The sequence below is a fragment of the Colletes latitarsis genome, unplaced genomic scaffold (genome assembly GCF_051014445.1).
Source record: "Colletes latitarsis isolate SP2378_abdomen unplaced genomic scaffold, iyColLati1 scaffold0018, whole genome shotgun sequence".
Lineage (NCBI taxonomy): Eukaryota > Metazoa > Arthropoda > Insecta > Hymenoptera > Colletidae > Colletes > Colletes latitarsis.
The window spans coordinates 15279832-15351920 of record NW_027488369.1 but is presented as its reverse complement, the minus strand read 5'-3'; positions in this window follow the sequence as shown (position 1 = coordinate 15351920).

The window sequence follows — 72089 nt, the reverse complement described above, 5'->3', positions numbered from 1 at the left end:
GCCTTTTTCTGGCTTGGACCACGTAGAAATGTGGTACCACACCGAAACAGTCAATTAAATCTGGGTCCGATTAATATTTTAGAGGATAACGCCGATTTTGTCTGGTTTAGGTCTGCTATTTGCCCTCATCTCGCTCGTACTTTCGCATATTTCGCTTACTTGTTGGCCTGATCCCAGCCTTTTTATGGTTTGGATCACGTAGTAATGCGGTACCACACCGAAACATTCAATTAAACCTGATCTTGATAAATATTTTAGAGGATAACGCCTGTTAGGTCTGGGTTAGGTCTAGGATTTGCCCTCATCAGGCTCATACTTTCGCATATTTCTCATACTTCATGGCTAAATCCTGGGTTTTTTCTGGTTTGGATCACGTAGTAATGTGGTACCACACTGAAACAGTCGATTAAACCAGGTTTCGATCAATATTTTTGAGGATAATGCATGTTAGGTCTAGGTTAGACCTGGGATTTGACCTCATCAGACTCATACTTTCGCATTCTTCACATACTTGTTGAACGGATTCTGGGTTTTTTCTGGTTTGGATCACGTAGTAATGTGGGACCACACTGAAACAGTCAATTAAACCTGGTTTCGATCAATATTTTAGAGAATAAATCATGCTAGGTCTACGTTAGGTCTGGGATTTGCTCTCATCAGGCTCATTCTTCCGCATATTTCTCATACTTGATGGCTAGATCCTGGGTTTTTTCGGGTTTGGATCACGTAGTAATGAAGTACAACACTGAAACAGTCAATTAAACCTGGTTTCCATCAATCTCTTAGAGGACAACGCAAGTTAGGTCTGGGATAGGTCTAGGATTTGCCCTCATCAGGCTCATACTTTCGCATATTTCTCATACTTCATGGCTAGATCCTGGGCTGTTTCTGGATTGTATCACGTAGTAATGTGGTACCACGCTGAAACAGTCGATTAAACCTGGTTTCGATCAATATTTTAGAGGATAACGCAAGTTAAGTCTGGGATAGGTCTGTGATTTGACCTCATCAGACTCATACTTTCGCATTCTTCACATACTTGTTGAACGGCTCCTGGGTGTTTTCTGGTTTGGATCACGTAGTAATGTGGGACCACACTGAAACAGTCGACTAAACCTGGTCTCGATCAATATTTTAGAGGATAGCGCATGTTAGGTCTAGGTTAGGCCTGGGATATTCCCTCATCAGACTCATACTTTCGCATTCTTCACATACTTGCTGAACGGATCCTGGGTTTTTTCTGGTTTGGATCACGTAGTAATGTGGGACCACACTGAAACAATCAATTAAACCTGATATTGATAAATATTTTAGAGGATAACGCATGTTAGGTCTGGGTTAGGTCTAGGATTTGCCCTCATCAGGCTCACAGTTTAGCGTTTTTCACATACTTGTTGAACGGATCCTGGGTTTTTTCTGGTTTTGATCACGTAGTAGTGTGGTACCACACTGAAACATTCAATTAAACCTGGTCTTGATAAATATTTTAGAGAATAACGCATGTTAGGTCTGGGTTAGGTCTAGGATTTGCCCTCATCAGGCTCATACTTTCGCATATTTCCCATACTACATGGCTAGATCCTGGGCTATTTCTGGATTGGATCACGTAGTAATGTGGTACCACACTGAAACAGTCAATTAAACCTGGTTTTGATCAATATTTTAGAGAATAATTCATTGTAGGTCTAGGTTAGGTCAGGGATTTGCTCCCATCAGGCTCACTCTTTCGCATATTTCTCATACTTGATGGCTAGATCTTGGGCTTTTTCTGGATTGCATCACGTAGTAATGAAGTACAACACTGAAACAGTCAATTAAACCTGGTTTCCATCAATCTCTTAGAGGACAACGCAAGTTAGGTCTGGGATAGGTCTGGGATTTGCCCTCATCAGGCTCATACTTTCGCATATTTCTCATACTTCATGGCTAGATCATGGGCTATTTCTGGATTGGATCACGTAGTAAAGTGGTACCACACTGAAACATTCAATGAAACCTGGTCTGGGTAAATATTTTAGAGGATAACGCATCTTAGGTCTGGGTTGGGTCTAAGATTTGCCCTCATCAGGCTCACAGTTTAGCGTTTTTCACATACTTGTTGAACAGATCCTGGGTTTTTTCTGGTTTGGATCACGTAGTAATGTGGGACCACACTGAAACAGTCAATTAAACCTGGTTTCGATCAATATTTTAGAGAATAATTCATGCTAGGTCTAGGTTAGGCCTGGGATTTGACCTCATCAGACTCATACTTTCGCATTCTTCACATACTTGTTGAACGGATCCTGGGTTTTTTCTGGTTTTGATCACGTAGTAATGAGGTACCACAATGAAACATTCAATTAAACCTGGTCTTGATAAAAATTTTACAGAATAACGTATGTTAGGTCAGGGTTAGGTCTAGGATTTGCCCTCATCAGGCTCATACTTTCGCATATTTCTCATACTTCATGGCTAGATCCTGGGCTATTTCTGGATTGGATCACGTAGTAATGTGGTACCACACTGAAACAGTCAGTTAAACCTGGTTTCGATCAATATTTTAGAGAATAATTCATGTTAGGTCTAGGTTAGGTCTGGGATTTGCTCTCATCAGGCTCATTCTTTCGCATATTTTTCATACATGTAGAACAGATCCTGGGTTTTTTCTGTTTTGGATCACGTAGTAATGAAGAACAACACTGAAACAGTCAATTAAACCTGGTTTCCATCAATATTTTACAGAATAACGCATGTTAGGTCTGGGTAAGGTCTAGGATTTGCCCTCATCAGGCTCATGCTTTCGCATATTTCTCATACTTCATGGCTAGATCCTGGGCTATTTCTGGATTGGATCACGTAGTAATGTGGTACCACACTGAAACAGTCAATTAAACCTGGTTTCGATCAATATTTTAGAGAATAATTCATGTTAGGTCTAGGTTAGGTCTGGGATTTGCTCTCATCAGGCTCATTCTTTCGCATATTTTTCATACATGTAGAACAGATCCTGGGCTTTTTCTGGATTGCATCACGTAGTAATGAAGTACAACACTGAAACAGTCAATTAAACCTGGTTTCCATCAATATTTTAGAGGACAACGCATGTTAGGTCTAGGTTAGGCCTGGGATTTTCCCTCATCAGGGTCATACTGTCGCAGTTTTAACATACTTGTTGAACGGATCCAGGGTTTTTTCTGGTTTGGTTAACGTAGTAATGTGGCACCACACTGCAACATTCAATTAAACCTGGTCTTGATAAATATTTTAGAGAATAACGCATCTTAGGTCTGGGTTAGGTCTAGGATTTGCCCTCATCAGGCTCATATTTTCGCATATTTCTCATACTTCATGGCTAGATCCTGGGCTGTTTCTGCATTGTATCACGTAGTAATGTGCTACCACGCTGAAACAGTCAGTTAAACCTGGTTTCGATCAATATTCTAGAGGATAACGCAAGTTAGGTCTGGGATAGATCTAGGATTTGCCCTCATCAGGCTCTTACTATCGCATATTTCTCATACTTCGTGGCTAGATCCTGGGCTATTTCTGGAGTGGATCACGTAGTAAAGTGGTACCACACTGAAACACTCAATGAAACCTGGTCTGGATAAATATTTTAGAGGATAACGCATCTTAGGTCTGGGTTAGGTCTAAGATTTGCCCTCATCAGGCTCACAGTTTCGCGTTTTTCACATACTTGTTGAACAGATCCTGGGTTTTTTCTGATTTGGATCACGTAGTAATGTGGTACCACACTGAAACAGTCCATTAAACCTGGTTTCGCTCAATATTTTAGAGGAAAACGCATGTTAGGTGTAGGTTAGGTCTGGGATTTTCACTCATCAGACTCATACTTTCGCATTCTTCTGATACTTGTTGAACGGATCCTGGGTTTTTTCGGGTTTGGATCACGTAGTAATGTGGGTCCACACTGAAACAATCAATTAAACCTGGTCGTGATAAATATTTTAGAGGATAACGCATGTTAGGTCTGGGATAGGTCTGGGATTTGCCCTCATCAGACTCATACTTTCGCACACTTCACATACTCGTTGAACAGATCCTGGGTTATTTTCTGGTTTGGATCACGTAGTAATGTGGATCCACACTGGAACAGTCGGTTAAACCTGGTTTCGATCAATATTTTAGAGGATAACGCAAGTTAGGTCTGGGATAGGTCTGGGATTTGCCCTCATCAGACTCATACCTACGCACACTTCACATACTCGTTGAACAGGTCCTGGGTTATTTTCTGGTTTGGATCACATAGTAATGTGGTACCAAACTGAAACAGTCGATTAAAACAGGTTTCGATCAATATTTTGGAGGATAACGCATGTTAGGTCTAGGTTAGGCCTGGGATTTTCACTCATCAGACTCATACTTTCGCATTCTTCACATACTTGTTGAACGGATCCTGGGTTTTTTCTGGTTTGGATCACGTAGTAATGTGGTACCACACAGAAACAGTCAATGAAACCCGGTTTCCAACAATATTTTAGAGGACAACGCATGTTAGGTCTTGGTTAGGCCTGGGATTTTCACTCATCAGACTCATACTTTCGCATTCTTCACATACTTGTTGAACGGATCCTGGGTTTTTCCTGGTTTGGATCACGAAGTAGTGTGGTACCACACTGAAACAGTCCATTAAACCTGGTTTCGCTCAATATTTTAGAGGATAACGCATGTTAGGTCTAGGTTAGGTCTGGGATTTGCTCTCATCAGGCTCATTCTTTCGCATATTTCTCATACTTCATGGCTAGATTCTGGGCTGTTTCTGGATTGCATCACGTAGTAATGTAGTACCACACTGAAACAGTCAATGAAACCTGGTTTCCATCAATATTTTAGAGGACAACGCATGTTAGGTCTAGGTTAGCCATGGGAATTACACTCATCAGACTCATACTTTCGCATTCTTCACATACTTGTTGAACTGATCCTGGGTTTTTTCTGGTTTGGATCACGTAGTAATGTGGTACCACACTGAAACAGTCGATTAAACCTGGTTTCGATCAATATTTTAGAGGATAACGAATGTTAGGTCTGGGATAGGTCTGGTATTCTCACTCATCAGACTCATACTTTCGCATTCTTCTCATACTTGTTAAACTGATCCTGGGTTTTTTCTGGTTTGGATCACGTAGTAATGTGGTACCACACTGAAACAGTCGATTAAACCTGGTTTCGATCAATATTTTAGAGGATAACGAATGTTAGGTCTGGAATAGGTCTGGGATTCTCACCCATCAGACTCATACTTTCGCATTCTTCACATACTTGTTGAACTGATCCTGGGTGTTTTCTGGTTTGGATCACGTAGTAATGTGGTACCACACTGAAACAGTCGATTAAACCTGGTTTCGATCAATACTTTAGAGGATAACGAATGTTAGGTCTGGGATAGGTCTGGGATTCTCACTCATCAGACTCATACTTTCGCATTCTTCTCATACTTGATGGCTAGATCCTGGGCTATTTCTGGATTGCATCTTGTAGTAATGCAGTACCATACTGAAACAGTCATTCAAACCTGGTTTCCATCAATATTTTAGAGGACAACGCATGTTAGGTCTAGGTAAGGCCTGAGATTTTCACTGATCAGACTGATACTTTCGCATTCTTCACATACTTGTTGAACGGATCCTGGGTTTTTTCTGGTTTTGATCACGTAGTAGTGTGGTACCACACTGAAACAGTCGATTAAACCTGGTTTCAATCAATATTTTTGAGGATAACGCAAGTTAGGTCTGGGATAGGTCTGGGATTCTCACTCATCAGACTCATACTTTCGCATTCTTCTCATACTTGTTGAACTGATCCTGGGCTTTTTCTGGATTGCATCACATAGTAATGTGGTACCACACTGAAACAGTCGATTAAACCCGGTTTCGCTCAATATTTTAGAGGATAACGCATGTAAGGTCTAGTTTAGGTCTGGGATTTGCTCTCATCAGGTTCATTCTTTCGCATATTTCTCATACTTGATGGCTAGATCCTGGGTTTTTGCTCGTATGGATCACGTAGTAATGTGGTACCACACTGAAACAGTCAATGAAACCTGGTTTCCATCAATATTTTAGAGGACAACGCAAGTTAGGTCTAGGTAAGGCCTGAGATTTTCACTGATCGGACTCATACTTTCGCATTTTTCACATTCTTGTTGAACGGATCCTGGGTTTTTTCTGGTTTGGATCACGTAGTAATGTGGTACCACACTGAAACGGTCATTCAAACCTGGTTTCGATCAGTATTTTAGAGGATAACGCAAGTTAGGTCTGGGATTGGTCTGGGATTTGCCCTCATCAGGCTCATACTTTCGCGTTTTTCACATTCCTGTTGTACAGATCCTGGGTTTTTTCTGGTTTGGGTCACGTAGTAGTGTGATACCACACTGAAACAGGCGATTAAACCTGGTTTCGATCAATATTTTAGAGGATAACGCATGTTAGGTCTAGGTCAGCCCTGGGAATTACACTCATCAGACTCATACTTTCGCATTCTTCACATACTTGTTGAACTGATCCTGGGTTTTTTCTGGTTTGGATCACGTAGTAATGTGGTACCACACTGAAACAGTCCATTAAACCTGGTTTCGATCAATATTTTAAAGGATAACGAATGTTAGGTCTGGGATAGGTCTGGGATTCTCACTCATCAGACTCATACTTTCGCATTCTTCACATACTTGTTGAACTGATCCTGGGTTTTTTCTGGTTTGGATCACGTAGTAATGTGGTACCGCACTGAAATAGTCGATTAAACCTGGTTTCGATCAATAATTTAGAGGATAACGCAAGTTAGGTCTGGGATAGGTCGGGGATTTGACCTCATCAGACTCATACTTTCGCACACTTCACATACTCCTTGAACAGATCCTGGGTTATTTTCTGGTTTGGATCACATAGTAATGTGGTACCACACTGAAACAGTCGATTAAACCTGGTTTCGATCAATATTTTAGAGGATAACGCAAGTTAGGTCTGGGATAGGTCTAGGATTTGACCTCATAAGACTCATACTTTCGCACACTTCACATACTCCTTGAACAGATCCTGGGTTTTTTCTGGTTTGGATCACGTAGTAATGTGGTACCACACTGAAACAGTCGATTAAACCTGGTTTCAATCAGTATTTTTGAGGATAACGAATGTTAGGTCTGGGATAGGTCTGGGATTCTCACTCATCAGACTCATACTTTCGCATTCTTCACATACTTGTTGAACTGATCCTGGGTTTTTTCTGGTTTGGATCACGTAGTAATGTGGTACCGCACTGAAACAGTCGATTAAACCTGGTTTCGATCAATAATTTACAGGATAACGCAAGTTAGGTCTGGGATAGGTCTGGGATTTGACCTCATCAGACTCATACTTTCGCACACTTCACATACTCCTTGAACAGATCCTGGGTTATTTTCTGGTTTGGATCACATAGTAATGTGGTACCACACTGAAACAGTCGATTAAACCTGGTTTCGATCAATATTTTAGAGGATAACGCAAGTTAGGTCTGGGATAGGTCTAGGATTTGACCTCACCAGACTCATACTTTCGCACACTTCACATACTCCTTGAACAGATCTTGGGTTATTTTCTGGTTTGGATCACGTAGTAATGTGGTACCACACTGAAACAGTCGATTAAACCAGGTTTCGATCAATATTTTAGAGGATAACGCATGTTAAGTCTAGGTTAGGTCAGGGATTTTCACTCATCAGACTCATACTTTCGCATTCTTCACATACTTGTTGAACGGATCCTGGGTTTTTTCTGGTTTGGATCACGTAGTAATGTGGGACCACACTGAAACATTCAATGAAACCTGGTCTGGATAAATATTTTAGAGGATAACGCATCTTAGGTCTGGGTAAGGTCTAAGATTAGCCCTCATCAGGCTCACAGTTTAGCGTTTTTCACATACTTGTTGAACTGATCCTGGGTTTTTTCTGGTTTGGATCACGAAGTAGTGTGGTACCACACTGAAACAGTCCATTAAACCTGGTTTCGCTCAATATTTTAGAGGATAACGCATGTTAGGTCTAGGTTAGGTCTGAGATTTGCTCTCATCAGGCTCATTCTTTCGCATATTTCTCATACTTGATGGCTAGATCCTGGGCTTTTTGTGGATTGCATCACACAGTAATGTGGTACCACACTGAAACAGTCGATTAAACCTGGTTTCGCTCAATATTTTAGAGGATAACGCATGTAAGGTCTAGGTTAGGCCTGGGATTTGCTCTCATCAGGTTCATTCTTCCGCATATTTCTCATACTTGATGGCTAGATCCTGGGTTTTTTCTCGTTTGGATCACGTAGTAATGTGGTACCACACTGAAACAGTCGATTAAACCTGGTTTCGATCAATATTTAAGAGGATAACGCAAGTTAAGTCTGGGATTGGTCTGGGATTTGACCTCATCTGACTCACACTTTCACACACTTCACATACTCGTTGAACAGATCCTGGGTTATTTTCTGGTTGGGATCACATAGTAACGTGGTACCACACCGAAACAGTCGATTAAACCTGGTTTCGATCAATATTTTAGAGGATAACGCAAGTTAGGTCTGGGATAGGTCTCGGATTTGACCTCATCAGACTCATACTTTCGCAACACTTCACATACTCCTTGAACAGATCCTGGGTTATTTTCTCGTTTGGATCACGTAGTAATGTGGGACCACACTGAAATAGTCAATTAAACCTGGTTTCGATCAATATTTTAGAGAATAATTCATGTTAGGTCTAGGTTAGGTCTGGGATTTGCTCTCATCAGGTACATTCTTTCGCATATTTCTCAAACTTGATGGCTAGATCCTGGGCTTTTTCTGGATTGCATCACGTAGTAATGTGGTACCACACTGAAACTTTCAATTAAACCAGGTCTTGATAAATATTTTAGAGGCTAACGCATGTTAGGTCTGGGTTAGGTCTAGGATTTGCCCTCATCAGGCTCACAGTTTAGCGTTTTTCACATACTTGTTGAACAGATCCTGGGTTTTTTCTGGTTTGGATCACGAAGTAATGTGGTACCACACTGAAACAGTCCATTAAACCTGGTTTCGCTCAATATTTTAGAGGATAACGCATGTAAGGTCTAGGTTAGGTCTGGGATTTGCTCTCATCAGGCTCATTCTTTCGCATTCTTCACATACATGTTGAACGGATCCTGGGTTTTTTCTGGTTTGGATCACGTAGTAATGTGGTACCACACTGAAACGGTCAATTAAACCTGGTTTCGATCAATATTTTAGAGGATAACGCATGTTAGGTCTAGGTCAGCCCTGGGAATTACACTCGTCAGACTCATACTTTCGCATTCTTCACATACTTGTTGAACTGATCCTGGGTTTTTTCTGGTTTGGATCACGTAGTAGTGTGGTGCCGCACTGAAACAGTCCATTAAACCTGGTTTCGCTCAATATTTTAGAGGATAACGCATGTTAGGTCTAGGTTAGGTCTGGGATTTGCTCTCATCAGGCTCATTCTTTCGCATATTTCTCATACTTGATGGCTAGATCCTGGGCTTTTTGTGGATTGCATCACACAGTAATGTGGTACCACACTGAAACAGTCGATTAAACCTGGTTTCGCTCAATATTTTAGAGGATAACGCATGTAAGGTCTAGGTTAGGTCTGGGATTTGCTCTCATCAGGTTCATTCTTCCGCATATTTCTCATACTTGATGGCTAGATCCTGGGTTTTTTCTCGTTTGGATCACGTAGTAATGTGGTACCACACTGAAACAGTCGATTAAACCTGGTTTCGATCAATATTTAAGAGGATAACGCAAGTTAAGTCTGGGATTGGTCTGGGATTTGACCTCATCAGACTCACACTTTCGCACACTTCACATACTCGTTGAACAGATCCTGGGTTATTTTCTGGTTGGGATCACATAGTAATGTGGTACCACACTGAAACAGTCGATTAAACCATGTTTCGATCAATATTTGTGAGGATAACGCATGTTAGGTCTAGGTTAGGCCTGGGATTTTCACTCATCAGACTCACACTTTCGCACACTTCACATACTCGTTGAACAGATCCTGGGTTATTTTCTGGTTGGGATCACATAGTAATGTGGTACCACACTGAAACAGTCGATTAAACCATGTTTCGATCAATATTTGTGAGGATAACGCATGTTAGGTCTAGGTTAGGCCTGGGATTTTCACTCATCAGACTCATACTTTCGCATACTTCACATACTTGTTGAACTGATCCTGGGTTTTTTCTGGTTTGGATCACGTAGTAGTGTGGTGCCACACTGAAACAGTCCATTAAACCTGGTTTCGCTCAATATTTTAGAGGATAACGCATGTTAGGTCTAGGTTAGGTCTGGGATTTGCTCTCATCAGGCTCATTCTTTCGCACATTTCTCATACTTGATGGCTAGATCCTGGGTTTTTTCTGGTTTGGATCACGTAGTAATGTGGTACCACACTGAAACTGTCGATTAAACCTGGTTTCGCTCAATATTTTAGAGGATAACGCATGTTAGGTCTAGGTTAGGTCTGGGATTTGCTCTCATCAGGCTCATTCTTTCGCATATTTCTCATACTTGATGGCTAGATCCTGGGCTTTTTCTGGATTGCATCACATAGTAATGTGGTACCACACTGAAACAGTCGATTAAACCAGGTTTCGATCAATATTTTAGAGGATAACGCATGTTAGGTCTAGGTTAGGCCTGGGATTTTCACTCATCAGACTCATACTTTCGCATTCTTCACATACTTGTTGAACGAATCCTGGGTTTTTTCTGGTTTGGATCACGTAGTAATGTGGTACCACACTGAAACATTCAATGAAACCTGGTCTGGATAAATATTTTAGAGGTTAACGCATCTTAGGTCTGGGTTAGGTCTAAGATTTGCCCTCATCAGGCTCACAGTTTAGCGTTCTTCACATACTTGTTGAACAGATCCTGGGTTTTTTCTGGTTTGGATCACATAGTAATGTGGTACCACACTGAAACAGTCGATTAAACCAGGTTTCGATCAATATTTTTGAGGATAACGCATGTTAGGTCTAGGTTAGGCCTGGGATTTTCACTCATCAGACTCATACTTTCGCATTCTTCACATACTTGTTGAACGGATCCTGGGTTTTTTCTGGTTTGGATCACGTACTAATGTGGGACCACACTGAAACAGTCAATTAAACCTGGTTTCGATCAATATTTTAGAGAATAATTCATGTTAGGTCTAGGTTAGGTCTGGGATTTGCCCTCATCAGGCTCATTCTTTCGCATATTTCTCAAACTTGATGGCTAGATCCTGGGCTTTTTCTGGATTGCATCACGTAGAAATGAAGTACAACACGGAAACAGTCAATTAAACCTGGTTTCCATCAATATCTTAGAGGACAACGCAAGTTAGGTCTGGGATAGGTCTTGGATTTGCCCTCATCAGGCTCATACTTTCGCGTTTTTCACATACTTGTTGAACGGATCCTGGGTTTTTTCTGGTTTGGATCACGTAGTCATGGGGTACCACACTGAAACAGTCGATTAAACCTGGTTTCGATCAATATTTTAGAGGATAACGCATGTTAGGTCTAGGTTAGGCCTGGGATTTTCACTCATCAGACTCATACTTTCGCATTCATCACATACTTGTTGAACGGATCCTGTGTTATTTCAGGTTTGGATCACGTAGTAATGTGGGACCACACTGAAACAGTCCATTAAACCTGGTCTGGATAAATATTTTAGAGGATAACGCATGTAAGGTCTAGGTTAGGTCTGGGATTTGCTCTCATCAGGCTCACAGCTTAGCGTTTTTCACATACTTGTTGAACAGATCGTGGGTTTTTTCTGGTTTGGATCACGAAGTAGTGTGGTACCACACTGAAACAGTTCATTAAACCTGGTTTCGCTCAATATTTTAGAGGATAACGCATGTAAGGTCTAGGTTAGGTCTGGGATTTGTTCTCATCAGGCTCATTCTTTCGCATATTTCTCGTACTTGATGGCTAGATCCTGGGTTTTTTCTGGTTTGGATCACGTAGTAATGTGGTACCACACTGAAACAGTCGATTAAACCTGGTTTCGTTCAATATTTTAGAGGATAACGCAAGTTAAGTCTGGGAATGGTCTGGGATTTGACCTCATCAGACTCATACTTTCGCATTCTTCACATACTTGCTGAACGGATTCTGGGTTTTTTCTGGTTTGGATCACGTAGTAATGTGGGACCACACTGAAACATTCGACTAAACCTGGTTTCGATCAATATTTTAGAGGATAGCGCATGTTAGGTCTAGGTTAGGCCTGGGATTTTCCCTCATCAGACTCATACTTTCGCATTCTTCACATACTTGCTGAACGGATCCTGGGTTTTTTCTGGTTTGGATCACGTAGTAATGTGGGACCACACTGAAGCAGTCAAGTAAACCTGGTTTCGATCAATATTTTAGAGAATAATTCATGTTAGGTCTAGGTTAGGTCTGGGATTTGCCCTCATCAGGGTCATACTGTCGCAGTTTTAACATACTTGTTGAACGGATCCTGGGTTTTTTCTGGTTTGGTTCACGTAGTAATGTGGTACCACACTGAATCATTCAATTAAACCTGGTCTTGATAAATATTTTAGAGGATAACGCATGTTAGGTCTGGGTTAGGTCTAGGATTTGCTCTCATCAGGCTCACAGTTTAGCGTTTTTCACATACTTCTTGAACAGATCCTGGGCTTTCTCTGGTTTGGATCACGAAGTAGTGTGGTACCACACTGAAACAGTCCATTAAACCTGGTTTCGCTCAATATCTTAGAGGATAACGCATGTTAGGTCTAGGTTAGGTCTGGGATTTGCTCTCATCAGGCTCATTCTTTCGCATATTTCTCATACTTGATGGCTAGATCCTGGGCTATTTCTGGATTGCATCTTGTAGTAATGCAGTACCATACTGAAACAGTCATTCAAACCTGGTTTCCATCAATATTTTAGAGGACAACGCATGTTAGGTCTAGGTAAGGCCTGAGATTTTCACTGATCAGACTGATACTTTCGCATTCTTCACATACTTGTTGGACGGATCCTGGGTTTTTTCTGGTTTTGATCACGCAGTAATGTGGTACCACACTGAAACATTCAATTAAACCTGGTCTAGATAAATATTTTAGAGAATAACGCATGTTAGGTCTGGGTTAGGTCTAGGATTTGCCCTCATCTGGCTCATACTTTCGCATATTTCTCATACTTCATGGCTAGATCCTGGGCTATTTCTGGATTGGATCACGTAGTAATGTGGTACCACGCTGAAACAGTTGATTAAACCTGGTTTCGATCAATATTTTAGAGGATAACGCAAGTTAGGTCTAGGTTAGTCCTGGGATTTGCCCTCATCAGGGTCATACTTTCGCAGTTTTAACATACATGTTGGCCTGATCGAGGGTTTTTTCTGCTTTGGATCACGTAGTAAAGTGGTGCCACACTGAAACAGTCCATTAAACCTGGTTTCCATCAATATTTTAGAGGACAACGCATGTTAGGTCTAGGTTAGGCCTGGGATTTGCCCTCATCAGGGTCATACTGTCGCAGTTTTAACATACTTGTTGAACGGATCCTGGGTTTTTTCTGGTTTGGTTCACGTATTAATGTGGTACCACACTGAAACATTCAATTAAACCTGGTCTTGATAAATATTTTAGAGGATAACGCATTTTAGGATTGGGTTAGGTCTAGGATTTGCCCTCATCAGGCTCATACTTTCGCATATTTCTCATACTTCATGGCTAGATCCTGGGCTGTTTCTGGATTGTATCACGTACTAATGTGATACCACGCTGAAACAGTCGATTAAACCTGGTTTCGATCAATATTTTAGAGGATAACGCAAGTTAGGTCTGGGATAGGTCTTGGATTTGCCCTCATCAGGCTCATACTTTCGCGTTTTTCACATACTTGTTGAACAGATCCTGGCCTTTTTCTGGTTTGGATCACGTAGTAATGCGGTACCACACCGAAACAGTCAATTAAACCTGGTTGCGATTAATATTTTAGAGGATAACGCCGGTTATGTCTCGGTTTGGTCTGGGATTTGCCCTCAACTGGCTCGTACTTGCGCATTTTGCGCATACATGTTGGCCAGATCCTGGCCTTTTTCTGGTCTGGATCACGTAGTAATGCAGTACTACACCGAAACAGTCAATTAAACCTGGTTGTGATTAATATTTTAGAGGATATCGCTGGTTATGTCTGGGTTAGTTCTGGTATTTGCAATCATCTGGCCCATATTTTCGCATTTTTCGCATACTTGTTGGCCAGATCCTGGCCTCTTTCTGGTTTGGATCATCGTAGCAATGCGGTACCACACCGAAACAGTCAATTACACCTGGTTGCGATTAATATTTTAGGGGATAACGCCGGTTACGTCTCGGTTAGGTCTGGGATTTTCCCTCATCAGGCTCGTACATTCGCATTTTTCGCATTCTTGTTGGCCACATCCTGGCCTTCTTCTGGCTTGGACCACGTAGTAATGTGGTACCACACCGAAACAGTCAATTAAACCTGGTTGCGAATAATATTTTAGAGGATAACGCCGGTTATGTCTCGGTTAGGTCTGGTATTTGCCCTCATCTGGCTCGTACTTTCGCATTTTTCGCATACTTGTTGGCCACATCCTGGCCTTCTTCTGGCTTGGACCACGTAGTAAAGTGGTACCACACTGAAACAGTCAATAGAAGCTGGTTCCGATAAGTATTTTAGAGGATAACGCTGGTTATGTCTAGGTTAGTTCTGGTATTTGCAATCCTCTAGATCATACTTTCGCGTTTTTCGCATACTTGTTGACCAGATCCTGGGTTTTGTCTGTTGTGGATCACGTAGTAATGCGGTACCACACCGAAACAGTCAATTAACCCTGGTTCAGATTAGTATTTTAGAGGATAGCGCTGGTTATGTCTGGGTGAGTTCTGGTATTTGCAATCATCTGGCTCGTACTTTCGCGTTTTTCGCATACTTGTTGGCCAGATCCTTGGCTTTTTCTGGTTTGGATCACGTAGTAATGTGGTACCACACTGTCAATAAAAGCTGGTTCCGCTTAGTATTTTAGAGGATAACGCTGGTTATGCCTGGGATTGTTGTGGTATTTGCAACCATCTGGCTCATACTTTCGCGTTTTTCGCATACTTGTTAGCCCGATCCTGGGTTTTTTCTGTTTTGGATTCCGTAGTAATGAGGTTCCACACCGAAACAGTCAATTAAACTGGTTGCGATTAATATTTTAGAGGATAACGCCGGTTATGTCACGGTTAGGTCTGGGATTTGCCCTCATCTGCCTCGTACTTTCGCACGTTTCGCATACATGTTGGCCATATCCTGGGCTTTTTCTGGTTTGGATCACGTAGTAATGTGGTACCACACTGTCAATAAAAGCTGGTTCCGCTTAGTATTTTAGAGGATAACGCTGGTTATGCCTGGGATAGTTCTGGTATTTGCAATCATCTGGCTCATACTTTCGCGTTTTTCGCATACTTGTTGGCCAGATCCTGGGTTTTTTCTGGTTTGGATCCCGTAGTAATGTGGTTCCACACCGAAACAGTCAATTAAACCTGGTTGCGATTAATATTTTAGGGGATAACGCCGGTTACGTATCGGTTAGGTCTGGGATTTTCCCTCATCTGGCTCGTACTTTCGCGTTTTTCGCATTCTTGTTGGCCCGATCCTGGGATTTTTCTGGTTTGGATCACGTAGTAATGTGTTACAACACTGAAGCAGTCATTAAAAGCATGTTCCGATTCGTATTCTAGAGGATAACGCCGGTTACGTCTCGGGTAGGTCTGGGATTTGCCCTCAACTGGCTCGTACTTTCGCATTTTTCGCATTCTTGTTGGCCCGATCCTGGGCTTTTTCTGGTTTGGATCAGGTTGTAATGTGGTACCACACTGAAACAGTCATTAAAAGCATGATCCGATGCGTATTTTAGAGGATAACGCTGGTTATGTCAGGGTTAGTTCTGGTATTTGCAATCATATGGCTCATATATTCGCGTTTTTCGCATACTTGATGGCCAGATCCTGGGCTTTTTCTGGTTCGGATCACGTAGTAATGTGGTACCACACCGAAACAGTCAATTAAACTGGTTGCGATTAATATTTTAGAGGATAACGCCGGTTATGTCTCGGGTAGGTCTGGGATTTGTCCTTATCTGGCTGGTCCTTTCGCGTTTTTCGCATACTTGTTGGCCACATCCTGGCCTTCTTCTGGCTTGGACCACGTAGTAAAGTGGTACCACACTGAAACAGTCAATAGAAGCTGGTTCCGATTTGTATTTTAGAGGATATCGCTTGTTATGTCTGGGATAGTGCTGGTATTTGCAATCATCTGGCTCGTACTTTCGCATTTTTCGCATTCTTGGTGGCCAGATCCTGGCCTTTTTCTGATTTGGATCACGTAGTAATACGGCACAACACCGAAACAGTCAATTAAACCTGGTTGCGATTTATATTTTAGGGGATAACGCTGGTTATGTCTCGGGTAGGTCAGGGATTTGTCCTTATCTGGCTCGTCCTTTCGCGTTTTTCGCATACTTGTTGGCCAGATCCTGGCCTTTCTCTGGTTTGGATCACGTAGTAATGTGGTACCACACTGACACAGTCAATTAACCCTGGTTCAGATTAGTATTTTAGAGGATAGCGCTGGTTATGTCTGGGTGAGTTCTGGTATTTGCAATCATCTGGCTCGTACTTTCGCGTTTTTCGCATACTTGTTGGCCAGATCCTGGCCTCTTTCTGGTTTGGATCGCGTAGTAATGCGGTACCACACTGAAACAGTCAATTAAATCTGGTTGCGATTAATATTTTAGAGGATAAAGCCGGTAATGTCTCGGTTAGGTATGGTATTTGCCCTCACCTGGCTCGTACTTTCGCATTTTTCGCATACTTCTTGGCCAGATCCTGGCCTTTTTCTGGCTTGGACCACGTAGTAATGTGGTACCACACCGAAACAGTCAATTAAACCTGGTTGCGAATAATATTTTAGTGGATAACGCTGGGTATGTCTGGGATAGTTCTGGTATTTGCAACCATCTGGCTCATACTTTCTCGTTTTTCTCATAGTTGTTGGCCAGATTCTGGGTTTTTTCTGGTTTGGATCCCGTAGTAATGTGGTTCCACACCGAAACAGTCTATTAAACCTGGTTGCGATTAATATTTTACAGGATAGCGCCGGTTATGTTTCGGTTAGGTCTGGTATTTGCCCTCAACTGGCTCGTACTTTCGCAGTTTTCGCATACTTGTTGGCCACATACTGGCCTTCTTCTGGCTCGGACCACGTAGTGAAGTGGCACCACACTGAAACTGTCAATTAAACCTGGATCCGATTAATACTTTAGAGGATAATGCCGGTTATGTCTCTGTTAGGTCTGGGATTTGTCCTCATCTGGCACGTACTTTCGCACGTTTCGAATAGTTTTTGGCCAGATCCTCGCCTTTTTCTGGCTTGGACCACGTAGAAATGTGGTGCCACATCGAAACAGTCAATTAAACCTGGGTCCGATTAATGTTTTAGAGGATACCGCCGATTTTGTCTGGTTTAGGTCTGCTATTTGCCCTCATCTCGCTCGTACTTTCGCATATTTCGCTTACTTGTTGGCCTGATCCTAGCCTTTTTATGGTTTGGATCACGTAGTAATGCGGTGCCACACCGAAACATTCAATTAAACCAGATCTTGATAAATATTTTAGAGGATAACGCATGTTAGGTCTGGGTTAGGTCTAAGATTTGCCCTCATCAGGCTCATACTTTCGCATATTTCTCATACTTCATGGCTAAATCCTGGGCTGTTTCTGGATTGTAACACGTAGTAATGTGGTACCACGCTGAAACAGTCAATTAAACCTGGTTTCGATCAATATTTTAGAGGATAACGCCGGTTATGTCTCGGTTAGGTCTGGTATTTGCCCTCATCTGGCTCGTACTTTCGCATTTTTCGCATACTTGTTGGCCACATCCTGGCCTCCTTCTGGCTTGGACCACGTAGTAAAGTGGTACCACACTGAAACAGTCAATAGAAGCTGGTTCCGATAAGTATTTTAGAGGATAACGCTGGTTATGTCTGGGTTAGTTCTGGTATTTGCAATCCTCTGGCTCATACTTTCGCGTTTTTCGCATACTTGTTGGCCAGATCCTGGGCTTTTTCTGGTTTGGATCACGTAGTAATGTGGTACCACACTGTCAATAAAAGCTGGTTCCGCTTAGTATTTTGGAGGATAACGCTTGTTATGCCTGGGATTGTTCTGGTATTTGCAATCATCTGGCTCATACTTTCGCGTTTTTCGCATACTTGTTAGCCCGATCCTGGGTTTTTTCTGTTTTGGATCCCGTAGTAATGAGGTTCCACACCGAAACAGTCAATTAAACTGGTTGCGATTAATATTTTAGAGGATAACGCCGGTTATGTCACGGTTAGGTCTGGGATTTGCCCTCATCTGCCTCGTACTTTCGCACGTTTCGCATACTTGTTGGCCAGATCCTGGGCTTTTTCTGGTTTGGATCACGTAGTAATGTGGTACCACACTGTCAATAAAAGCTGGTTCCGCTTAGTATTTTAGAGGATAACGGTGGTTATGCCTGGGATAGTTCTGGTATTTGCAATCATCTGGCTCATACTTTCGCGTTTTTCGCATACTTGTTGGCCAGATCCTGGGTTTTTTCTGGTTTGGATCCCGTAGTAATGTGGTTCCACACCGAAACAGTCAATTAAACCTGGTTGCGATTAATATTTTAGGGGATAACGCCGGTTACGTCTCGGTTAGGTCTGGGATTTTCCCTCATCTGGCTCGTACTTTCGCGTTTTTCGCATTCTTGTTGGCCCGATCCTGGTTGCGATTAATATTTTAGGGGATAACGCCGGTTACGTCTCGGTTAGGTCTGGGATTTTCCCTCATCTGGCTCGTACTTTCGCGTTTTTCGCATTCTTGTTGGCCCGATCCTGGGATTTTTCTGGTTTGGATCACGTAGTAATGTGTTACAACACTGAAACGGTCATTAAAAGCATGTTCCGATTCGTATTCTAGAGGATAACGCCGGTTACGTCTCGGGTAGGTCTGGGATTTGTCCTCATCTGGCTCGTACTTTCGCGTTTTCCGCATACTTGCTGGCCAGATCCTGGCCTTTTTTGGGCTTGGATCACGTAGTAATGTGGTACCACACTGAAACAGTCAATAGAAGCTGGTTCCGCTTAGTATTTTAGAGGATAACGCTGGTTATGCCTGGGTTAGTTCTGGTATTTGCAATCATCTGCCTTATACTTTCGCGTTTTTCGCATACTTGTTGGCCAGATCCTGGCCTTTTTCTGGTCTGGATCACGTAGTAATGCAGTACCACACCGAAACAGTCAATTAAACCTGGTTGCGATTAATATTTTAGGGGATGACGCCGGTTACGTCTCGTTTTGGTCTGGGATTTTCCCTCATCTGGCTCGTACTTTCGCGTTTTTCGCATTCTTGTTGGCCCGATCCTGGGATTTTTCTGGTTTGGATCACGTAGTAATGTGTTACAACACTGAAACTGTCATTAAAACCATGTTCCGATTCTTATTCTAGAGGATAACGCTGGTTATGTCAGGGTTAGTTCTGGAATTTGCAATCATCTGGCTCATACTTTCGCATTTTTCGCATACTTGTTGGCCAGATCCTGGCCTTTTTCTGGTTTGGATCACGTAGTAATGCGGTACCACACCGAAACAGTCAATTAAACCTGGTTGCGATTAATATTTTAGGGGATAACGCCGGTTACGTCTCGTTTTGGTCTGGGATTTGCCCTCAACTGGCTCGTACTTTCGCATTTTGCGCATACTTGTTGGCAAGATCCTGGCCTTTTTCTGGTCTGGATCACGTAGTAATGCAGTACCACACCGAAACAGTCAATTAAACCTGGTTGCGATTAATATTTTAGAGGATATCGCTGGTTATGTCTGGGTTAGTTCAGGTATTTGCAATCATCTGGCTCATACTATCGCATTTTTCGCATACTTGTTGGCCAGATCCTGGCCTCTTTCTGGTTTGGATCATCGTAGCAATGCGGTACCACACCGAAACAGTCAATTACACCTGGTTGCGATTAATATTTTAGGGGATAACTCCGGTTACGTCTCGGTTAGCTCTGGGAGTTTCCCTCATCAGGCTCGTACTTTCGCATTTTTCGCATTCTTGTTGGCCCGATCCTGGGCTTTTTCTGGTTTGGATCAGGTTGTAATGTGGTACCACACTGAAACAGTCATTAAAAGCATGTTCCGATGCGTATTTTAGAGGATAACGCTGGTTATGTCAGGGTTAGTTCTGGTATTTGCAATCATATGGCTCATATATTCGCGTTTTTCGCATACTTGATGGCCAGATCCTGGGCTTTTTCTGGTTCGGATCACGTAGTAATGTGGTACCACACCGAAACAGTCAATTATACTGGTTGCGATTAATATTTTAGAGGATAACGCCGGTTATGTCTCGGGTAGGTCTGGGATTTGTCCTCATCTGGCTCGTACTTTCGCGTTTTTCGCATACTTGTTGGCCAGATCCTTGCCTTTTTCTGGCTTGGACCACGTAGTAGTGTGGTACCACACTGAACCAGTCAATAGAAGCTGGTTCCGATTTGTATTTTAGAGGATATCGCTGGTTATGTCTGGGATAGTGCTGGTATTTGCAATCATCTGGCTCGTACTTTCGCATTTTTCGCATTCTTGGTGGCCAGATCCTGGCCTTTTTCTGATTTGGATCACGTAGTAATACGGCACAACACCTAAACAGTCAATTAAACCTGGTTGCGATTTATATTTTAGAGGATAACGCTGGTTATGTCTCGGGTAGGTCTGGGATTTGTCCTTATCTGGCTCGTACTTTCGCGTTTTTCGCATACTTGTTGGCCAGATCCTGGCCTTTCTCTGGTTTGGATCACGTAGTAATGTGGTACCACACTGAAACAGTCAATTAACCCTGGTTCAGATTAGTATTTTAGAGGATAGCGCTGGTTATGTCTGGGTGAGTTCTGGTATTTGCAATCATCTGGCTCGTACTTTCGCGTTTTTCGCATACTTGTTGGCCAGATCCTGGCCTCTTTCCGGTTTGGATCACGTAGTAATGCGGTACCACACTGAAACAGTCAATTAAATCTGGTTGCGATTAATATTTTAGAGGATAAAGCCGGTAATGTCTCGGTTAGGTATGGTATTTGCCCTCACCTGGCTCGTACTTTCGCATTTTTCGCATACTTGTTGGCCAGATCCTGGCCTTTTTCTGGCTTGGACCACGTAGTAATGTGGTACCGCACCGAAACAGTCAATTAAACCTGGTTGCGAATAATATTTTAGTGGATAACGCTGGGTATGTCTGGGATAGTTCTGGTATTTGCAACCATCTGGCTCATACTTTCTCGTTTTTCTCATAGTTGTTGGCCAGATTCTGGGTTTTTTCTGGTTTGGATCCCGTAGTAATGTGGTTCCACACCGAAACAGTCTATTAAACCTGGTTGCGATTAATATTTTACAGGATAGCGCCGGTTATGTTTCGGTTAGGTCTGGTATTTGCCCTCAACTGCCTCGTACTTTCGCAGTTTTCGCATACTTGTTGGCCACATCCTGGCCTTCTTCTGGCTTGGACCACGTAGTGAAGTGGTACCACACTGAAACTGTCAATTAAACCTGGATCCGATTAATACTTTAGAGGATAACGCCGGTTATGTCTCGGTTAGGTCTGGGATTTGTCCTCATCTGGCACGTACTTTCGCACGTATCGAATAGTTTTTGGCCAGATCCTCGCCTTTTTCTGGCTTGGACCACGTAGAAATGTGGTACCACACCGAAACAGTCAATTAAACCTGGGTCCGATTAATATTTTAGAGGATAACGCCGATTTTGTCTGGTTTAGGTCTGCTATTTGCCCTCATCTCGCTCGTACTTTCGCATATTTCGCTTACTTGTTGGCCTGATCCCAGCCTTTTTATGGTTTGGATCACGTAGTAATGCGGTACCACACCGAAACATTCAATTAAACCTGATCTTGATAAATATTTTAGAGGATAACGCCTGTTAGGTCTGGGTTAGGTCTAGGATTTGCCCTGATCAGGCTCATACTTTCGCATATTTCTCATACTTCATGGCTAAATCCTGGGCTGTTTCTGGATTGTAACACGTAGTAATGTGGTACCACGCTGAAACAGTCAATTAAACCTGGTTTCGATCAATATTTTAGAGGATAACGCAAGTTAGGTCTGGGATAGGTCTAGGATTTGCCCTCATCAGGCTCTTACTTTCGCATATTTCTCATACTTCATGGCTAGATCCTGGGCTTTTTCTGGATTGCATCACGTAGTAATGAGGTACCACAATGAAACATTCAATTAAACCTGGTCTTGATAAAAATTTTACAGAATAATTCATGTCAGGTCTAGGTTATGTCTGGGATTTGCTCGCATCAGGCTCATTCTTTCGCATATTTTTCATACATGGAGAACAGATCCTGGGTTACTTCTGGTTTGGATCACGTAGTAATGTGGGACCACACTGAAACAGTCCATTAAACCTGGTTTCGCTCAATATTTTAGAGGATAACGCATGTAAGGTCTAGGATAGGTCTGGGATTTGCTCTCATCAGGCACATTCTTTCGCATATTTCTCGTACTTGATGGCTTGATCCTGGGTTTTTTCTGGTTTGGATCACGTAGTAATGTGGTACCACACTGAAACAGTCGATTAAACCAGGTTTCGATCAATATTTTTGAGGATAACGCATGTAAGGTCTAGGATAGGTCTGGGATTTGCTCTCATCAGGCTCACAGTTTAGCGTTTTTCACATACTTGTTGAACAGATCCTGGCCTTTCTCTGGTTTGGATCACGTAGTAATGTGGTACCACACTGAAACAGTCAATTAACCCTGGTTCAGATTAGTATTTTAGAGGATAGCGCTGGTTATGTCTGGGTGAGTTCTGGTATTTGCAATCATCTGGCTCGTACTTTCGCGTTTTTCGCATACTTGTTGGCCAGATCCTGGCCTCTTTCTGGTTTGGATCACGTAGTAATGCGGTACCACACTGAAACAGTCAATTAAATCTGGTTGCGATTAATATTTTAGAGGATAAAGCCGGTAATGTCTCGGTTAGGTATGGTATTTGCCCTCACCTGGCTCGTACTTTCGCATTTTTCGCATACTTGTTGGCCAGATCCTGGCCTTTTTCTGGCTTGGACCACGTAGTGAAGTGGTACCACACTGAAACTGTCAATTAAACCTGGATCCGATTAATACTTTAGAGGATAACGCCGGTTATGTCTCGGTTAGGTCTGGGATTTGTCCTCATCTGGCACGTACTTTCGCACGTTTCGAATAGTTTTTGGCCAGATCCTCGCCTTTTTCTGGCTTGGACCACGTAGTAATGTGGTACCACACCGAAACAGTCAATTAAACCTGGTTGCGAATAATATTTTAGTGGATAACGCTGGGTATGTCTGGGATAGTTCTGGTATTTGCAACCATCTGGCTCATACTTTCTCGTTTTTCTCATAGTTGTTGGCCAGATTCTGGGTTTTTTCTGGTTTGGATCCCGTAGTAATGTGGTTCCACACCGAAACAGTCTATTAAACCTGGTTGCGATTAATATTTTACAGGATAGCGCCGGTTATGTTTCGGTTAGGTCTGGTATTTGCCCTCAACTGGCTCGTACTTTCGCAGTTTTCGCATACTTGCTGGCCACATCCTGGCCTTCTTCTGGCTTGGACCACGTAGTGAAGTGGTACCACACTGAAACTGTCAATTAAACCTGGATCCGATTAATACTTTAGAGGATAACGCCGGTTATGTCTCGGTTAGGTCTGGGATTTGTCCTCATCTGGCACGTACTTTCGCACGTTTCGAATAGTTTTTGGCCAGATCCTCGCCTTTTTCTGGCTTGGACCACGTAGAAATGTGGTACCACACCGAAACAGTCAATTAAACCTGGGTCCGATTAATATTTTAGAGGATAACGCCGATTTTGTCTGGTTTAGGTCTGCTATTTGCCCTCATCTCGCTCGTACTTTCGCATATTTCGCTTACTTGTTGGCCTGATCCCAGCCTTTTTATGGTTTGGATCACGTAGTAATGCGGTACCACACCGAAACATTCAATTAAACCTGATCTTGATAAATATTTTAGAGGATAACGCCTGTTAGGTCTGGGTTAGGTCTAGGATTTGCCCTCATCAGGCTCATACTTTCGCATATTTCTCATACTTCATGGCTAAATCCTGGGCTGTTTCTGGATTGTAACACGTAGTAATGTGGTACCACGCTGAAACAGTCAATTAAACCTGGTTTCGATCAATATTTTAGAGGATAACGCAAGTTAGGTCTGGGATAGGTCTAGGATTTGCCCTCATCAGGCTCTTACTTTCGCATATTTCTCATACTTCATGGCTAGATCCTGGGCTTTTTCTGGATTGCATCACGTAGTAATGAGGTACCACAATGAAACATTCAATTAAACCTGGTCTTGATAAAAATTTTACAGAATAACGCATGTTAGGTCTGGGTTAGGTCTAGGATTTGCCCTCATCAGGCTCATACTTTCGCATATTTCTCATACTTCATGGCTAGATCCTGGGCTATTTCTGGATTGAATCACGTAGTAATGTGGTACCACACTGAAACAGTCAATTAAACCTGGTTTCGATCAATATTTTAGAGAATAATTCATGTCAGGTCTAGGTTAGGTCTGGGATTTGCTCTCATCAGGCTCATTCTTTCGCATATTTTTCATACATGGAGAACAGATCCTGGGTTACTTCTGGTTTGGATCACGTAGTAATGTGGGACCACACTGAAACAGTCCATTAAACCTGGTTTCGCTCAATATTTTAGAGGATAACGCATGTAAGGTCTAGGATAGGTCTGGGATTTGCTCTCATCAGGCACATTCTTTCGCATATTTCTCGTACTTGATGGCTAGATCCTGGGTTTTTTCTGGTTTGGATCACGTAGTAATGTGGTACCACACTGAAACAGTCGATTAAACCAGGTTTCGATCAATATTTTTGAGGATAACGCATGTAAGGTCTAGGATAGGTCTGGGATTTGCTCTCATCAGGCTCACAGTTTAGCGTCTTTCACATACTTGTTGAACAGATCCTGGGTTTTTTCTGGTTTGGATCACGAAGTAGTGTGGTACCACACTGAAACAGTCCATTAAACCTGGTTTCGCTCAATATTTTAGAGGATAACGCATGTAAGGTCTAGGTTAGGTCTGGGATTTGCTCTCATCAGGCTCATTCTTTCGCACACTTCACATACTCGTTGAACAGATCCTGGGTTATTTTCTGGTTTGGATCACATAGTAATGTGGTACCACACTGAAACAGTCGATTAAACCAGGTTTCGATCAATATTTTTGAGGATAATGCATGTTAGGTCTAGGTTAGACCTGGGATTTGACCTCATCAGACTCATACTTTCGCATTCTTCACATACTTGTTGAACGGATTCTGGGTTTTTTCTGGTTTGGATCACGTAGTAATGTGGGACCACACTGAAACAGTCAATTAAACCTGGTTTCGATCAATATTTTAGAGAATAATTCATGCTAGGTCTACGTTAGGTCTGGGATTTGCTCTCATCAGGCTCATTCTTCCGCATATTTCTCATACTTGATGGCTAGATCCTGGGTTTTTTCGGGTTTGGATCACGTAGTAATGAAGTACAACACTGAAACAGTCAATTAAACCTGGTTACCATCAATCTCTTAGAGGACAACGCAAGTTAGGTCTGGGATAGGTCTGGGATTTGCCCTCATCAGGCTCATACTTTCGCATATTTCTCATACTTCATGGCTAGATCATGGGCTATTTCTGGATTGGATCACGTAGTAAAGTGGTACCACACTGAAACATTCAATGAAACCTGGTCTGGGTAAATATTTTAGAGGATAACGCATCTTAGGTCTGGGTTAGGTCTAAGATTTGCCCTCATCAGGCTCACAGTTTAGCGTTTTTCACATACTTGTTGAACAGATCCTGGGTTTTTTCTGGGTTGGATCACGTAGTAATGTGGGACCACACTGAAACAGTCAATTAAACCTGGTTTCGATCAATATTTTAGAGAATAATTCATGCTAGGTCTAGGTTAGGCCTGGGATTTGACCTCATCAGACTCATACTTTCGCATTCTTCACATACTTGCTGAACGGATCCTGGGTTTTTTCTGGTTTTGATCACGTAGTAATGAGATACCACAATGAAACATTCAATTAAACCTGGTCTTGATAAAAATTTTACAGAATCACGCATGTTAGGTCAGGGTTAGGTCTAGGATTTGCCCTCATCAGGCTCATACTTTCGCATATTTCTCATACTTCATGGCTAGATCCTGGGCTATTTCTGGATTGGATCACGTAGTAATGTGGTACCACACTGAAACAGTCAATTAAACCTGGTTTCGATGAATATTTTAGAGAATAATTCATGTTAGGTCTAGGTTAGGTCTGGGATTTGCTCTCATCAGGCTCATTCTTTCGCATATTTTTCATACATGTAGAACAGATCCTGGGTTTTTTCTGTTTTGGATCACGTAGTAATGAAGTACAACACTGAAACAGTCAATTAAACCTGGTTTCCATCAATATTTTACAGAATAACGCATGTTAGGTCTGGGTTAGGTCTAGGATTTGCCCTCATCAGGCTCATGCTTTCGCATATTTCTCATACTTCATGGCTAGATCCTGGGCTATTTCCGGATTGGATCACGTAGTAATGTGGTACCACACTGAAACAGTCAATTAAACCTGGTTTCGATCAATATTTTAGAGAATAATTCATGTTAGGTCTAGGTTAGGCCTGGGATTTGCTCTCATCAGGCTCATTCTTTCGCATATTTTTCATACATGTAGAACAGATCCTGGGCTTTTTCTGGATTGCATCACGTAGTAATGAAGTACAACACTGAAACAGTCAATTAAACCTGGTTTCCATCAATATTTTAGAGGACAACGCATGTTAGGTCTAGGTTAGGCCTGGGATTTGCCCTCATCAGGGTCATACTGTCGCAGTTTTAACATACTTGTTGAACGGATCCAGGGTTTTTTCTGGTTTGGTTAACGTAGTAATGTGGCACCACACTGCAACATTCAATTAAACCTGGTCTTGATAAATATTTTAGAGGATAACGCATGTTAGGTTTGGGTTAGGTCTAGGATTTGCCCTCATCAGGCTCATACTTTCGCATATTTCTCATACTTCATGGCTAGATCCTGGGCTGTTTCTGGATTGTATCACGTAGTAATGTGGTACCACGCTGAAACAGTCGATTAAACCTGGTTTCGATCAATATTTTAGAGGATAACGCAAGTTAAGTCTGGGATAGGTCTGGGATTTGACCTCATCAGACTCATACTTTCGCATTCTTCACATACTTGTTGAACGGCTCCTGGGTTTTTTCTGGTTTGGATCACGTAGTAATGTGGGACCACACTGAAACAGTCGACTAAACCTGGTTTCGATCAATATTTTAGAGGATAGCGCATGTTAGGTCTAGGTTAGGCCTGGGATTTTCCCTCATCAGACTCATACTTTCGCATTCTTCACATACTTGCTGAACGGATCCTGGGTTTTTTCTGGTTTGGATCACGTAGTAATGTGGGACCACACTGAAACAATCAATTAAACCTGATCTTGATAAATATTTTAGAGGATAACGCATGTTAGGTCTGGGTTAGGTCTAGGATTTGCTCTCATCAGGCTCACAGTTTAGCGTTTTTCACATACTTCTTGAACAGATCCTGGGCTTTCTCTGGTTTGGATCACGAAGTAGTGTGGTACCACACTGAAACAGTCGATTAAACCTGGTTTCGCTCAATATTTTAGAGGATAACGCATGTTAGGTCCAGGTTAGGTCTGGGATTTTCTCTCATCAGGCTCATTCTTTCGCATATTTCTCATACTTGATGGCTAGATCATGGGCTATTTCTGGATTGGATCACGTAGTAAAGTGGTACCACACTGAAACATTCAATGAAACCTGGTCTGGGTAAATATTTTAGAGGATAACGCATCTTAGGTCTGGGTTAGGTCTAAGATTTGCCCTCATCAGGCTCACAGTTTAGCGGTTTTCACATACTTGTTGAACAGATCCTGGGTTTTTTTTGGTTTGGATCACGTAAGAATGTTGGACCACACTGAAACAGTCAATTAAACCTGGTTTCCATCAATATTTTAGAGGACAACGCATGTTAGGTCTAGGTTAGGCCTGGGATTTGCCCTCATCAGGGTCATACTGTCGCAGTTTTAACATACTTGTTGAACGGATCCAGGGTTTTTTCTGGTTTGTTTAACGTAGTAATGTGGCACCACACTGCAACATTCAATTAAACCTGGTCTTGATAAATATTTTAGAGGATAACGCATGTTAGGTTTGGGTTAGGTCTAGGATTTGCCCTCATCAGGCTCATACTTTCGCATATTTCTCATACTTCATGGCTAGATCCTGGGCTGTTTCTGGATTGTATCACGTAGTAATGTGGTACCACGCTGAAACAGTCGATTAAACCTGGTTTCGATCAATATTTTAGAGGATAACGCAAGTTAAGTCTGGGATAGGTCTGGGATTTGACCTCATCAGACTCATACTTTCGCATTCTTCACATACTTGTTGAGCGGCTCCTGGGTTTTTTCTGGTTTGGATCACGTAGTAATGTGGGACCACACTGAAACAGTCGACTAAACCTGGTTTCGATCATTATTTTAGAGGATAGCGCATGTTAGGTCTAGGTTAGGCCTGGGATTTTCCCTCATCAGACTCATACTTTCGCATTCTTCACATACTTGCTGAACGGATCCTGGGTTTTTTCTGGTTTGGATCACGTAGTAATGTGGGACCACACTGAAACAATCAATTAAACCTGATCTTGATAAATATTTTAGAGGATAACGCATGTTAGGTCTGGGTTAGGTCTAGGATTTGCCCTCATCAGGCTCACAGTTTAGCGTTTTTCACATACTTCTTGAACAGATCCTGGGCTTTCTCTGGTTCGGATCACGAAGTAGTGTGGTACCACACTGAAACAGTCCATTCAACCTGGTTTCGCTCAATATTTTAGAGGATAACGCATGTTAGGTCTAGGTTAGGTCTGGGATTTGCTCTCATCTGGCTCATTCTTTCGCATATTTCTCATACTTGATGGTTAGATCTTGGGCTTTTTCTGGATTGCATCACGTAGTAATGAAGTACAACACTGAAACAGTCAATTAAACCTAGTTTCGATCAATATTTTAGAGGACAACGCAAGTTAGGTCTAGGTTAGGTCTGGGATTTGCTCTCATCAGGCTCATTCTTTCACATATTTCTCATACTTCATGGCTAGATCATGGGCTATTTCTGGATTGGATCACGTAGTAAAGTGGTACCACACTAAAACATCCAATGAAACCTGGTCTGGATAAATATTTTAGAGGATAACGCATCTTAGCTCTGGGTTAGGTCTAAGATTTGCCCTCATCAGGCTCACAGTTTAGCGTTTTTCACATACTTGTTGAACAGATCCTGGGTTTTTTCTGGTTTGGATCACGAAGTAGTGTGGTACCACACTGAAACCGTCGATTAAACCAGGTTTCGATCAATATTTTTGAGGATAATGCATGATAGGTCTAGGTTAGACATGGGATTTGACCTCATCAGACTCATACTTTCGCATTCTTCACATACTTGTTGAACGGATTCTGGGTTTTTTCTGGTTTGGATCACGTAGTAGTGTGGGACCACACTGAAACAGTCAATTAAACCTGGTTTCGATCAATATTTTAGAGAATAATTCATGCTAGGTCTAGGTTAGGTCTGGGATTTGCTCTCATCAGGCTCATTCTTCCGCATATTTCTCATACTTGATGGCTAGATCCTGGGTTTTTTCGGGTATGGATCACGTAGTAATGAAGTACAACACTGAAACAGTCAATTAATCCTGGTTTCCATCAATCTCTTAGAGGACAACGCAAGTTAGGTCTGGGATAGGTCTGGGATTTGCCCTCATCAGGCTCATACTTTCGCATATTTCTCATACTTCATGGCTAGATCATGGGCTATTTCTGGATTGGATCACGTAGTAAAGTGGTACCACACTGAAACATTCAATGAAACCTGGTCTGGGTAAATATTTTAGAGGATAACGCATCTTAGGTCTGGGTTAGGTCTAAGATTTGCCCTCATCAGGCTCACAGTTTAGCGTTTTTCACATACTTGATGAACAGATCCTGGGTTTTTTCTGGGTTGGATCACGTAGTAATGTGGGACCACACTGAAACAGTCAATTAAACCTGGTTTCGATCAATATTTTAGAGAATAATTCATGCTAGGTCTAGGTTAGGCCTGGGATTTGACCTCATCAGACTCATACTTTCGCATTCTTCACATACTTGTTGAACGGATCCTGGGTTTTTTCTGGTTTTGATCACGTAGTAATGAGGTACCACAATGAAACATTCAATTAAACCTGGTCTTGATAAAAATTTTACAGAATAACGCATGTTAGGTCAGGGTTAGGTCTAGGATTTGCCCTCATCAGGCTCATACTTTCGCATATTTCTCATACTTCATGGCTAGATCCTGGGCTATTTCTGGATTGGATCACGTAGTAATGTGGTACCACACTGAAACTGTCAGTTAAACCTGGTTTCGATCAATATTTTAGAGAATAATTCATGTTAGGTCTAGGTTAGGTCTGGGATTTGCTCTCATCAGGATCATTCTTTCGCATATTTTTCATACATGTAGAACAGATCCTGGGTTTTTTCTGTTTTGGATCACGTAGTAATGAAGTACAACACTGAAACAGTCAATTAAACCTGGTTTCCATCAATATTTTACAGAATAACGCATGTTAGGTCTGGGTTAGGTCTAGGATTTGCCCTCATCAGGCTCATGCTTTCGCATATTTCTCATACTTCATGGCTAGATCCTGGGCTATTTCTGGATTGGATCACGTAGTAATGTGGTACCACACAGAAACGGTCAATTAAACCTGGTTTCGATCAATATTTTAGAGAATAATTCATGTTAGGTCTAGGTTAGGTCTGGGATTTGCTCTCATCAGGCTCATTCTTTAGCATATTTTTCATACATGTAGAACAGATCCTGGGCTTTTTCTGGATTGCATCACGTAGTAATGAAGTACAACACTGAAACAGTCAATTAAACCTGGTTTCCATCAATATTTTACAGAATAACGCATGTTAGGTCTGGGTTAGGTCTAGGATTTGCCCTCATCAGGCTCATGCTTTCGCATATTTCTCATACTTCATGGCTAGATCCTGGGCTATTTCCGGATTGGATCACGTAGTAATGTGGTACCACACTGAAACAGTCAATTAAACCTGGTTTCGATCAATATTTTAGAGAATAATTCATGTTAGGTCTAGGTTAGGCCTGGGATTTGCTCTCATCAGGCTCATACTTTCGCATATTTCTCATACTTCATGGCTAGATCCTGGGCTGTTTCTGGATTGTATCACGTAGTAATGTGGTACCACGCTGAAACAGTCGATTAAACCTGGTTTCGATCAATATTTTAGAGGATAACGCAAGTTAAGTCTGGGATAGGTCTGGGATTTGACCTCATCAGACTCATACTTTCGCATTCTTCACATACTTGTTGAACGGCTCCTGGGTTTTTTCTGGTTTGGATCACGTAGTAATGTGGGACCACTCTGAAACAGTCGACTAAACCTGGTTTCGATCAATATTTTAGAGGATAGCGCATGTTAGGTCTAGGTTAGGCCTGGTATTTTCCCTCATCAGACTCATACTTTCGCATTCTTCACATACTTGCTGAACGGATCCTGGGTTTTTTCTGGTTTGGATCACGTAGTAATGTGGGACCACACTGAAGCAGTCAAGTAAACCTGGTTTCGATCAATATTTTAGAGAATAATTCATGTTAGGTCTAGGTTAGGTCTGGGATTTGCTTACATCAGGCCCATCCTTTCGCATATTTCTCATACATGTTGAACAGATACTGGGTTTTTTCTGGTTTGGATCACGTAGTAATGTGGGACCACACTGAAACAATCAATTAAACCTGATCTTGATAAATATTTTAGAGGATAACGCATGTTAGGTCTGGGTTAGGTCTAGGATTTGCCCTCATCAGGCTCACAGTATAGCGTTTTTCACATACTTCTTGAACAGATCCTGGGCTTTCTCTGGTTTGGATCACGAAGTAGTGTGGTACCACACTGAAACAGTCCATTAAACCTGGTTTCGCTCAATATTTTAGAGGATAACGCATGTTAGGTCTAGGTTAGGTCTGGGATTTGCTCTCATCAGGCTCATTCTTTCGCATATTTCTCATACTTGATGGCTAGATCGTGGGCTATTTCTGGATTGCATCACGTAGTAATGTAGTACCACACTGAAACAGTCATTGAAACCTGGTTTCCATCAATATTTTAGAGGACAACGCATGTTAGGTCTAGGTAAGGCCTGAGGTTTTCACTGATCAGACTCATACTTTCGCATTCTTCACATACTTGTTGAACGGATCCTGGGTTTTTTCTGGTTTTGATCACGTAGTAATGTGGTACCACACTGAAACATTCAATTAAACCTGGTCATGATAAATATTTTAGAGGACAACGCAAGTTAGGTCTGGCATAGGTCTGGGATTCGCCCTCATCAGTCTCATACTTTCGCGTTTTTCACATACTTGTTGAACAGATCCTGGCCTTTTTCTGGCTTGGACCACGTAGTAATGTGGTACCACACCGAAACAGTCAATTAAACCTGGTTTTGATCAATATTTTAGAGAATAATTCATTGTAGGTCTAGGTTAGGTCAGGGATTTGCTCCCATCAGGCTCACTCTTTCGCATATTTCTCATACTTGATGGCTAGATCTTGGGCTTTTTCTGGATTGCATCACGTAGTAATGAAGTACAACACTGAAACAGTCAATTAAACCTAGTTTCGATCAATATTTTAGAGGACAACGCAAGTTAGGTCTAGGTAAGGCCTGAGATTTTCACTGATCAGACTCATACTTTCGCATTCTTCACATACTTGTTGAACGGATCTTGGGTTTTTTCTGGTTTTGATCACGTAGTAATGTGGTACCACACTGAAACATTCAATTAAACCTGGTCTTGATAAATATTTTAGAGGACAACGCAAGTTAGGTCTGGCATAGGTCTGGGATTCGCCCTCATCAGACTCATACTTTCGCGTTTTTCACATACTTGTTGAACAGATCCTGGGTTTTTTCTGGTTTGGATCCCGTAGTAGTGTGGTACCACACTGAAACAGTCCATCAAACCTGGTTTCGCTCAATATTTTAGAGGATAACGCATGTTAGGTCAAGGTTAGGTCTAAGATTTGCCCTCATCAGGCTCACAGTTTCGAGTTTTTCACATACTTGTTGAACAGATCCTGGGTTTTTTCTGGTTTGGATCACGAAGTAGTGTGGTACCACACTGAAACAGTCCATTAAACCTGGTTTCGCTCAATATTTTAGAGCATAACGCATGTTAGGTCTAGGTTAGGTCTGGGATTTGCTCTCATTAGGCTCATTCTTTCGCATATTTCTCATACTTGATGGCTAGATCATGGGCTTTTTCTGGATTGCATCACGTAGTAATGTAGTACCACACTGAAACAGTCAATGAAACCTGATTTCCATCAATATTTTAGAGGACAACGCAAGTTAGGTCTAGGTAAGGCTTGAGATTTTCACTTATCAGACTCATACTTTCGCCTTCTTCACATACTCGTTGAACGGATCCTGGGTTTTTTCTGATTTGGAACACGTAGTAATGTGGTACCACACTGAAACAGACGATTAAACCTGGTTTCGATCAATATCTTAGAGGATAACGAAAGTTAAGTCTGGGATTGGTCTGGGATTTGACCTCATCAGGCTCATACTTTCGCGTTTTTCGCATACTTGTTGACCAGATCCTGGGTTTTTTCTGTTGTGGATCCCGTAGTAATGAGGTTCCACACCGAAACAGTCAATTAAACCTGGTTGCGATTAATATTTTAGAGGATAACGCCGGTTATGTCGCGGGTAGGTCTGGGATTTGTCCTTATCTGGCTCGTACTTTCGCGTTTTTCGCATTCTTGTTGGCCCGATCCTGGGATTTTTCTGGTTTGGATCACGTAGTAATGTGGTACCACACTGAAACAGTCAATAGAAGCTGGTTCCGCTTAGTATTTTAGAGGATAACGCTGGTTATGCCTGGGTTAGTTCTGGTATTTGCAATCATCTGGCTCGTACTTTCGCGTTTTTCGCATACTTGTTGGCCAGATCCTGGCCTTTTTCTGGTCTGGATCACGTAGTAATGCAGTACCACACCGAAACAGTCAATTAAACCTGGTTGCGATTAATATTTTAGGGGATAACGCCGGTTACGTCTCGTTTTGGTCTGGGATTTTCCCTCATCTGGCTCGTACTTTCGCGTTTTTCGCATTCTTGTTGGCCCGATCCTGGGATTTTTCTGGTTTGGATCAGGTAGTAATGTGTTACGACACTGAAACAGTCATTAAAACCATGTTCCGATTCTTATTCTAGAGGATAACGCTGGTTATGTCAGGGTTATTTCTGGAATTTGCAATCATCTGGCTCATACTTTCGCATTTTTCGCATACTTGTTGGCCAGATCCTGGCCTTTTTATGGTTTGGATCACGTAGTAATGCGGTACCACACCGAAACAGTCAATTAAACCTGGTTGCGATTAATATTTTAGGGGATAACGCCGGTTACGTCTCGTTTTGGTCTGGGATTTGCCCTCAACTGGCTCGTACTTTCGCATTTTGCGCATACTTGTTGGCCAGATCCTGGCCTTTTTCTGGTCTGGATCACGTAGTAATGCAGTACCACACCGAAACAGTCAATTAAACCTGGTTGCGATTAATATTTTAGAGGATATCGCTGGTTATGTCTGGGTTAGTTCAGGTATTTGCAATCATCTGGCTCATACTTTCGCATTTTTCGCATACTTGTTGGCCAGATCCTGGCCTCTTTCTGGTTTGGATCATCGTAGCAATGCGGTACCACACCGAAACAGTCAATTACACCTGGTTGCGATTAATATTTTAGGGGATAACGCCGGTTACGTCTCGGTTAGCTCTGGGAGTTTCCCTCATCAGGCTCGTACTTTCGCATTTTTCGCATTCTTGTTGGCCCGATCCTGGGCTTTTTCTGGTTTGGATCAGGTTGTAATGTGGTACCACACTGAAACAGTCATTAAAAGCATGTTCCGATACGTATTTTAGAGGATAACGCTGGTTATGTCAGGGTTAGTTCTGGTATTTACAATCATATGGCTCATATATTCGCGTTTTTCGCATACTTGATGGCCAGATCCTGGGCTTTTTCTGGTTCGGATCACGTAGTAATGTGGTACCACACCGAAACAGTCAATTAAACTGGTTGCGATTAATATTTTAGAGGATAACGCCGGTTATGTCTCGGGTAGGTCTGGGATTTATCCTCATCTGGCTCGTACTTTCGCGTTTTTCGCATACTTGTTGGCCAGATCCTTGCCTTTTTCTGGCTTGGACCACGTAGTAATGTGGTACCACACCGAAACAGTCAATTTATCCTGGTTCCGATTAATACTTTAGAGGATAACGCTGGTTATGCCTGGGTTAGTTCTGGTATTTGCAATCATCTGCCTCATACTTTCGCGTTTGTCGCATACTTGTTGGCCAGATCCTGGCCTTTTTCTGGTTTCGATCACGTAGTAGTGTGGTACCACACTGAACCAGTCAATAGAAGCTGGTTCCGATTTGTATTTTAGAGGATATCGCTGGTTATGTCTGGGATAGTGCTGGTATTTGCAATCATCTGGCTCGTACTTTCGCATTTTTCGCATTCTTGGTGGCCAGATCCTGGCCTTTTTCTGATTTGGATCACGTAGTAATACGGCACAACACCGAAACAGTCAATTAAACCTGGTTGCGATTTATATTTTAGAGGATAACGCTGGTTATGTCTCGGGTAGGTCTGGGATTTGTCCTTATCTGGCTCGTACTTTCGCGTTTTTCGCATACTTGTTGGCCAGATCCTGGCCTTTCTCTGGTTTGGATCACGTAGTAATGTGGTACCACACTGAAACAGTCAATTAACCCTGGTTCAGATTAGTATTTTAGAGGATAGCGCTGGTTATGTCTGGGTGAGTTCTGGTATTTGCAATCATCTGGCTCGTACTTTCGCGTTTTTCGCATACTTGTTGGCCAGATCCTGGCCTCTTTCTGGTTTGGATCACGTAGTAATGCGGTACCACACTGAAACAGTCAATTAAATCTGGTTGCGATTAATATTTTAGAGGATAATTCCGGTAATGTCTCGGTTAGGTATGGTATTTGCCCTCACCTGGCTCGTACTTTCGCATTTTTCGCATACTTGTTGGCCAGATCCTGGCCTTTTTCTGGCTTGGACCACGTAGTAATGTGGTACCACACCGAAACAGTCAATTAAACCTGGTTGCGAATAATATTTTAGTGGATAACGCTGGGTATGTCTGGGATAGTTCTGGTATTTGCAAACATCTGGCTCATACTTTCTCGTTTTTCTCATAGTTGTTGGCCAGATTCTGGGTTTTTTCTGGTTTGGATCCCGTAGTAATGTGGTTCCACACCGAAACAGTCTATTAAACCTGTTTGCGATTAATATTTTACAGGATAGCGCCGGTTATGTTTCGGTTAGGTCTGGTATTTGCCCTCAACTGGCTCGTACTTTCGCAGTTTTCGCATACTTGTTGGCCACATCCTGGCCTTCTTCTGGCTTGGACCACGTAGTGAAGTGGTACCACACTGAAACTGTCAATTAAACCTGGATCCGATTAATACTTTAGAGGATAACGCCGGTTATGTCTCGGTTAGTTCTGGGATTTGTCCTCATCTGGCACGTACTTTCGCACGTTTCGAATAGTTTTTGGCCAGATCCTCGCCTTTTTCTGGCTTGCACCACGTAGAAATGTGGTACCACACCGAAACAGTCAATTAAACCTGGGTCCGATTAATATTTTAGAGGATAACGCCGATTTTGTCTGGTTTAGGTCTGCTATTTGCCCTCATCTCGCTCGTACTTTCGCATATTTCGCTTACTTGTTGGCCTGATCCCAGCCTTTTTATGGTTTGGATCACGTAGTAATGCGGTACCACACCGAAACATTCAATTAAACCTGATCTTGATAAATATTTTAGAGGATAACGCCTGTTAGGTCTGGGTTAGGTCTAGGATTTGCCCTCATCAGGCTCATACTTTCGCATATTTCTCATACTTCATGGCTAAATCCTGGGCTGTTTCTGGATTGTAACACGTAGTAATGTGGTACCACGCTGAAACAGTCAATTAAACCTGGTTTCGATCAATATTTTAGAGGATAACGCAAGTTAGGTCTGGGATAGGTCTAGGATTTGCCCTCATCAGGCTCTTACTTTCGCATATTTCTCATACTTCATGGCTAGATCCTGGGCTTTTTCTGGATTGCATCACGTAGTAATGTAGTACCACACTGAAACAGTCAATGAAACCTGGTTTCCATCAATATTTTTGAGGATAATGCATGCTAGGTCTACGTTAGGTCTGGGATTTACTCTCATCAGGCTCATTCTTCCGCATATTTCTCATACTTGTTGAACAGATCCTGGGTTTTTTCTGGGTTGGATCACGTAGTAATGTGGGACCACACTGAAACAGTCAATTAAACCTGGTTTCGATCAATATTTTAGAGAATAATTCATGTTAGGTCTAGGTTAGGTCTGGGATTTGCTCTCATCAGGCTCATTCTTTCGCATATTTTTCATACATGTAGAACAGATCCTGGGTTACTTCTGGTTTGGATCACGTAGTAATGTGGGACCACACTGAAACAGTCCATTAAACCTGGTTTGGCTCAATATTTTAGAGGATAACGCATGTAAGGTCTAGGATAGGTCTGGGATTTGCTCTCATCAGGCACATTCTTTCGCATATTTCTCGTACTTGATGGCTAGATCCTGGGTTTTTTCTGGTTTGGATCACGTAGTAATGTGGTACCACACTGAAACAGTCGATTAAACCAGGTTTCGATCAATATTTTTGAGGATAACGCATGTAAGGTCTAGGATAGGTCTGGCATTTGCTCTCATCAGGCGCACAGTTTAGCGTTTTTCATATACTTGTTGAACAGATCCTGGGTTTTTTCTGGTTTGGATCACGAAGTAGTGTGGTACCACACTGAAACAGTCAATTAAACCTGGTCTTGATAAAAATTTTACAGAATCACGCATGTTAGGTCAGGGTGAGGTCTAGGATTTGCCTTCGTCAGGCTCATACTTTCGCATATTTCTCATACTTCATGGCTAGATCCTGGGCTGTTTCTGGATTGTATCACGTAGTAATGTGGTACCACGCTGAAACAGTCGATTAAACCTGGTTTCGATCAATATTTTAGAGGATAACGCAAATTAAGTCTGGGATAGGTCTGGGATTTGACCTCATCAGACTCATACTTTCGCATTCTTCACATACTTGTTGAACGGCTCCTGGGTTTTTTCTGGTTTGGATCACGTAGTAATGTGGGACCACACTGAAACAGTCGACTAAACCTGGTTTCGATCAATATTTTAGAGGATAGCGCATGTTAGGTCTAGGTTAGGCCTGGGATTTTCCCTCATCAGACTCATACTTTCGCATTCTTCACATACTTGCTGAACGGATCCTGGGTTTTTTCTGGTTTGGATCACGTAGTAATGTGGGACCACACTGAAACAATCAATTAAACCTGATCTTGATAAATATTTTAGAGGATAACGCATGTTAGGTCTGGGTTAGGTCTAGGATTTGCCCTCATCAGGCTCACAGTTTAGCGTTTTTCACATACTTCTTGAACAGATCCTGGGCTTTCTCTGGTTTGGATCACGAAGGAGTGTGGTACCACACTGAAACAGTCCATTAAACCTGGTTTCGCTCAATATTTTAGAGGATAACGCATGTTAGGTCTAGGTTAGGTCTGGGATTTGCTCTCATCAGGCTCATTCTTTCGCATATTTCTCATACTTGATGGCTAGATCCTGGGCTATTTCTGGATTGCATCACGTAGTAATGTAGTACCACACTGAAACAGTCATTGAAACCTGGTTTCCATCAATATTTTAGAGGACAACGCATGTTAGGTCTAGGTAAGGCCTGAGATTTTCACTGATCAGACTCATACTTTCGCATTCTTCACATACTTGTTGAACGGATCCTGGGTTTTTTCTGGTTTTGATCACGTAGTAGTGTGGTACCACACTGAAACATTCAATTAAACCTGGTCTTGATAAATATTTTAGAGAATAACGCATGTTAGGTCTGGGTTAGGTCTAGGATTTGCCCTCATCAGGCTCATACTTTCGCATATTTCCCATACTACATGGCTAGATCCTGGGCTATTTCTGGATTGGATCACGTAGTAATGTGGTACCACACTGAAACAGTCAATTAAACCTGGTTTTGATCAATATTTTAGAGAATAATTCATTGTAGGTCTAGGTTAGGTCAGGGATTTGCTCCCATCAGGCTCACTCTTTCGCATATTTCTCATACTTGATGGCTAGATCTTGGGCTTTTTCTGGATTGCATCACGTAGTAATGAAGTACAACACTGAAACAGTCAATTAAACCTGGTTTCCATCAATCTCTTAGAGGACAACGCAAGTTAGGTCTGGGATAGGTCTGGGATTTGCCCTCATCAGGCTCATACTTTCGCATATTTCTCATACTTCATGGCTAGATCATGGGCTATTTCTGGATTGGATCACGTAGTAAAGTGGTACCACACTGAAACATTCAATGAAACCTGGTCTGGGTAAATATTTTAGAGGATAACGCATCTTAGGTCTGGGTTAGGTCTAAGATTTGCCCTCATCAGGCTCACAGTTTAGCGTTTTTCACATACTTGTTGAACGGATCCTGGGTTTTTTCTGGTTTTGATCACGTAGTAATGAGGTACCACAATGAAACATTCAATTAAACCTGGTCTTGATAAAAATTTTACAGAATAACGCATGTTAGGTCAGGGTTAGGTCTAGGATTTGCCCTCATCAGGCTCATACTTTCGCATATTTCTCATACTTCATGGCTAGATCCTGGGCTATTTCTGGATTGGATCACGTAGTAATGTGGTACCACACTGAAACAGTCAGTTAAACCTGGTTTCGATCAATATTTTAGAGAATAATTCATGTTAGGTCTAGGTTAGGTCTGGGATTTGCTCTCATCAGGCTCATTCTTTCGCATATTTTTCATACATGTAGAACAGATCCTGGGTTTTTTCTGTTTTGGATCACGTAGTAATGAAGTACAACACTGAAACAGTCAATTAAACCTGGTTTCCATCAATATTTTACAGAATAACGCATGTTAGGTCTGGGTTAGGTCTAGGATTAGCCCTCATCAGGCTCATGCTTTCGCATATTTCTCATACTTCATGGCTAGATCCTGGGCTATTTCTGGATTGGATCACGTAGTAATGTGGTACCACACTGAAACAGTCAATTAAACCTGGTTTCGATCAATATTTTAGAGAATAATTCATGTTAGGTCTAGGTTAGGTCTGGGATTTGCTCTCATCAGGCTCATTCTTTCGCATATTTTTCATACATGTAGAACAGATCCTGGGCTTTTTCTGGATTGCATCACGTAGTAATGAAGTACAACACTGAAACAGTCAATTAAACCTGGTTTCCATCAATATTTTAGAGGACAACGCATGTTAGGTCTAGGTTAGGCCTGGGATTTGCCCTCATCAGGGTCATACTGTCGCAGTTTTAACATACTTGTTTAACGGATCCAGGGTTTTTTCTGGTTTGGTTAACGTAGTAATGTGGCACCACACTGCAACATTCAATTAAACCTGGTCTTGATAAATATTTTAGAGGATAACGCATGTTAAGGTTGGGTTAGGTCTAGGATTTGCCCTCATCAGGCTCATACTTTCGCATATTTCTCATACTTCATGGCTAGATCCTGGGCTGTTTCTGGATTGTATCACGTAGTAATGTGGTACCACGCTGAAACAGTCGATCAAACCTGATTTCGATCAATATTTTAGAGGATAACGCAAGTTAAGTCTGGGATAGGTCTGGGATTTGACCTCATCAGACTCATACTTTCGCATTCTTCACATACTTGTTGAACGGCTCCTGGGTTTTTTCTGGTTTGGACCACGTAGTAATGTGGGACCACACTGAAACAGTCGACTAAACCTGGTTTCGATCAATATTTTAGAGGATAGCGCATGTTAGGTCTAGGTTAGGCCTGGGATTTTCCCTCATCAGACTCATACTTTCGCATTCTTCACATACTTGCTGAACGGATCCTGGGTTTTTTCTGGTTTGGATCACGTAGTAATGTGGGACCACACTGAAGCAGTCAAGTAAACCTGGTTTCGATCAATATTTTAGAGAATAATTCATGTTAGGTCTAGGTTAGGTCTGGGATTTGCTTACATCAGGCTCATTCTTTCGCATATTTCTCATACATGTTGAACAGATACTTGGTTTTTTCTGGTTTGGATCACGTAGTAATGTGGGACCACACTGAAACAATCAATTAAACCTGATCTTGATAAATATTTTAGAGGATAACGCATGTTAGGTCTGGGTTAGGTCTAGGATTTGCCCTCATCAGGCTCACAGTATAGCGTTTTTCACATACTTCTTGAACAGATCCTGGGCTTTCTCTGGTTTGGATCACGAAGTAGTGTGGTACCACACTGAAACAGTCCATTAAACCTGGTTTCGCTCAATATTTTAGAGGATAACGCATGTTAGGTCTAGGTTAGGTCTGGGATTTGCTCTCATCAGGCTCATTCTTTCGCATATTTCTCATACTTGATGGCTAGATCCTGGGCTATTTCTGGATTGCATCACGTAGTAATGTAGTACCACACTGAAACAGTCATTGAAACCTGGTTTCCATTAATATTTTAGAGGACAACGCATGTTAGGTCTAGGTAAGGCCTGAGATTTTCACTGATCAGACTCATACTTTCGCATTCTTCACATACTGGTTGAACGGATCCTGGGTTTTTTCTGGTTTTGATCACGTAGTAATGTGGTACCACACTGAAACATTCAATTAAACCTGGTCTTGATAAATATTTTAGAGGACAACGCAAGTTAGGTCTGGCATAGGTCTGGGATTCGCCCTCATCAGACTCATACTTTCGCGTTTTTCACATACTTGTTGAACAGATCCTGGGTTTTTGCTGGTTTGTATCACGTAGTAGTGTGGTACCACACTGAAACAGTCAATTAAACCTGGTTTTGATCAATATTTTAGAGAATAATTCATTGTAGGTGTAGGTTAGGTCAGGGATTTGCTCCCATCAGGCTCACTCTTTCGCATATTTCTCATACTTGATGGCTAGATCTTGGGCTTTTTCTGGATTGCATCACGTAGTAATGAAGTACAACACTGAAACAGTCAATTAAACCTAGTTTCGATCAATATTTTAGAGGACAACGCAAGTTAGGTCTAGGTAAGGCCTGAGATTTTCACTGATCAGACTCATACTTTCGCATTCTTCACATACTTGTTGAACGGATCTTGGGTTTTTTCTGGTTTTGATCACGTAGTAATGTGGTACCACACTGAAACATTCAATTAAACCTGGTCTTGATAAATATTTTAGAGAATAACGCATGTTAGGTCTGGGTTAGGTCTAGGATTTGCCCTCATCAGGCTCATATTTTCGCATATTTCTCATACTTCATGGCTAGATCCTGGGCTGTTTCTGCATTGTATCACGTAGTAATGTGCTACCACGCTGAAACAGTCAGTTAAACCTGGTTTCGATCAATATTCTAGAGGATAACGCAAGTTAGGTCTGGGATAGATCTAGGATTTGCCCTCATCAGGCTCTTACTATCGCATATTTCTCATACTTCGTGGCTAGATCCTGGGCTATTTCTGGAGTGGATCACGTAGTAAAGTGGTACCACACTGAAACACTCAATGAAACCTGGTCTGGATATATATTTTAGAGGATAACGCATCTTAGGTCTGGGTTAGGTCTAAGATTTGCCCTCATCAGGCTCACAGTTTCGCGTTTTTCACATACTTGTTGAACAGATCCTGGGTTTCTTCTGATTTGGATCACGTAGTAATGTGGTACCACACTGAAACAGTCCATTAAACCTGGTTTCCCTCAATATTTTAGAGGAAAACGCATGTTAGGTCTAGGTTAGGTCGGGGATTTTCACTCATCAGACTCATACTTTCGCATTCTTCTGATACTTGTTGAACGGATCCTGGGTTTTTTCTGGTTTGGATCACGTAGTAATGTGGGTCCACACTGAAACAATCAATTAAACCTGGCCGTGATAAATATTTTAGAGGATAACGCATGTTAGGTCTGGGATAGGTCTGGGATTTGCCCTCATCAGACTCATACTTTCGCACACTTCACATACTCGTTGAACAGATCCTGGGTTATTTTCTGGTTCGGATCACATAGTAATGTGGTACCACACTGAAACAGTCGATTAAACCAGGTTTCGATTAATATTTTTGAGGACAACGCATGTTAGGTCTAGGTTAGGCCTGGGATATTCACTCATCAGACTCATACTTTCGCATTCTTCACATACTTGTTGAACTGATCCTGGGTTTTTTCTGGTTTGGATCACGTAGTAATGTGGATCCACACTGGAACAGTCGGTTAAACCTGGTTTCGATCAATATTTTAGAGGATAACGCAAGTTAGGTCTGGGATAGGTCTGGGATTTGCCCTCATCAGACTCATACCTACGCACACTTCACATACTCGTTGAACAGGTCCTGGGTTATTTTCTGGTTTGGATCACATAGTAATGTGGTACCAAACTGAAACAGTCGATTAAAACAGGTTTCGATCAATATTTTGGAGGATAACGCATGTTAGGTCTAGGTTAGCCCTGGGATTTTCACTCATCAGACTCATACTTTCGCATTCCTCACATACTTGTTGAACGGATCCTGGGTTCTTTCTGGTTTGTATCACGTAGTAATGTGGTACCACACTGAAACAGTTGATTAAACCAGGTTTCGATCAATATTTTTGAGGATAACGCATGTTAGGTCTAGGTTAGCCCTGGGATTTTCACTCATCAGACTCATACTTTCGCATTCCTCACATACTTGTTGAACGGATCCTGGGTTTTTTCTGGTTTGTATCACGTAGTAATGTGGTACCACACTGAAACAGTCCATTAAACCTGGTTTGGATCAATATTTTAGAGGATAACGCATGTTAGGTCTAGGTTAGCCCAGGGATTTTCACTCATCAGACTCATACTTTCGCATTCTTCTTATACTTGTTGAACTGATCCTGGGTTTTTTCTGGTTTGGAACACGTAGTAATGTGGTACCACACTGCAACAGTCGATTAAACCAGGTTTCGATCAATATTTTAGAGGATAACGCAAGTTAAGTCTGGGATTGGTCTGGGATTTGACCTCATCAGACTCATACTTTCGCATTCCTCACATACTTGTTGAACGGATCCTGGGTTTTTTCTGGTTTGTATCACGTAGTAATGTGGTACCACACTGAAACAGTCCATTAAACCTGGTTTGGATCAATATTTTAGAGGATAACGCATGTTAGGTCTAGGTTAGCCCAGGGATTTTCACTCATCAGACTCATACTTTCGCATTCTTCTTATACTTGTTGAACTGATCCTGGGTTTTTTCTGGTTTGGAACACGTAGTAATGTGGTACCACACTGCAACAGTCGATTAAACCATGTTTCGATCAATATTTTAGAGGATAACGCAAGTTAAGTCTGGGATTGGTCTGGGATTTGACCTCATCAGACTCATACTTTCGCACACTTCACATACTCGTTGAACAGATCCTGGGTTATTTTCTGGTTTGGATCACATAGTAATGTGGCACCACACTGAAACAGTCGATTAAACCAGGTTTCGATCAATATTTTTGAGGATAACGCATGATAGGTCTAGGTTAGGCCTGGGATTTTCACTCATCAGACTCATACTTTCGCATTCCTCACATACTTGTTGAACGGATCCTGGGTTTTTTCTGGTTTGTATCACGTAGTAATGTGGTACCACACTGAAACAGTCCATTAAACCTGGTTTGGATCAATATTTTAGAGGATAACGCATGTTAGGTCTAGGTTAGCCCTGGGATTTTCACTCTTCAGACTCATACTTTCGCATTCTTCTTATACTTGTTGAACTGATCCTGGGTTTTTTCTGGTTTGGATCACGTACTATTGTGCTACCACACTGAAACAGTCGATTAAACCTGGTTTCGATCAATATTTTAGAGGATAACGCAAGTTAAGTCTGGGATTGGTCTGGGATTTGAACTCATCAGACTCATACTTCCGCATTCTTCACATACTTGTTGAACGGATCCTGGGTTTTTTCTGGTTTGGATCACGTAGTAATGTGGGACCACACTGAATCAGTCAATTAAACCTGGTTTCGACCAATATTTTAGAGAATAATTCATGTTAGGTCTAGGTTAGGTCTGGGATTTTCTCTCATCAGGCTCATTCTTTCGCATATTTCTCATACTCGATAGCTAGATCCTGGGCTTTCTCTGGTTTGGATCACGTAGTAATGCAGTACCACACCGAAACAGTCAATTAAACCTGGTTGCGATTAATATTTTAGAGGATAACGCCGGTTATGTCTCGGTTAGGTCTGGGATTTGCCCTCAACTGGATCGTACTTTCGCATTTTTCGCATACTTGTTGGCCAGATCCTGGGATTTTTCTGGTTTGGATCACGTAGTAATGAGATTCCACACCGAAACAGTCAATTAAACTGTTTGCGATTAATATTTTAGAGGATAACGCCGGTTATGTCTGGGTTAGGTCTGCGATTTTCCCTCATGTGGCTCGTACTTTCGCGTTTTTCTCATAGTTGTTGGCCAGATCCTGGGTTTTTTCTGGTTTGGATCCCGCAGTAATGTGGTTCCACAACGAAACAGTCAATTAAACCTGGTTGCGATTAATATTTTAGAGGATAACGCCGGTTATGTCTGGGTTAGGTCTGATATTTGCCCTCATATGGCTCGATCTTTCGCATTTTTCTCATACTTGTTGGCCAGATCCTGGGCTTTATCTGGTTTGGATCACGTAGTAATGCGGTACCACACCGAAACAGTCAATTAAACCTGGTTGCGATTAATATTTTAGAGGATAACGCCGGTGATGTCTCGGTTAGGTCTGCGATTTGACCTCAACTGGATCGTACTTTCGCATTTTTCGCATACTTGTTGGCCAGATCCTGGGATTTTTCTGGTTTGGATCACGTAGTAATGAGGTTCCACACCGAAACAGTCAATTAAACTGGTTGCGATTAATATTTTAGAGGATAACGCCGGTTATGTCTCGGTTAGGTCTGGGATTTGCCCTCAACTGGATCGTACTTTCGCATTTTTCGCATACTTGTTGGCCAGATCCTGGGATCTTTCTGGTTTGGATCCCGCAGTAATGTGGTTCCACAACGAAACAGTCAATTAAACCTGGTTGCGATTAATATTTTAGAGGATAACGCCGGTTATGTCTCGGTTAGGTCTGGCATTTGCCCTCATCTGGCTCGAACTTTCGCATATTTCTCATACTTGTTGGCCAGATCCTGGGTTTTTTCTGGTTTGGATCCCGCAGTAATGTGGTTCCACAACGAAACAGTCAATTAAACCTGGTTGCGATTAATATTTTAGAGGATAACGCCGGTTATGTCTCGGTTAGGTCTGGGATTTGCCCTCAACTGGATCGTACTTTCGCATTTTTCGCATACTTGTTGGCCAGATCCTGGCCTCTTTCTGGTTTGGAACACGTAGTAATGTGGTACCACTCCGAAACAGTCAATTATACCTGGTTGCGATTAATATTTTAGAGCTAAACGCCGGTTATATCTCGGTTAGGTCTGGCATTTGCCCTCATCTGGCTCGAACTTTCGCATATTTCTCATACTTGTTGGCCAGATCCTGGGTTTTTTCTGGTTTGGATCCCGCAGTAATGTGGTTCCACAACGAAACAGTCAATTAAACCTGGTTGCGATTAATATTTTAGAGGATAACGCCGGTTATGTCTCGGTTAGGTCTGCGATTTGACCTCAACTGGATCGTACTTTCGCATTTTTCGCATACTTGTTGGCCAGATCCTGGGATTTTTCTGGTTTGGATCACGTAGTATTGTGGTACCACACTGAAACAGTCATTAAAAGCATGTTCTGATTCGTATTTTAGGAGGATAACGCTGGTTATGTCAGGCATAGTTCTGGTATTTGCAATCATCTGGCTCATACTTTCGCATTTTTCGCATACTTGTTAGTCAGATCCTGGCCTCTTTCTGGTTTGGATCATCGTAGCAATGCGGTACCAAACCGAAACAGTCAATTATACCTGGTTGCGATTAATATTTTAGAGCTAAACGCCGGTTATATCTCGGTTAGGTCTGGGATTTGCCATCATCTGGCTCGTACTTTCGCATTTTTCGCATACTTGTTGGCCAGATCCTGGGCTTTTTCTGGTTTGGAACACGTAGTAATGTGGTACCACTCCGAAACAGTCAATTAAACCTGGTTGCCATTAATATTTTAGAGGATAACGCCGGTTATGTCTCGGTTTTTTCTGGGATTTTCCCTCATGTGGTTCGTACTTTCGCGTTTCTCGCATTCTTGTTGGCCCGATCCTGGGATTTTTCTGGTTTGGATCTCGTAGTAATGTGTTACCACACTGAAACAGTCATTAAAAGCATGTTCCGATTCGTATTTTAGAGGATAACGCGGGTTATGTCAGGCATAGTTCTGGTATTTGTAATCATCTGGCTCATACTTTCGCATTTTGCGCATTCTTGATGGCCAGATCCTGGCCTTTTTCTGGTCTGGATCACGTAGTAATGCAGTACCACACCGATACTGTCAATTAAACCTCGTTGCGATTAATATTTTAGAGGATAACGCTGGTTATGTCAGGGTTAGTTCTGGTATTTGCATTCATCTGGATCATACTTTCGCGTTCTTCGCACACTTGTTGGCCAGACCCTGGCCCTTTTCTGGTTTGGATCACATAGTAATGTGGTTCCACAACGAAACAGTCAATTGAACCTGGTTGAGATTAATATTTTAGCGGATAACGCCGGTTATGTCTGGGTTAGGTCAGGTATTTGCCCTCATCTGGCGCGTTCTTTCGCATTTTTCGCATACTTGTTGGCCAGATCCTGGGCTTTTTCTGGTTTGGATCACGTAGTAAAGTTGCACCTGACTCAAACAGTCAATTAAACCTGGTTGCGAATAATATTTTAGAGGATAACGCCGGTTATGTCTGGGCTAGCTCTGGGATTTTCCCTCATCTGGCTCGTACTTTCGCATTTTTCGCATTCTTGTTGGCCCGATCCTGGCCCTTTTCTGGTTTGGATCACGTAGTAATGTGGTACCACACCGAAACAGTCAATTATACCTGGTTGCGATTAATATTTTAGATGATAACGCTGGTTATGTCAGGGTTAGTTCTGGTATTTGCAATCATCTGGATCATATATTCGCATTTTTCTCATCCTTGTTGGCCAGATCCTGGCCTTTCTCTGGTTTGGATCACGTAGTAATGCGGTACCACACCGAAACAGTCAATTAAACCTGGTTGCGATTAATATTTTAGGGGATAACGCCGGTTATGTCTGGGTTAGTTCTGGTATTTGCAATCATCTGGCTCATACTTTCGCATTTTTCGCATACTTGTTGGCCAGATCCTGGCCTTTTTCTGGTTTGGATCACGTAGTAATGTGGTACCACACTGAAACAGTCAATAGAAGCTGGTTCCGATCAGTATTTTAGAGGATAGCGCTGGTTATGTCTGGGTTAGTTCTGGTATTTGCAATCATCTAGCTCATACATTCGCGTTTTTCGCATACTTGTTGGCCAGATCCTGGGCTTTTTCTGGTTTGGATCACGTAGTAATGTGGTACCACACTGAAACAGTCAATTAAACCTGGTTGCGATTAATATTTTAGAGGATAACGCCGGTTATGTCTCGGGTAGGTCTGGGATTTGCCCACATCTGGCTCGTACTTTCGCTTTTTTCGCATTCTTGTTGGCCAGATCCTGGCCTCTCTCTGGTTTGGATCACGTAGTAATGCGGTACAACACCGAAACAGTCAATTAAACCTGGTTGCGATTAATATTTTAGAGGATAACGCTGGTTATGTCTCGGTTAGGTCTGGGATTTGCCCCCATCTGGCTCGTACTTTCGCGTTTTTCTCATAGTTGTTGGCCAGATCCTGGGTTTTTTTCTGGTTTGGATCCCGTAGTAATGTGGTTCCACACCGAAACAGTCAATTGAACCTGGATGCGATTAATATATTAGAGGATAACGCCGGTTATGTCTCGGTTAGGTCTGGTATTTGCCCTCATCTGGCTCGGACTTTCCCATTTTTCGCATACTTGTTGGCCAGACCCTGGCCCTTTTCTGGTTTGGATCACGTTGTAATGTGGTACCACACTGAAACAGTCAATAGAAGCTGGTTGCTATAAGTATTTTAGAGGATAACGCTGGTTATGTCAGGGTTAGTTCTGGTATTTGCAATCATCTGGATCATATATTCGCATTTTTCTCATCCTTGTTGGCCAGATCCTGGCCTTTCTCTGGTTTGGATCACGTAGTAATGCGGTACGACACCGAAACAGTCAATTAAACCTGGTTGCGAATAATATTTTAGAGGATAACGCTGGTTATGTCTGGGATAGTTCTGGTATTTGCAATCATCTGGCTCATACTTTCGCGTTTTTCTCATAGTTGTTGGCCAGATCCTGGGTTTTTCTGGTTTGATCACGTAGTAATGTGGTACCACACTGAAACAGTCAATAGAAGCTGGTTCCGATAAGTATCTTAGAGGATAACGCTGGTTACGTCTGGGTTAGTTCTGGTATTTGCAATCATCTGGCTCATACTTTCGCATTTTTCGCATACTTGTTGGCCAGATCTTTGGTTTTTTGTAGATTGGATCCCGTCGTATTGTGGTTCCACACCGAAACAGTCAATTAAACCTGGTTGCGATTAATATTTTAGAGGATTACGCCGGTTATGTCTAGGTTAGGACTAGTATTTACCCTCATGTCGCTCGTACTTTTGCATCTTTCGCTTACTTGTTGGCCTCATCCTAGCCTTTTTATGGTTTGGATCACGTAGTGATGCGGTACCACACCGAAACAGTCAAATATACCTGGTTGCGATTAATATTTTAGGGGATAACGCCGGTTACGTCTCGGTTAGGTCTGGGATTTTCCCTCATCTGGCTAGTACTTTCGCATTTTTCGCATTCTTGTTGGCCCGATCCTGGGCTTTTCCTGGTTTGGATCACGTAGTAATGTGGTATCAAACTGAAACAGTCATTAAAAGCATGTTCCGATTCGTATTTTAGAGGATAACGCTGGTTATGTCAGGGTTAGTTCTGGTATTTGCAATCATCTGGCTCATATATTCGCGTTTTTCGCATACTTCTTGGCCAGATCCTGGGCTTTTTCTGGTTTGGATCACGTAGTAATGTGGTACCACACTGAAACAGTCAATAAAAGCTGGTTCCGATTAGTATTTTAGAGGTTAACGCTGGTTATGTCTGTGTTAGTTCTGGTATTAGCAATCATCTGGCTCATACTTTCGCGTTTTTCGCACACTTGTTGGCCAGACCGTGGCCCTTTTCTGGTTTGGATCACGTAGTAATGTGGTACCACACCGAAACAGTCAATTATACCTGGTTGCGATTAATATTTTAGATGATAACGCTGGTTATGTCAGGGTTAGTTCTGGTATTTGCAATCATCTGGATCATATATTCGCATTTTTCTCATCCTTGTTGGCCAGATCCTGGCCTCTCTCTGGTTTGGATCACGTAGTAATGCGGTACAACACCGAAACAGTCAATTAAACCTGGTTGCGATTAATATTTTAGAGGATAACGCTGGTTATGTCTCGGTTAGGTCTGGGATTTGCCCACATCTGGCTCGTACTTTTGCGTCTTTCTCATAGTTGTTGGCCAGATCCTGGGTTTTTTCTGGTTTGGATCCCGTAGTAATGTGGTTCCACACAGAAACAGTCAATTGAACCTGGTTGCGATTAATATTTTAGAGGATAACGCCGGTTATGTCTCGGTTAGGTCTGGTATTTGCCCTCATCTGGCTCGGACATTCCCATTTTTCGCATACTTGTTGGCCAGACCCTGGCCCATTTCTGGTTTGGATCACGTAGCAATGTGGTGCCACACTGAAACAGTGAATAGAAGCTGGTTCCTATAAGTATTTTAGAGGATAACGCTGGTTATGTCTGGGTTAGTTCTGGTATTTGCTATCATCTGGCACATACTTCCGCGTTTTTCGCATACTAGTTGGACAGATCCTGTGCTTTTTCTGTTTTGGATCCCGCAGTAATGAGGTTCCACACCGGAACACTCAATTAAACTGGTTGCGATTAATATTTTAGGGGATAACGCTGGTTATGTCTCAGTTAGGTCTGGGATTTGCCCCCATCTGGCTCGTACTTTCGCGTTTTTCGCAAACTTGTTGGCCAGACCCTGGCCTTTTTCTGTTTTGGATCACGTAGTAATGCGGCACCACACCGAAACAGTCAATAGAAGCTGGTTCCGATCAGTATTTTAGAGGATAACGCTGGTCATGTCTGAGTTAGTTCTGGTATTTGCAATCATCTGGCTCATACATTCGCGTTTTTCGCATACTTGTTGGCCAGATTCTGGGCTTTTTCTGGTCTGGATCACGTAGTAATGTGGTACCACACTGAAACAGTCAATTGAACCTGTTTGCGATTAATATTTTAGAGGATAACGCCGGTTATGTCTCGTGTGGGTCTGGGATTTGCCCACATCTGGCTCGTACTTTCGCATTTTTCGCATTCTTGTTGGCCAGATCCTGACCTCTTTCTGGTTTGGATCACGTAGTAATGCGGTACCACATCGAAACAGTCAATTAAACCTGGTTGTTATTAATATTTTAGAGGATAACGCTGGTTATGTCTCGGTTAGGTCTGGGATTTGCCGCCATCTGGCTCGTACTTTCGCATTTTTCGCATTCTTGTTGGCCAGATCCTGGGCTTTTTCTGATTTGGATCCCGTAGTAATGTGGTACCACACTGAAACAGTCAATAAAAGCAGGTTCCGATTAGTATTTTAGGGGATAACGCTGGTTATGTCTGTGTTAGTTCTGGTATTTGCAATCATCTGGCTCATACTTACGCGTTTTTCGCACACTTGTTGGCCAGACCCTGGCCCTTTTCTGGTTTGAATCACGTAGTAATGTAGTACCACACTGAAACAGTCAATAGAAGCTGGTTCCGATAAGTATTTTAGAGGATAACGCTGGTTTTGTCTGGGTTAGTTCTGGTATTTGCAATCATCTGGCTCATACTTTCGCGTTTTTCTCATAGTTGTTGGCCAGATCCTGGGTTTTTTCTGGTTTGGATCCCGTAGTAATGTGGTTCCACACCGAAACAGTCAATTTCGAGGATAACGCCAGTTATGTCTCGGTTAGGTCTGGTATTTGCCCTCATCTGGCTCGGACTATCGCATTTTTCGCATTCTTGTTGGCCAGGTCTTGGGTTTTTTGTAGATTGGATCCCGTGATATTGTGGTTCCACACCGAAACAGTCAATTAAATCTGGTTGCGACTAATATTTTAGAGGATAACGCCGGTTATGTCTAGGTTAGGTCTAGTATTTGCCCTCATGTCGCTCGTACTTTCGCATCTTTCGCTTACTTGTTGGCCTCATCCTAGCCTTTTTATGGTTTGGATCACGTAGTAATGCGGTACCACACCGAAACAGTCAATTAAACCTGGTTGCGATTAATATTTTAGAGGATAACGCCGGTTATGTCTCGGGTAGGTCTGGGATTTGCCCACATCTGGCTCGTACTTTCGCTTTTTTCGCATTCTTGTTGGCCAGATCCTGGCCTCTCTCTGGTTTGGATCACGTAGTAATGCGGTACAACACCGAAACAGTCAATTAAACCTGGTTGTTATTAATATTTTAGAGGATAACGCTGGTTATGTCTCGGTTAGGTCTGGGATTTGCCGCCATCTGGCTCGTACTTTCGCATTTTTCGCATTCTTGTTGGCCAGATCCTGGGCTTTTTCTGATTTGGATCCCGTAGTAATGTGGTACCACACTGAAACAGTCAATAAAAGCAGGTTCCGATTAGTATTTTAGGGGATAACGCTGGTTATGTCTGTGTTAGTTCTGGTATTTGCAATCATCTGGCTCATACTTTCGCATTTTTCGCATACTTGTTGGCCAGATCCTGGCCTTTTTCTGGTTTGGATCACGTAGTAATGTGGTACCACACTGAAACAGTCAATAGAAGCTGGTTCCGATCAGTATTTTAGAGGATAGCGCTGGTTATGTCTGGGTTAGTTCTGGTATTTGCAATCATCTAGCTCATACATTCGCGTTTTTCGCATACTTGTTGGCCAGATCCTGGGCTTTTTCTGGTTTGGATCACGTAGTAATGTGGTACCACACTGAAACAGTCAATTAAACCTGGTTGCGATTAATATTTTAGAGGATAACGCCGGTTATGTCTCGGGTAGGTCTGGGATTTGCCCACATCTGGCTCGTACTTTCGCTTTTTTCGCATTCTTGTTGGCCAGATCCTGGCCTCTCTCTGGTTTGGATCACGTAGTAATGCGGTACAACACCGAAACAGTCAATTAAACCTGGTTGCGATTAATATTTTAGAGGATAACGCTGGTTATGTCTCGGTTAGGTCTGGGATTTGCCCCCATCTGGCTCGTACTTTCGCGGTTTTCTCATAGTTGTTGGCCAGATCCTGGGTTTTTTTCTGGTTTGGATCCCGTAGTAATGTGGTTCCACACCGAAACAGTCAATTGAACCTGGATGCGATTAATATATTAGAGGATAACGCCGGTTATGTCTCGGTTAGGTCTGGTATTTGCCCTCATCTGGCTCGGACTTTCCCATTTTTCGCATACTTGTTGGCCAGACCCTGGCCCTTTTCTGGTTTGGATCACGTTGTAATGTGGTACCACACTGAAACAGTCAATAGAAGCTGGTTGCTATAAGTATTTTAGAGGATAACGCTGGTTATGTCAGGGTTAGTTCTGGTATTTGCAATCATCTGGATCATATATTCGCATTTTTCTCATCCTTGTTGGCCAGATCCTGACCTTTCTCTGGTTTGGATCACGTAGTAATGCGGTACGACACCGAAACAGTCAATTAAACCTGGTTGCGATTAATATTTTAGGGGATAACGCCGGTTATGTCTGGGTTAGATCTGGTATTTGCAATCATCTGGCACATACTTTCGCATTTTTCTCATACTTGTTGGCCAGATCCTGGCCTTTTTCTGGTTTGAATCACGTAGTAATGTGGTACCACACTGAAACAGTCAATAGAAGCTGGTTCCGATCAGTATTTTAGAGGATAGCGCTGGTTATGTCTGGGTTAGTTCTGGTATTTGCAATCATCTAGCTCATACATTCGCGTTTTTCGCATACTTGTTGGCCAGATCCTGGGCTTTTTCTGGTTTGGATCACGTAGTAATGTAGTACCACACTGAAACAGTCAATTAAACCTGGTTGCGATTAATATTTTAGAGGATAACGCCGGTTATGTCTCGGGTAGGTCTGGGATTTGCCCACATCTGGCTCGTACTTTCGCTTTTTTCGCATTCTTGTTGGCCAGATCCTGGCCTCTCTCTGGTTTGGATCACGTAGTAATGCGGTACAACACCGAAACAGTCAATTAAACCTGGTTGCGATTAATATTTTAGAGGATAACGCTGGTTATGTCTCGGTTAGGTCTGGGATTTGCCCCCATCTGGCTCGTACTTTCGCGTTTTTCTCATAGTTGTTGGCCAGATCCTGGGTTTTTTCTGGTTTGGATCCCGTAGTAATGTGGTTCCACACCGAAACAGTCAATTGAACCTGGATGCGATTAATATATTAGAGGATAACGCCGGTTATGTCTCGGTTAGGTCTGGTATTTGCCCTCATCTGGCTCGGACTTTCCCATTTTTCGCATACTTGTTGGCCAGACCCTGGCCCTTTTCTGGTTTGGATCACGTTGTAATGTGGTGCCACACTGAAACAGTGAATAGAAGCTGGTTCCTATAAGTATTTTAGAGGATAACGCTGGTTATGTCTGGGTTAGTTCTGGTATTTGCTATCATCTGGCACATACTTCCGCGTTTTTCGCATACTAGTTGGACAGATCCTGTGCTTTTTCTGTTTTGGATCCCGCAGTAATGAGGTTCCACACCGGAACACTCAATTAAACTGGTTGCGATTAATATTTTAGGGGATAACGCTGGTTATGTCTCAGTTAGGTCTGGGATTTGCCCCCATCTGGCTCGTACTTTCGCGTTTTTCGCAAACTTGTTGGCCAGACCCTGGCCTTTTTCTGTTTTGGTTCACGTAGTAATGCGGCACCACACCGAAACAGTCAATAGAAGCTGGTTCCGATCAGTATTTTAGAGGATAACGCTGGTCATGTCTGAGTTAGTTCTGGTATTTGCAATCATCTGGCTCATACATTCGCGTTTTTCGCATACTTGTTGGCCAGATCCTGGGCTTTTTCTGGTCTGGATCACGTAGTAATGTGGTACCACACTGAAACAGTCAATTAAACCTGTTTGCGATTAATATTTTAGAGGATAACGCCGGTTATGTCTCGTGTGGGTCTGGGATTTGCCCACATCTGGCTCGTACTTTCGCATTTTTCGCATTCTTGTTGGCCAGATCCTGGCCTCTTTCTGGTTTGGATCACGTAGTAATGCGGTACCACATCGAAACAGTCAATTAAACCTGGTTGTTATTAATATTTTAGAGGATAACGCTGGTTATGTCTCGGTTAGGTCTGGGATTTGCCGCCATCTGGCTCGTACTTTCGCATTTTTCGCATTCTTGTTGGCCAGATCCTGGGCTTTTTCTGATTTGGATCCCGTAGTAATGTGGTACCACACTGAAACAGTCAATAAAAGCAGGTTCCGATTAGTATTTTAGGGGATAACGCTGGTTATGTCTGTGTTAGTTCTGGTATTTGCAATCATCTGGCTCATACTTACGCGTTTTTCGCACACTTGTTGGCCAGACCCTGGCCCTTTTCTGGTTTGAATCACGTAGTAATGTAGTACCACACTGAAACAGTCAATAGAAGCTGGTTCCGATAAGTATTTTAGAGGATAACGCTGGTTTTGTCTGGGTTAGTTCTGGTATTTGCAATCATCTGGCTCATACTTTCGCGTTTTTCTCATAGTTGTTGGCCAGATCCTGGGTTTTTTCTGGTTTGGATCCCGTAGTAATGTGGTTCCACACCGAAACAGTCAATTTCGAGGATAACGCCAGTTATGTCTCGGTTAGGTCTGGTATTTGCCCTCATCTGGCTCGGACTATCGCATTTTTCGCATTCTTGTTGGCCAGGTCTTGGGTTTTTTGTAGATTGGATCCCGTCATATTGTGGTTCCACACCGAAACAGTCAATTAAATCTGGTTGCGACTAATATTTTAGAGGATAACGCCGGTTATGTCTAGGTTAGGTCTAGTATTTGCCCTCATGTCGCTCGTACTTTCGCATCTTTCGCTTACTTGTTGGCCTCATCCTAGCCTTTTTATGGTTTGGATCACGTAGTAATGCGGTACCACACCGAAACAGTTAATTAAACCTGGTTGCGATAAAGATTTTAGTGGATAACGCCGGTTATGTCACGGTTAGGTCTGGGATTTGCCCTCATCTGCCTCGTACTTTCGCACGTTTCGCATACTTGTTGGCCAGATCCTGGGCTTTTTCTGGTTTGGATCACGTAGTAATGTGGTACCACACTGTTAATAAAAGCTGGTTCCGCTTAGTATTTTAGAGGATAACGCTGGCTATGCCTGGGATTGTTCTGGTATTTGCAATCATCTGGCTCATACTTTCGCGTTTTTCGCATACTTGTTAGCCAGATCCTGGGTTTTTTCAGTTTTGGATCCCGTAGTTATGAGGTTCCACACCGAAACAGTTAATTAAACTGGTTGCGATTAATATTATAGAGGATAACACCGGTTACGTCTCGGGTAGGTCTGGGATTTGTCCTCATCTGGCTCGTACTTTCGCGTTTCTCGCATTCTTGTTGGCCCGATCCTGGGATTTTTCTGGTCTGGATCACGTAGTAATGCAGTGCCACACCGAAACAGTCAATTAAACCTGGTTGCGATTAATATTTTAGAGGATAACGCTGGTTATGTCTGGGTTAGTTCTGGTATTTGCAATCATCTGGCTCATACTTTCGCATTTTGCGCATTCTTGTTGGCCCGATCCTGGGCTTTTCGTGGTTTGGATCACGTAGTAATGTGGTGCCACACTGAAACAGTCATTAAAAGCATGTTCCGATGCGTATTTTAGAGGATAACGCTGGTTATGTCAGGGTTAGTCCTGGTACTTGCAATCATCTGGCTCATACTTTCGCATTTTGCGCATTCTTGTTGGCCCGATCCTGGGCTTTTCCTGGTTTGGATCACGTAGTAATGTGGTACCACACTGAAACAGCCATTAAAAGCATGTTCCGATTCGTATTTTAGAGGATAACGCTGGTTATGTCAGGGTTAGTTCTGGTATTTGCAATCATCTGGCTCATATATTCGCGTTTTTCGCATACTTGTTGGCCAGATCCTGGGCTTTTTCTGGTTTGGATCACGTAGTAATGTGGTACCACACTGAAACAGTCAATTATACCTGGTTGCGATTAATATTTTAGGGGATAACGCTGGTTATGTCTCAGTTAGGTCTGGGATTTGCCCCCATCAGGCTCGTACTTTCGCATTTTTCGCATTCTTGTTGGCCCGATCCTGGGCTTTTTCTGGTTTGGATCACGTAGTAATATGGTACCACACTGAGCCAGTCATTAAAAGCATGTTCCGATGCGTATTTTAGGGGATAACGCTGGTTATTCCAGGGTTAGTTCTGGTATTTGCAATCATGAGATGGCTCATATATTCGCGTTTTTCGCATACTTGTTGGCCAGATCCTGGGCTTTTTCTGGTTTGGATCACGTAGTAATGTGGTACCACACTGAAACAGTCAATTAAACCTGGTTGCGATTACTATTTTAGAGGATAACGCTGGTTATGTCTCAGTTAGGTCTGGGATTTGCCCCCATCTGTCTCGTACTTTCGCGTTTTTCGCATACTTGTTGGCCAGACCCTGGCCTTTTTCTGTTTTGGATCACGTAGTAATGCGGCACCACACCGAAACAGTCAATTAAACCTGGTTGCGATTAATATTTTAGAGGATAACGCTGGTTATGTCTGGGTTAGTTCCGGTATTTGCAATCATCTGGCTCATACTTTCGCATTTTTCGCATACTTGTTGGCCAGATCCTGGCCTCTTTCAGGTTTGGATCACGTAATAATGTGGTACAACACCGAAACAGTCAATTATACCTGGTTGCGATTAATATTTTTGAGGATAACGCCGGTTATGTCTCGGTTAGGTCTGGTATTTGCCCTCATCTGGCTCGGACATTCCCATTTTTCGCATACTTGTTGGCCAGACCCTGGCCCATTTCTGGTTTGGATCACGTAGCAATGTGGTACCACACTGAAACAGTGAATAGAAGCTGGTTCCTATAAGTATTTTAGAGGATAACGCTGGTTATGTCTGGGTTAGTTCTGGTATTTGCTATCATCTGCCACATACTTCCGCGTTTTTCGCATACTAGTTGGCCAGATCCTGTGCTTTTTCTGTTTTGGATCCCGTAGTAATGAGGTTCCACACCGGAACACTCAATTAAACTGGTTGCGATTAATATTTTAGAGGATAACGCCGGTTATGTCTCGGGTAGGTCTGGGATTTGTCCTCATCTGGCTCGTACTATCACGTTTTTCGCATACTTGTTGGCCAGATCCTGGGTTTTTTCTGGTTTGGATCCCGTAGTAATGTGGTTCCACAACGAAACAGTCAATTGAACCTGGTTGCGATTAATATTTTCGAGGATAACGCCAGTTATGTCTCGGTTAGGTCTGGTATTTGCCCTCATCTGGCTCGGACTATCGCATTTTTCGCATACCTGTTAGCCAGATCCTGGGCTTTTCCTGGTTTGGATCACGTAGTAATGTGGTACCACACTGAAACAGTCATTAAAAGCTTGTTCCGATTCGTATTTTAGAGGATAACGCTGGTTATGTCAGGGTTAGTTCTGGTATTTGCAATCATCTGGCTCATACTTTCGCATTTTGCGCATTCTTGTTGGCCCGATCCTGGGCTATTCCTGGTTTGGATCACGTAGTAATGTGGTACCACACTGAAACAGTCATTAAAAGCATGTTCCGATTCGTATTTTAGAGGATAACGCTGGTTATGTCTGGGTTAGTTCTGGTATTTGCAATCATCTGGCTCATACTTTCGCATTTTTCGCATACTTGTTGGCCAGATCCTGGCCTCTTTCTGGGTTGGATCATCGTAGCAATGCGGTACCACACCGAAACAGTCAATTATACCTGGTTGCGATTAATATTTTAGGGGATAACGCCGGTTACGTCTCGGTTAGGTCTGGGATTTTCCCTCATCAGGCTCGTACTTTCGCATTTTTCGCATTCTTGTTGACCCGATCCTGGGCTTTTTCTGGTTTGGATCACGTAGTAATATGGTACCACACTGAAACAGTCATTAAAAGCATGTTCCGATGCGTATTTTAGAGGATAACGCTGGTTATGTCAGGGTTAGTTCTGGTATTTGCAATCATGAGATGGCTCATATATTCGCGTTTTTCGCATACTTGTTGGCCAGATCCTGGGCTTTTTCTGGTTTGGATCACGTAGTAATGTGGTACCACACTGAAACAGTCAATAGAAGCTGGTTCCGAATAATACTTTAGAGGATAACGCGGGTTATGCCTGTGTTAGTTCTGGTATTTGAAATCATCTGGCTCATACTTTCGCGTTTTTCGCATACTTGTTGACCAGATCCTGGGTTTTTTCTGCTTTGGATCCCGTAGTAATGAGTTTCCACACCGAAACAGTCAATTAAACCTGGTTGCGATTAATATTTTAGAGGATAACGCCGGTTATGTCTCGGGTAGGTCTGGGATTTGTCCTTATCTGGCTCGTACTTTCGCGTTTTTCGCATACTTGTTGGCCAGATCCTGGCCTTTTTCTGGTTTGGATCACGTAGTAATGTGGTACCACACTGAAACAGTCAATAGAAGCTGGTTCCGATTTGTATTTTAGAGGATAACGCTGGTTATGTCTGGGACAGTTCTGGTATTTGCAATCATCTGGCTCGTACTTCCGCATTTTTCGCATTCTTGGTGGCCAGACCCTGGCCTTTTTCTGTTTTGGATCACGTAGTAATGCGGCACCACACCGAAACAGTCAATTAAACCTGGTTGCGATTAATATTTTAGAGGATAACGCTGGTTATGTCTGGGTTAGTTCCGGTATTTGCAATCATCTGGCTCATACTTTCGCATTTTTCGCATACTTGTTGGCCAGATCCTGGCCTCTTTCAGGTTCGGATCACGTAGTAATGCGTTACCACACCGAAACAGTCAATTAAATCTGGTTGCGATTAATATTTTAGAGGATAAAGCCAGTAATGTCTCGGTTAGGTATGGTATTTACCCTCATCTGGCTCGTACTTTCGCATTTTTCGCATAGTTGTTGGCCAGATCCTGGCCCTTTTCTGGCTTGGACCACGTAGTAATGTGGTACCACACCGAAACAGTCAATTAAACCTGGTTGCGAATAACATTTTAGTGGATAAGGCTGGGTATGTCTGGGATAGTTCTGGTATTTGCAACCATCTGGCTCATACTTTCGCGTTTTTCTCATAGTTGTTGGCCAGATTCTGGGTTTTTTCTGGTTTGGATCCCGTAGTAATGTGGTTCCACACCGAAACAGTCAATTAAACCTGGTTGCGATTAATATTTTAGAGGATAACGCCGGTTATGTCTCGGTTAGGTCTGGTATTTGCCCTCAACTGGCTCGTACTTTCGCAGTTTTCGCATACTTGTTGGCCACATACTGGCCTTCTTCTGGATTGGACCGCGTAGTGAAGTGGTACCACACTGAAACTGTCAATAAAAGCTGGTTGCGAATAATACTTTAGAGGATAACGCGGGTTATGCCTGTGTTAGTTCTGGTATTTGCAACCATCTGGCTCATACTTTCGCGTTTTTCTCATAGTTGTTGGCCAGATTCTGGGTTTTTTCTGGTTTGGATCCCGTAGTAATGTGGTTCCACACCGAAACAGTCAATTAAACTGGTTGCGATTAATATTTTAGAGGATAACGCCGGTTATGTCTCGGGTAGGTCTGGGATTTGTCCTTATCTGGCTCGTACTTTCGCGTTTTTCGCATACTTGTTGGCCAGATCCTGGCCTTTTTCTGGTTTGGATCACGTAGAAATGTTGTACCACACTGAAACAGTCAATAGAAGCTGGTTCCGATTAGTATTTTAGAGGATAACGCTGGTTATGTCTGGGTTAGTTCTGGTATTTGCTATCATCTGGCACATACTTTCGCGGGTTTCGCATACTTGTTGGCCAGATCCTGGCCTTTTTCTGGTTTGGATCACGTAGTAATGTGGTACCACACTGTCAATAAAAGCTGGTTCCGATTAGTATTTTAGAGGATAACGCAGGATATGTCTGTGTTAGTTCTGGTATTTGCAATCATCTGGCTCATACTTTCGCGTTTTCCGCATTGTTGTTGGCCCGATCCTCGGCTTTTTCTGGTTTGGATCAGGTAGTAATGTGGTACCACACTGAAACAGTCATTAAAAGCATGTCCCGATGCGTATTTTAGAGGATAACGCTGGTTATGTCTGGGATAGTTCTGGTATATGCAATCATCTGGCTCGTACTTTCGCATTTTTCGCATTCTTGGTTGCCAGATCCTGGCCTTTTTCTGGTTTGGATCACGTAGTAATGCGGCACCACACCGAAACAGTCAATTAATCCTAGTTGCGAATAATATTTTAGAGGATAACGCCGGTTATGTCTCGGGTAGTTCTGGGATTTGTCCTTATCTGGCTCGTACTTTCGCGTTTTTCGCATACTTGTTGGCCAGATCCTGGCCTTTTTCTGGTTTGGATCACGTAGTAATGTGGTACCACACTGAAACAGTCAATAGAAGCTGGTTCCGATTTGTATTTTAGAGGATAACGCTGGTTATGTCTGGGATAGTTCTGGTATTTGCAATCATCTGGCTCGTACTTTCGCATTTTTCGCAATCTTGGTGGCCAGACCCTGGCCTTTTTCTGTTTTGGATCACGTAGTAATGCGGCACCACACCGAAACAGTCAATTAAACCTGGTTGCGATTAATATTTTAGAGGATAACGCTGGTTATGTCTGGGTTAGTTCCGGTATTTGCAATCATCTGGCTCATACTTTCGCATTTTTCGCATACTTGTTGGCCAGATCCTGGCCTCTTTCAGGTTCGGATCACGTAGTAATGCGTTACCACACCGAAACAGTCAATTAAATCTGGTTGCGATTAATATTTTAGAGGATAAAGCCGGTAATGTCTCGGTTAGGTATGGTATTTACCCTCATCTGGCTCGTACTTTCGCATTTTTCGCATAGTTGTTGGCCAGATCCTGGCCCTTTTCTGGCTTGGACCACGTAGTAATGTGGTACCACACCGAAACAGTCAATTAAACCTGGTTGCGAATAACATTTTAGTGGATAACGCTGGGTATGTCTGGGATAGTTCTGGTATTTGCAACCATCTGGCTCATACTTTCGCGTTTTTCTCATAGTTGTTGGCCAGATTCTGGGTTTTTTCTGGTTTGGATCCCGTAGTAATGTGGTTCCACACCGAAACAGTCAATTAAACCTGGTTGCGATTAATATTTTAGAGGATAACGCCGGTTATGTCTCGGTTAGGTCTGGTATTTGCCCTCAACTGGCTCGTACTTTCGCAGTTTTCGCATACTTGTTGGCCACATACTGGCCTTCTTCTGGATTGGACCGCGTAGTGAAGTGGTACCACACTGAAACTGTCAATAAAAGCCGGTTGCGAATAATACTGTAGAGGATAACGCGGGTTATGCCTGTGTTAGTTCTGGTATTTGCAACCATCTGGCTCATACTTTCGCGTTTTTCTCATAGTTGTTGGCCAGATTCTGGGTTTTTTCTGGTTTGGATCCCGTAGTAATGTGGTTCCACACCGAAACAGTCAATTAAACTGGTTGCGATTAATATTTTAGAGGATAACGCCGGTTATGTCTCGGGTAGGTCTGGGATTTGTCCTTATCTGGCTCGTACTTTCGCGTTTTTCGCATACTTGTTGGCCAGATCCTGGCCTTTTTCTGGTTTGGATCACGTAGTAATGTGGTACCACACTGAAACAGTCAATAGAAGCTGGCTCCGATTTGTATTTTAGAGGATAACGCTGGTTATGTCTCGGGTAGGTCTGGGATTTGTCCTCATCTGGCTCGTACTTTCGCGTTTTTCGCATACTTGTTGGCCAGATCCTGGCCTTTTTCTGGTTTGGATCACGTAGAAATGTTGTACCACACTGAAACAGTCAATAGAAGCTGGTTCCGATTAGTATTTTAGAGGATAACGCTGGTTATGTCTGGGTTAGTTCTGGTATTTGCTATCATCTGGCACATACTTTCGCGGGTTTCGCATACTTGTTGGCCAGATCCTGGCCTTTTTCTGGTTTGGATCACGTAGTAATGTGGTACCACACTGTCAATAAAAGCTGGTTCCGATTAGTATTTTAGAGGATAACGCAGGATATGTCTGTGTTAGTTCTGGTATTTGCAATCATCTGGCTCATACTTTCGCGTTTTCCGCATTGTTGTTGGCCCGATCCTCGGCTTTTTCTGGTTTGGATCAGGTAGTAATGTGGTACCACACTGAAACAGTCATTAAAAGCATGTTCCGATGCGTATTTTAGAGGATAACGCTGGTTATGTCTGGGATAGTTCTGGTATATGCAATCATCTGGCTCGTACTTTCGCATTTTTCGCATTCTTGGTTGCCAGATCCTGGCCTTTTTCTGGTTTGGATCACGTAGTAATGCGGCACCACACCGAAACTGTCAATTAATCCTAGTTGCGAATAATATTTTAGAGGATAACGCCGGTTATGTCTCGAGTAGGTCTGGGATTTGCCCTCATCTGGATCGTACTTTCGCATTTTCGCATACTTGTTGGCCAGATCCTGGGTTTTTTCTTGCTTGGATCATCGTAGCAATGCGGTACCACTCCGAAACAGTCAATTATACCTGGTTGCGGTTAATATTTTAGGGGATAACGCCGGTTTTGTCTGGGTTAGGTCTGGGATTTGCCCTCATCTGGCTCGAACTTTCGCATTTTTCTCATACTTGTTGGCCAGATCCTGGGCTTTATCTGGTTTGGATCACGTAGTAATGCGTTACCACACCGAAACAGTCAAATAAACCTGGTTGCGATTAATATTTTAGAGGATACCGCCGGTTATGTCTCGGTTAGGTCTGGGATTTGCCCTCATCTGGCTCGTACTTTCGCATTTTTCGCATACTTGTTGGCCAGACCCTGGCCCTCTTCTGGTTTGGATCACGTAGTAATGTGGTACCACACTGAAACAGTCAATTATACCTGGTTGCGATTAATATTTTAGAGGATAACGCCGATTATGTCTCGGTTAGGTCTGGGATTAGCCCTCATCTGGCACATGCTTTCGCGTTTTTCGCATACTTGTTGGCCAGATCATGGCCTTTTTCTGGTTTGGATCCCGTAGTAATGTGGTTCCACACCGAAACAGTCAATTGAACCTGGTTGCGATTAATATTTTAGAGGATAACGCCGGTTATGTCTCGGGTAGGTCTGGGATTTGCCCACATCTAGCTCGTACTTTCGCTTTTTTCGCATTCTTGTTGGCCCGATCCTGGGATTTTTCTGGTTTGGATCTCGTAGTAATGTGTTACCACACTGAGACCGTCATTAAAAGCATGTTCCGATTCGTATTTTAGAGGATAACGGTGGTTATTTCAGGCATAGTTCAGGTATTTGCAATCATCTGGCTCATACTTTCGCATTTTTCGCATACTTGTTGGCGAGATCATGGCCTTTTTCTGATTTGGATCCCGTAGTAATGTGGTTCCACACAGAAACAGTCAATTGAACCTGGTTGCGATTAATATTTTAGAGGATAACGCCGGTTATGTCTCGGTTAGGTCTGGTATTTGCCCTCATCTGGCTCGGACTTTCGCATTTTTCGCATACTTATTGGCCAGACCCTGGCCCTTTTCTGGTTTGGATCACGTAGTAATGTGGTACCACACTGAAACAGTCAATTATACCTGGTTGCGATTAATATTTTAGAGGATAACGCCGGTTATGTCTCGGTTAGGTCTGGGATTACCCCTCATCTGGCACATACTTTCGCGTTTTTCGCATACTTGTTGGCCAGATCCTGGGCTTTTTCTGGTTTGGATCACGTAGTAATGCGGTACCACACCGAAACAGTCAACTAAATCTGGTTGCGATTAATATTTTAAGGGATAATGCCGGTAATGTCTCGGTTAGGTCTGGTATTTGCCCTCATCTGGCGCGAACTTTCGCATTTATCGCATTCTTGTTGGCCAGATCCTGGCCTTTTTCTGGCTTGGACCACGTAGTAATGTGGTACCACACCGAAACAGTCAATTAAACCTGGTTGCGAATAATATTTTAGAGGATAACGCTGGTTATGCCTGGGATAGTTGTGGTATTTGCAATCATCTGGCTCATACTTTCGCGTTTTTCACATAGTTGTTGGCCAGATCCTGGGTTTTTTCAGGTTTGGATCCCGTAGTAATGTGGTTCCACACCGAAACAGTCAATTGAACCTGGTTGCGATTAATATTTTAGAGGATAACGCCGGTTATGTCTCGGTTAGGTCTGGTATTTTCCCTCATCTGGCTCGGAACTTCGCATTTTTCGCATACTTGTTGGCCAGATCCTGGCCTTCTTCTGTCTTGGACCACGTAGTAAAGTGGCACCAGACTGAAACAGTCAATTAAACCTGGTTGCGAATAATATTTTAGAGGATAACGCTGGTTATGTCTGGGATAGTTCTGGTATTTGCAATCATCTGGCTCATACTTTTGTTTTTTCTCATAGTTGTTGGCCAGGTCCTGGGTTTTTTTCTGGTTTGGATCCCGTAGTAATGCGGTTCCACAACGAAACAGTCAATTAAACTTGGTTGCGATTAATATTTTAGCGGATAACGCCGGCTATGTCCGGGTTAGGTCTGGTATTTGCCCTCATCTGGCTCGTACTTTCGCATTTTTCGCATACTTGTTGGCCAGATCCTGGCCTTTTTCTGGTTTGGATCACGTAGTAATGCGGCGCCACACCGAAACAGTCAATTAACTCTGGTTGCGATTAATATTTTAGAGGATAATGCCGGTAATGTCTCGGTTAGGTCTGGTATTTGCCCTCATCTGGCGCGTACTTTCGCATTTTTCGCATTCTTGTTGGCCAGACCCTGGCCTTTTTCTGGCTTGGACCACGTAGTGATGTGGTACCACACCGAAACAGTCAATTAAACCTGGTTGCGAATAATATTTTAGCGGATAACCCTGGTTATGCCTGGGATAGTTCTGGTATTTGCAATCATCTGGCTCATACTTTCGCGTTTTTCTTATAGTTGTTGGCCAGATCCTGGGTTTTTTCTGGTTTGGATCCCGTAGTAATGTGGTTCCACACCGAAACAGTCAATTAAACCCGGTTGCGATTCATACTTTAGAGGATAACGCCGGTTATGTCTGTGTTAGGTCTGGTATTTGCCCTCCTCTGGCTCATACTATCGCATTTTTCGTATACTTGTCGGCCAGGTCCTGAGTTTTTTCTGGTTTGGATCCCGTAGTAATGTGGTTCCACACCGAAACAGTCAATTAAACCTGGTTGCGATTAATATTTTAGGGGATAACGCCGGTTACGTCTTGGTTAGGTCTGGGATTTTCCCTCATCAGGCTCGTACTTTCGCATTTTTCGCATACTTGTCAGCCAGATCCTGGCCTCTTTCTGGTTTGGATCATCGTAGCAATGCGGTACCACACCGAAACAGTCAATTATACCTGGTTGCGATTAATATTTTAGAGGATAGCGCCGGTTATGTCTCGGTTAGGTCTGGGATTTGCCCTCATCTGGATCGTACTTTCGCATTTTTCGCATACTTGTTGGCCAGATCCTGGGTTTTTTCTGGTTTGGATCCCGTAGTAATGTGGTACCACACCGAAACAGTCAATTAAACCTGGTTGCGAATAATATTTTAGAGGATAACGCTGGTTATGCCTGGGATAGTTCTGGTATTTGCAATCATCTGGCTCATACTTTCGCGTTTTTCTCATAGTTGTTGGCCAGATCCTGGGTTTTTCTCTGGTTTGGATCCCGTAGTAATGTGGTTCCACACCGAAACAGTCAATTGAACCTGTTTGCGATTAATATTTTAGAGGATAACGCCGGTTATGTCTCGGTTAGGTCTGGTATTTGCCCTCATCTGGCTCGGACCTTCGCATTTTTCGCATACTTGTTGGCCAGATCCTGGCCTTCTTCTGTCTTGGACCACGTAGTAAAGTGGCACCAGACTGAAACAGTCAATTAAATCTGGTTGCGATTAATATTTTAGAGGATAAAGCCGGTAATGTCTCGGTTAGGTATGGTATTTGCCCTCATCTGGCTCGTACTTTCGCATTTTTCGCATACTTGTTGGCCAGATCCTGGCCCTTTTCTGGCTTGGACCACGTAGTAATGTGGTACCACACCGAAACAGTGAATTAAACCTGGTTGCGAATAATATTTTAGTGGATAACGCTGGTTATGCCTGGGATAGTTCTGGTATTTGCAATCATCTGGCACATACTTTCGCGTTATTCGCATACTTGTTGGCCTGATCCTAGCCTTTTTCTGGTTCGGATCACGTAGTAATGTGGTACCACACTGAAACGGTCAATAGAAGCTGGTTCCGATTAGTATTTTAGAGGATAACGCTGGTTATGTCTGGGTTAGTTCTGGTATATGCTATCATCTGGCATATACTTTCGCGTTTTTCGCATACTTGTTGGCCAGATCCTGGGCTTTTTCTGGTTTGGATCCCGTAGTAATGTGGTTCCACACCGAAACAGTCAATTAAACCTGGTTGCGATTAATATTTTAGGGGATAACGCCGGTTACGTCTTGGTTAGGTCTGGGATTTTCCCTCATCAGGCTCGTACTTTCGCATTTTTCGCATACTTGTCAGCCAGATCCTGGCCTCTTTCTGGTTTGGATCATCGTAGCAATGCGGTACCACACCGAAACAGTCAATTATACCTGGTTGCGATTAATATTTTAGGGGATAACGCCGGTTACGTCTCGGTTAGGTCTGGGATTTTCCCTCATCAGGCTCGTACTTTCGCATTTTTCGCATTCTTGTTGGCCCGATCCTGGGCTGTTTCTGGTTTGGATCACGTAGTAATATGGTACCACACTGGAACAGTCATTAAAAGCATGTTCCGATGCGTATTTTAGAGGATAACGCTGGTTATGTCAGGGTTAGTTCTGGTATTTGCAATCATGAGATGGCTCATATATTCGCGTTTTTCGCATACTTGTTGGCCAGATCCTGGGCTTTTTCTGGTTTGGATCACGTAGTAATGTGGTACCACACTGAAACAGTCAATAGAAGCTGGTTCCGAATAATACTTTAGAGGATAACGCGGGTTATGCCTGTGTTAGTTCTGGTATTTGAAATCATCTGGCTCATACTTTCGCGTTTTTCGCATACTTGTTGACCAGATCCTGGGTTTTTTCTGCTTTGGATCCCGTAGTAATGAGTTTCCACACCGAAACAGTCAATTAAACTGGTTGCGATTAATATTTTAGAGGATAACGCCGGTTATGTCTCGGGTAGGTCTGGGATTTGTCCTTATCTGGCTCGTACTTTCGCGTTTTTCGCATACTTGTTGGCCAGATCCTGGCCTTTTTCTGGTTTGGATCACGTAGTAATGTGGTACCACACTGAAACAGTCAATAGAAGCTGGTTCCGATTTGTATTTTAGAGGATAACGCTGGTTATGTCTGGGATAATTCTGGTATTTGCAATCATCTGGCTCGTACTTTCGCAATTTTCGCATTCTTGGGGGCCAGACCCTGGCCTTTTTCTGTTTTGGATCACGTAGTAATGCGGCACCACACCGAAACAGTCAATTAAACCTGGTTGCGATTAATATTTTAGAGGATAACGCTGGTTATGTCTGGGTTAGTTCCGGTATTTGCAATCATCTGGCTCATACTTTCGCATTTTTCGCATACTTGTTGGCCAGATCCTGGCCTCTTTCAGGTTCGGATCACGTAGTAATGCGTTACCACACCGAAACAGTCAATTAAATCTGGTTGCGATTAATATTTTAGAGGATAAAGCCGGTAATGTCTCGGTTAGGTATGGTATTTGCCCTCATCTGGCTCGTACTTTCGCATTTTTCGCATACTTGTTGGCCAGATCCTGGCCCTTTTCTGGCTTGGACCACGTAGTAATGTGGTACCACACCGAAACAGTCAATTAAACCTGGTTGCGAATAATATTTTAGTGGATAACGCTGGGTATGTCTGGGATAGTTCTGGTATTTGCAACCATCTGGCTCATACTTTCGCGTTTTTCTCATAGTTGTTGGGTTTTTTCTGGTTTGGATCCCGTAGTAATGTGGTTCCACACCGAAACAGTCAATTAAACCTGGTTGCGATTAATATTTTAGAGGATAACGCCGGTTATGTCTCGGTTAGGTCTGGTATTTGCCCTCAACTGGCTCGTACTTTCGCAGTTTTCGCATACTTGTTGGCCACATACTGGCCTTCTTCTGGATTGGACCGCGTAGTGAAGTGGTACCACACTGAAACTGTCAATAAAAGCTGGTTCCGATTAGTATTTTAGAGGATAACGCTGGTTATGTTTGTGTTAGTTCTGGTATTTGAAATCATCTGGCTCATACTTTCGCGTTTTTCGCACAATTGTTGGCCAGACCCTGGCCCTTTTCTCGTTTGGATAACGTAGTAATGTGGTACCACACTGAAACGATCAATAGAAGCTGGTTCCGATAAGAATTTTAGAGGATAACGCTGGTTATGTCTGGGTTAGTTCTGGTATTTGCAATCATCTGGCTCATACTTTCGCGTTTTTCGCATACTTGTTGACCAGATCCTGGGTTTTTTCTGTTTTGGATCCTGTAGTAATGAGGTTCCACACCGAAACAGTCAATTAAACTGGTTGCGATTAATATTTTAGAGGATAACGCCGGTTATGTCTCGGGTAGGTCTGGGATTTGTCCTTATCTGGCTCGTACTTTCGCGTTTTTCGCATACTTGTTGGCCAGATCCTGGCCTTTTTCTGGTTTGGATCACGTAGAAATGATGTACCACACTGAAACAGTCAATTAAACCTGGTTCAGATTAGTATTTTAGAGGATAGCGCTGGTTATTCTGGGTGAGTTCTGGTATTTGCAATCATCTGGCTCGTACTTTCGCGTTTTTCGCAAACTTGTTGGCCAGATCCTGGCCTCTTTCAGGTTTGGATCACGTAGTAATGCGGTACCACACCGAACCAGTCAATTAAACCTGGTTGCTATAAATATTTTACAGGATAAGGCCGGTTATGTCACGGTTATGTCTGGGATTTGCCCTGAACTGCCTCGTACTTTCGCACTTTTCGCATACTTGTTGGCCAGATCCTGGCCTTTTTCTGGTTTGGATCACGTAGTAATGTGGTACCACACCGAAACAGTCAATAGAAGCTGGGTCCGATTAGTATTTTAGAGGATAACGCTTGTTATGTCTGGGTTACTTCTGGTATTTGCAATCATCTGGCTCATACTTTCGCGTCTTCCGCATTGTTGTTGGCCCGATCCTCGGCTTTTTCTGGTTTGGATCAGGTAGTAATGTGGTACCACACTGAAACAGTCATTAAAAGCATGTTCCGATGCGTATTTTAGAGGATAACGCTGGTTATGTCTGGGATAGTTCTGGTATATGCAATCATCTGGCTCGTACTTTCGCATTTTTCGCATTCTTGGTTGCCAGATCCTGGCCTTTTTCTGGTTTGGATCACGTAGTGCGGCACCACACCGAAACAGTCAATTAATCCTGGTTGCGAATAATATTTTAGAGGATAACGCCGGTTATGTCTCGGGTAGGTCTGGGATTTGCCCTCATCTGGATCGTACTTTCGCATTTTCGCATACTTGTTGGCCAGATCCTGGGTTTTTTCTTGCTTGGATCATCCTAGCAATGCGGTACACACACCGAAACAGTCATTTATACCTGGTTGCGGTTAATATTTTAGGGGATAACGCCGGTTTTGTCTGGGTTAGGTCTGGGATTTGCCCTCATCTGGCTCGAACTTTCGCATTTTTCTCATACTTGTTGGCCAGATCCTGGGCTTTATCTGGTTTGGATCACGTAGTAATGCGTTACCACACCGAAACAGTCAAATAAACCTGGTTGCGACTAATATTTTAGAGGATACCGCCGGTTATGTCTCGGTTAGGTCTGGGATTTGCCCTCATCTGGCTCGTACTTTCGCATTTTTCGCATACTTGTTGGCCAGACCCTGGCCCTTTTCTGGTTTGGCTCACGTATTAATGTGGTACCACACTGAAACAGTCAATTATACCTGGTTGCGATTAATATTTTAGAGGATAACGCCGATTATGTCTCGGTTAGGTCTGGGATTAGCCCTCATCTGGCACATGCTTTCGCGTTTTTCGCATACTTGTTGGCCAGATCATGGCCTTTTTCTGGTTTGGATCCCGTAGTAATGTGGTTCCACACCGAAACAGTCAATTGAACCTGGTTGCGATTAATATTTTAGAGGATAACGCCGGTTATGTCTCGGGTAGGTCTGGGATTTGCCCACATCTAGCTCGTACTTTCGCTTTTTTCGCATTCTTGTTGGCCCGATCCTGGGATTTTCATGGTTTGGATCTCGTAGTAATGTGTTACCACACTGAGACAGTCATTAAAAGCATGTTCCGATTCGTATTTTAGAGGATAACGGTGGTTATTTCAGGCATAGTTCTGGTATTTGCAATCATCTGGCTCATACTTTCGCATTTTTCGCATACTTGTTGGCGAGATCATGGCCTTTTTCTGGCTTGGACCACGTAGTAATGTGGTACCACACCGAAACAGTCAATTAAACCTGGTTGCGAATAATAT